Raw genomic sequence first — 68755 nt, 5'->3', positions numbered from 1 at the left:
TTTGTTGTTCGGGCGTAAAGTACTTGCCCTTGTTTGGGCCTCTAACTTTCTATTTGATGAAAGTTTGCTCTTCGGTAAGAGAAAAAAAGAGTAAAGAACTAGGGAACAATGATCCGAAAGAATAAATTAAACGGAAAAAATGGGGGCTATTTGGGCCAAGATGAATTCGGGCCTTGTGGGATGATCCAATACAGAAACAAATCGGGTCGTATCGTATCGGGTCAATTTCGAAAAAACATCCATTATCTTTTCAACGACTCATCCACAAAAGATTGCACTCAATCGATCGGAGCAGAAGTGATCACTCTCTCTCTCTCTCTCACTCTCCTCCACTCATGGCTCTAACAATAGCCAACAGTGGCGGTACCAACGGCGGAGCCAGAGTCCTCTACAGAAGCTCCACCACACACCCGTACGCCAACCTCTCCTCCCAACGCCACGTCCTCTTCCCCCTCTCCCCAAGAAGAACCCTCCACGTGGTGTCCGCCAAGCGCTTCACCTCCAGAACCGGGAGGCTGGACAACAAGAACAACAACAGTAACAACAAGAGGAGCAACACCACGACCAAGGACCAAGAACAAGACCAACGGACGGCGGAGACTGAAAGCCTCGCTGCCGATAACATTGATGATGGCTACTTCTTGCCTAAGCTTCCGGGAGATGAGCCGGATTTCTGGGAAGGTGAACAGTGGGACGGTCTTGGATTCTTTGTCGAGTATTTGTGGGCTTTTGGTTTTGGCTTTGCGGTACGTAAAGTTTCTTCATTTTGGTTTCGTTTTGAACTGTCATCAACTTGTTTAATTGGTTCATAGGCTCACTAGCATTGTGGTTAACTTGTTGTATAAAATACAGTCTTCAAGAACAGGGGGAGATCAAATGCCTATGTATTTTGATTTGTTTTTTGAACATTTCCTATGTATTTGATTAGGTAGTCATATGTGAGGTCCGAAACTGTAAAACCTTGCATAAGAGTTTTTAAGGAATGAGCTGCCTAGCAAATTGGCATTGGGTTGTTTATGTTGTTGGGTCCAAGTGTGACCGAGCATGTTGATATCCCGTATGGAAATGTAAAACCTTGTATAAGAGGTCACAAACGTATTAGGCTTCTCAATCCAATGCCAATTGGTTCAGTTTGAAGCTTAAATTTATCAAGGTCTAAGATTTAGCGTGCAAAATTGGTTAATGCTTGAGAAGAAAGGCCTCCTTTGGTAGGGAATTTGTTAATAGCTAAAGTGTAGAGTGTGAAGTCTAGTTAACATGTGAGGCTAATGTTTGCTCCTTCCCTCTTCTTTTTGTTTTCGGCAGCTTATTGCAGCAATTGCAGCTGCTGCTACATTCAATGAAGGGGCAACTGATTTCAAGGAGACTCCTACTTACAAAGATGCGATCCAGTCTCGCGAATTACTAGAAGAACCGGAGGGTTCTAGCCCGGATGTCTTTGAATCCAACCCAACTGAAGTGGCTCCTAGTTTGGAATAGTGGTCTTTGTAGAATGAAAGAACAATGACCTCTACATCAGATGATACATGATACAGTCCTAGGCAAAGAAAAACTATGTTAGAGATTATATCTCAACTTGTAAGGCAATGTTCAATAGATAACAACTTTATTTTTCTCTGCATTGTATTTGATTTTCTGGTGTGGTAGCGATACAGAAATGTTTCTGAGTATTGAGCTTTTAAGCACATTGTCCGAGTATCTATCAATTTAGTTTTCTTTCACAGTTAATCTAAGATCTTAGCTTTCTCTGTGATATTTGGATCATGTAGGAAAACTTGTGGCGGGGTTTATGCTCTGCTTTACTCCCCTAACACTTTTAATAGTAGTAAACTAGTATTCATTGCTTCTGAGTTTTGACTTTATAGGAATGATTTTGAGAATGCACGTCTTCAGACTTCAGGTTTACTTGAAAGTTAAAACCACACTTTCGTATTGAAATAAGTTCAGTAACATGACTAACCTCAGAATGAAATGATACTTGTACTGATAGAGGTTACTTTTGCAAACCTAATAATATGCCATACTGATCCTAAGTAATATATAATTAATGTTTGTAAACACACCATAAGAACCCATACATGACAATAATAGGGTAGAATTAGTACAATCACACTCAAAACAGAATTCCTGGCATCAGAAAACCAGCCATAATCAACATCACTGCGAGATAACTTCCAGTCTTTGATTTCAGACCAGTACTTGCGTTTCTGCCAAACCCTACCCCCATCATGGTTGGTCTTGGCGGTGGAGCTTGAACCATTGGAGAAGCTGAAATCCAATAATAGAGAATCACAAAACCCAAGTCAAAATTAGCTGATAATTTCTGAAGGCATCATTATACAGATTAGAGGGACTATAAAAGGAACGTAAGAGATGGATAGTTTTCACATACCAGCCACTGTAGTGTTAGTAGCAGGTGAGGTGTTGTTTGCCCCAAAGGAAACTTGAGAACTAGGAGTACTAGGTGGCACCTGTGCTCCTGTAGCAAAGCCAGAAATAGAATGAAAAAGAATGTACTCAGAAATGTCATAGATTAACCTTCTTTTGTTGAAATGTGGAGAAGAATTTACGCGAACAAGCAGAGGCGTCAACTGGAAGGGTGCAAAGAGCAGGCAGCTGAAGAGCTAGTGTGGTGTTAATTGGGAAAGAGCTCAGAGTAGTGCTGTTGAGCAAAAGGCAAAGGCATCTAGGCTGCTGGCTATAGACCAGATTGAGGTTGTCACAGCATGACTTTGCAGGTGATGGGGCGGTGCCTTGCACAAATGGTGCGCATGTGGCCAGTGGAAGCAGCTGAGGAGCGCATTGCGCTACGGTTGGGATTGAGGAGTTGGGGTCTTGTGAAAGGGTGGATGATGGAAACAGGGAAATGAGAAAGAGCAGAGTCAGAGAGGAAATGGCAAAAGGAAGGGAGGCCATATTTTGCTGTGTTATTAAGTTCTGATGTACAAGAGTTAGAGATTAACAAGATGAAAGTAAATAGATGAAATGCATGTTCTTTGTGTGAGTTGCTTGTAACATGTATGGTGTGTGTTATTTGGCATAGACTTCTTGCTATGTTTGATTTCCAGAGGTGTAAAACAGATCCATATGCAGGTAGTGTTTGAGTGTTTGTTGCTACATGCTAGGCATGTGTACGCTACTGGATCGGCATGCATTTCTTGCCTCATTCAGTCATTCCCCAAGCCCCCAAGGTAACTAAGATTAAATATTACCCTCAATTGCTTTAGTTAGGAAATTTTGTGGTTGGAAAACTAAGCTGAATTTTGGCACGTGTATTTTGAGGTGTCTCCCTTTTCCAGCCCAAGTCATGTAATATGTAATAGTAAAATTTGAAGTGAAGTATCTAGTAACATGATGTCAAAAGGTAAAATCTTTTCTTAATAAAGTGAATTAGTGGTTTTGAAATAGTAAAAAAATGTGAATTTTACATACCGTAGTAGAGCAAAATATAAGAATAAGAGGGGAACAAGGAGTGAAAAAATGCAAAATAATGTTCACACGTGGGACACGTTGAGGTAAACATTGTGAAACACAGTGAAATATTGCCTAGTTTGAATATTCACACTACTAAATTAGTCATGTCTCCGATTTCTTGGGTTAGTTTGCTCGACTATTTCCTCACACGGCCTAGAAGTGGTGGCGACTTCCTAGAACCAGCTCAACGGTAGAAGTACCTGATGATCTCGGTGCTGATGTTGTTGCCAAAAATGTAATATTAGTCGGTACTTAATATTCTATGAACGCAGAAGTTGATCATGACAAATATAAACACTCTTACATAAAGAAGGATCTCATTCGATCCTAGCTTCAACTGTGTCTAGCTCTCATGGTTGCGGAGGTGTATTATATATTCTATCCTGTGCTCTAATAGTATAACTATATATGTAGTACAGTGACAGTGAAGCTCATAGTTGATTATTCTTCAAATCTTCAGTAATTGGAATGTGATTGTGACTAATGGAGCCATTCCTGCAGTGGCTCCTTAGTTCCAAGGGCAGATTTATCATTCACTTGGGGAAATTTGGAATCCCAAAAAGAATTAATTCCTTGGAGTAAAAAAAAAAAAAGATTGAACACTTTGAATATTAATTTTTTAGAATGAAGCTTTTACCATTTGGAAAAGTGTGTATATATAATTGAGAAAAGTGATGCCCTTGTGTTGGCACAGGAACATCTGGAAGCAAGAAAGGGATGCTCTAGCTAGCAGCTAGCTAGGTTAAGTGCATATATAATGAGAAAAACTAAACGACAATGGAATTGAATCAGATTCCAAGATCATTAACAAATACACAACAACATGAAGCAACATAACAGCACTTAACCAGCTCATGATACCCCTTTTCCATTTCCTATATTATCTCATGCATTGTTGCATTTCACTATCAACTTTCTTGCACGTACTTGTCTATTCGGCTATTCCACCATTCAGATTCTGCAGCAACCATATTACATCTCTCTCAAATCTGATCACAAGTTCATGACGGACAAGGTATGCTCATCAATCAAAATTAAACAAATCAAAATCTCATTCGGTTTTCTAGTATCCGCATTGTTTGATACAAATTGCCCATGTTGGATCAGTTCTGCTGCATGCTCATGAGAATCAATATCGATTGCAATGGTTGTTACAGAAAAGTAAAGAGAGCCCTTCTTGATATGCGAGGTGAGAAATTTCATCAACCATCATTTCTTGTTTTCAAGTACTAATTAAGACTATATATATATTTGTATACTTCATGATGATTAATTATGTAAGTTTACAGAACTGGAGACACATTTGATAGAGAAAAAGGAGTGCAGGGTGAGCGTGTATGGTAGATTCATCCCACAAGACGTAGCAATCAAGATTAGGAAGAAGACTAATCGCCGAGTTGAGATACTCGACATACAAGAACTTCAGGTCAGCAGTAACACCAATGACAATGAGCAAGATCAACATCAAGAGCAGCAGAGACCTTTGATCAGTTCTAATTGGAATCTCATATCCAACAGCTGCAATAACCAATTCGAAACTCGTATACACAACGAGAAACATTATTAAAATCGTCTCGTTGCGCAAGAGCTAGATGCATCATGCTTGTGTAACATTCATTTTCCTTGCGTTGATTGTTTGGACTAGTATGTAAAACAAACTGTTATGTTACATTTAAAACAAAAGGGGCACTGAATCTTATTGAGCAAAGTCTGGCTTCAAAGTCAAGCCGTGCACATGTAATGCTGTTTATGTGCTACAATATAGTCCTGCATATGTCTATTCAACCAAGTCGGCCGATGTGATTGTCCATGCACTATATTCTACTTGTTTCGCCTCTAATCTATCAATTTGCAAACAAAACTTATTAGAAGATTAGTACTGATCGAGTATTTATAGTAAAATTAATCACGGTTCTTTTTAGAGAAAGAATTTTCAAGTTCAAATTTCCTTCATTGCAATAATATTTTAGTCAAAAAAACGAGAAAACGCTCGAATTTAGACTCTCATTTCTAACTAGCAAACCATAGACTCTCACAATCAGGTTAGGCCATCTCCAGTAAGGGAGGGCTATATTAGGATCAGGGCTATAATTTAGCCCCCAGAAATATTATTTTTTATTCATGAACAAGTAAACCATCTCCAGTAAGGGAGGACCAAATTTTAGCCCTATCAAGTATTTTATGATTTTACATTATATTTTTTAATTTTTATGATTTTATTTTATTTTAATAATATTTTAATTTAGACAAAAATTAATTTATGAGGAAAAAATTAATTTTTAAGGTGTATATTTGGATGAGGTATTTATGTGGTATTGTTGATAACATTTTCTGATAAGTTTTTTAAGTGCCACGTGCCACTTCGGAAGCAAATATGTAGATTCCCAATTAGATAAAGTGTCGACGTGGCAAAATTAATTATTACAGAGTCTTATCAAATTGGGAAAATGATCATTTACCCGATTTTAGGCTAAAAATTGTCCACTTGCTCCACCAACTGTTTTTTAACCCCATTTACCCAAAACACTCTAAGGGATTATTTCCCCTTTACCCAATTAATTCTTTTTTCTTTTTTTTTGAGACTTTTTTGCCCTTTCCTTCTTTCTCACTTAGAGAGAGAAGTCACATTCCACCTTGCTGTGCTCCGGTGACTAGTGGCCGGCGCGGTCTCCTGCGACCGGACTCCGGCGAACGGTGACCGGATTCCGGCGACCGGATTCAGGGAACCGGTAACCGGAATCCGGCGACCGATGACTGGAATCCGGAATCCGGCTATTATTGCCCCCCAGTAATCATATTACTGCCCCCCAGTAATCATATTACTGCCCCCCAGTAATCATATTATTGCCTCCCAAAAATCATATTATTGTCGTCCAGTGAATTGTATGAACTCCCAAAACCAAAATGAATACACTACAGGAACAATTGATCAATTTATAATCGTATTACTGCCTCCCAGTAATCATATTATTGCCCCCAATACAAAGTCCAATGTTTCTACTGCCTCCCAATAGACCACCAAAAATGCACCATTTTGTAGGATTCACAGATAATTTGACTTTAATACACAGAAAACAACAGGTAACTTATCAAAACACCACACTATAGTGATCACTGTCCATCGTATCAAAGTCTACTGGGGGCCAATAATGTGTCTACTGCCCCCCAGTAGACCATCAAACAAACCCCACAGTTACATTGCAATGTCAGATTACTCACATTGTTGAACATATAGTAGATCATTGGCCTCCAATCCAATAGACATTCAAAAAAAAAAATTGCTATTCGTTGCCAAAAAAAAGAACTGAACAACAATTCTTAAAAAAAAAACGCAGCAACCGGATAAATCAGAAAAAAAAAAAAAAGCGTCAAAATTTTTCTCCGGCCACCCATGCTTCCCCTTTAGACACCCATGCTCCTTCAGCTCGATTCCGGTACGATTTCGACCGGCTGCCTTCGTCTTCTCCAGAAGCAAAGCAACTCCAGATCAGTGAGCCTCCAGAAGCAAAGAGGCTCCGGGAGCAAAGAAGCAAAGAAACTGCGGTCACCGGTCCCTAAATCGCATCAGAAAGTGCGAGCTTTTGATCATCAGAGTTACCAGGAGTCCAGATCAGTGATCGGTACGAGATCAGTGTTCGGCAATTGACGGTGGGCATGGGGTCGACGAAGATGGGGCTTGGGATGTGCTAGCCGGCGCCGGGCTTGAGGTCGACGATGAAGGTGTTGAAGGCGTGGTCGGCACTGCCGGCTGGAGAGAGAGAAAGAGACACTCTGGGAGGAGAGAGAGTTTGAGAGGAGAGAGAGATCGATGAGTTTTAGGTGAATTGATAGGGCAAAATTGTCAATAGATAATTAATTGGGTAAGTGAGGTTAAAAAACTCTTAGTGGAGTAAGTGGGCAATTTTGTTGTTGAAATTGGGTAAGTGGTCACGGTCCCTATCAAATTTACCGATAGGATTTTTGAATGCCACGTGTCGTGTTGTGATCAACTCTCTAGATTTCCGATTAGATTTTATGCATGCGTGGCGGTTATATCTTCAGCTTCAAACCTCAATAAAAACAGTGGTTTCAGATGCATATCTCACTACTTCCTCTATCTCCTCTCTAATTGTTTGTTCATTTTCTAACTTTTCATTACATTTTGCAATGAATTTGAACTGGTTTTCTCAGTGGAATGAGAGGCAACGTGAAGACGAAGGCATGCTTCAAATAAGTAGAAGTGGTGTTGGAGAGGGTAGAAAGTGTGAGAAATTATGAACAAGTGAATATATGTATATATAGGTAAAGTGGAAAAAAAAGTTACCGTTTTGTTACCCTTTTTTTTTTATAACATAAATGTTACTATTTTTTTTCTTGGTAACACAAATGTTACCGTTTTATTTTGATTACATATATACTAAAAAAAAAAAATTATGCAGCCAATGGCTAGTTGCTCTCATGTGTATAATTATACTCATTAATAGTAAGCCATTGGATTAAATCATTTGCTTGATTATCAACTATTGGATTAAAGTATTGCATCACAAATAGCAATATTTGGCTAATTTGCCGTCAGCCCCACCAAGAGCTAAAAGGCCACCTATAGGGCTAAATGTAGCTCTCTCCACTTCTAGCCCTTTGGACATTCCTTTGTTAGAGTCCATTTTTTAGCAAAAATGGCTTAAGGTTATCTATAGCCCTTCTTATTGGAGATGGCCTTACGTGGGTGTTTTGATAAGACTAGAGTATAGAATTAATGCAAAATAGGTTCCAATTTATCTATGATGGAAAGCCGAATAATTGCATTATCAGTTGAGGTCCAAAAAGGCTACCCAAATTGGACTTTTTAGCTTTTATAGTTTATATGAATTCATTCACTGCAGTTTTCATGCTCAACTGGTCAAGCGCACGCCTCATTCCTTCTAGATGTGATTTCATTCGTATAATTTTTCAAAGAAAATCGAATAAATAAATATATTAATTCCCTGAATTAATCCAATTGTCCTGCGACGTCGTTTAAGAAACACCATTATCCAATCATAAATCTCACCTGGAATTCAGCACCATCAAGTAACTTATCTCAATCATTCCTGAAGTTTCACTCCAAGCTTTTTGCTCATTCACTTGAGTTGAGTTGAGTTTACTTCCTTCCATCATTTCACTTGCTAAATTTATCAAACCCCTTTCTTTAATTTTGCTTCTCAACCAAACCCAGGATACAAAATTCAGTTCCTTCAACCCCAAGCACATCTCTTTTTTGCTTTAGATCCAAACCAAAGCCTCCACATCCCAAGAAACAAGGAGAGTTCTACGTAACACTTCAACGTTAAAGAATGGCAGCAGCGAAGATGGGTTCGTTCAAGCGCAGCTTCCAAGAGAAAAAAGAGAGGCTTCTCTCCACCAACAAGCGCTATTCCGAGGTGAGTTTCTTCCCAATCGAGGAACTAGAGCCGTATGGCTCTTCTTCTTCTTCTTCTTCGCGTTGGTGTTGCAGTTTCCGGTCGGTTTCCGATAAGGTTGCGGGGTGGTGCCGGACTGTGCAAGGCGTTTCTCGGCGGGCTATTAAAATGGGCCAGTCTGATCCCAGAAAGATCGTCTTCTCCGCGAAGATGGGTCTGGCTCTGATGCTCATTTCTTTGCTGATTTTCCTCAAAGAGCCCTTCAAGCAGCTCAGTCGATACTCGGTTTGGGCCATTCTCACTGTTGTGGTCGTGTTTGAATTTAGCATAGGTATTTTTTTTTCTCTTCTTCGCCCCCCCTTTTCTTTTTGGCTCTATTCGGTTTTTTTAGCTCAATTTCATGTCATCTTTGTCAATTTGCGCGTGTGTTTAAGCTTCTCGGCCTTGTAATCATGGAGTGAGTTGCAGCTTTTTTATAAAGCGGATTAGTTGACAGTTTAATCACGGAAAAGAAAGGGGAGCTTATATACAGTTTCTATCTGGGGCAGGGCTACATGTCTTTTTTTAGTCAGTTGAGTTTGATTGAATGATTAGATTATAGTACTATCATCTTTCTTTTTTTAGTAGCTTTTAAAAAAAAAAAAAACTTTTTTCTTTGTTACCTGCGGGGCTTTGACTTTGAAGATAATTCATTGCTAGAGTTCGCTGTGTATTGTCTATTTCAGTGTTGTTTGTTGTGTTGCAACACGAACTGATGAACATGTATGTGTCTAGTTTGGTTTCTTGTTTTTAATGTATACGCTTCATCTGTAGGAGCTACTTTGAGCAAAGGATTTAACCGTGGCTTGGGGACATTGTCTGCTGGAGGCCTTGCATTGGGTATGGCAGAGTTATCGGGGTTAGCTGGAGAGTGGGAAGAAGCTGTTATTGTTGCCAGTATCTTTATCATAGGTCTGAATATGGAATTAGTATATAATTTACGTAGCTCAGTATTGCTACTTATTTTTTCTTTTCTATTTTTTCTCAAATGCTCATGTCATGTTGTGTGGTTGCTAGGATTTATTGCAACTTACGCAAAACTATACCCGACGATGAAGCCTTATGAGTACGGATTTCGGGTGTTCTTGTTGACGTATTGTTTCATCATGGTATCTGGGTATAGGACGAGGGAATTTGTCCATACGGCTGTGTCACGATTCTTGCTCATTGCATTGGGTGCTGGTGTTGGTTTGGGAGTAAATATATTGATATATCCCATCTGGGCTGGTGAGGATCTACACAAGTTGGTGGCAAAAAATTTCATGGGCGTTGCAAAATCTTTGGAAGGTGGAGTTTACTATATGCTTTAAACTTGGTTCTGACATTCTGATTTTCTGTTATTTTCCATTAGTCCATTCCCCTGGAATTGTTATACTCAATTTTCTTTTGTTGAATCTTTTGTGTACTTTTCAGGTTGCGTCAGTACTTACCTCAACTGTATTGAATATGAGAGGATCCCTTCCAAAATTCTTACCTACCAAGCTTCTGATGACCCACTTTACAGTGGATACAGATCTGCTGTGGAATCTACAAGCCAAGAGGATGCTCTGGTATTTTTATTATGGCAATATGATGATGCATAGTTCATTGCATTAGTAGAAGTGATATTATACGTACCTTTCTCAAAAAAGTGATATAAACATATTATCTTTTTCCTTTTTACTTTGTTTGAAGATGGGATTTGCTATCTGGGAGCCACCTCATGGTCGTTACAAGATGCTTAGATATCCATGGAAGAACTATGTAAAAGTCAGTGGTGCACTAAGGCATTGTGCTTTTACGGTCATGGCATTGCATGGATGTGTACTTTCTGAGATACAGGTACTAAAGATTTCCTTCTCTAACCCCAATGTTAGGCTACTAACATCAAAGTAACAGTATTTTCATTTCATTTATGCTTTAGAAGTTTAATGTACAACAGTCCATGGCAGTGATGATATATTGAGACCCTGGTTATTTTTTTCTGCCAAAAAGTATGTTCATTTCAAAATAGTTCCTTCTGATTTGCAATTCTCCTAAAGGAGTGAATTGAAATCAAAATCAAAATCAAAGGCCAAGATGTTTGTTGGTTGTATGGGTGATTATACTCTAACACTTTTCCTAGTGAGACTTGCAGCAAGCATATATGATATGTGAATATCCATTGTGCTCGAGTGCATTCAATTTTTCCCCATCTGCTTGATAACAGATAATTTAGTCTCCGTACTTGAGGTGTTTGGTCAATTTGTTGCATGAATATATCCTATTTACTACATTTCTGAGTTGGTATGAATTGAATATAAATCATTGTTAGTCTACACAGATTAAGATATGAATCACACTGTTATTTCATTGGATATTTTAACTTGTTTTAGGTGCTCACATCCCTAATGGTTCTCATGCATTTGAAATACTTCTAAAAGTAGTTGTTTTAACTATCTGTGAGTTGATTTTATAGATGCAGCCATAAGAATAGTTGTAGTGTTGTACACTCACCCAATATGTTTTTACTTGAAAGTTGTATTTTTAAATTTTTTTTATATTGAACTTTTAATATTTGTATATGTAGGCTCCGGCTGAGCGAAGACAAGTATTTAGTAGGGAGCTTCAAAGAGTAGGTTACGAAGGTGCTAAAGTGTTATGTGAACTTGGAAACAAACTGAAAAAGATGGAGAAAATAGGTCCAATAGATATACTCAATGAAGTGCATGAGGCTGCAGAAGAGTTGCAAAAGAAAATTGACCAGAAATCATATCTTCTTGTCAATTCAGAAAGCTGGGAGATAGGCAATCGGCCAAAGGAGCTGGCAGAAATTCAAGACCTCCTGGACTTGGATGATGAGGAGAATAAATTCCACGAATACAAATCCCTTAGTGAAGCGGTACTGGATCTCAGATCTTTTCCTGGGTCACAAAGTTGGGATGATCCTGTACCAGCGAAATCTGCCAGCTTGAACACCTCGCCTCCTGATAGCAACCCCTCCAACCTGCCAGTACCCCCAGGAAAAATGTTCATGAAACAGATCTCGTGGCCTGCAGGAATGACATTTAAGGCTCATGCAGAGCCACAAGTGGAAGAATCAAATACCTATCAAAATGCTAGTCAATTGTCATTGGCCACGTTCACATCCCTGCTGATAGAATTTGTTGCAAGGCTTCAAAATCTTGTCGACTCGTTTGAGGAATTGGGTGAGACAGCACTTTTCAAGGAACCTGTTGACTTGCCGGAACCATTAGAGTCACACGGCGGGTTTTGGACCAGATTGCTCGACTGTCTTAAGTTATGAAATTGAGATATGGCTGCCATTTCACTTTACTGAAATCTGCCATCAGTTCCATTGTAAAGTACAATGGGGCTGATTTGTGCTGCTGACATTACTCATTGAAGAGGCTGCTTTAGTGTTTGTCAATGGTGTGCGATCTCTATTTCGTTGACAAAGATATGGCTATGCATTGATTGGGTCAGACGGAGTAAAACGGGACGATGAGAAGGGATAAGACGGAGTACAAGAAGGCTAGAACTTGATGTTTCAGACTTTCAGGATAACAATGAGAGTAATTTAGTTGTTAGACGCTATTATTATAAGGCTCTCTCAGGCTTCTGGATTAACTACCAGATTAGCTTTAACGATGATTGTAGTCTGTAGTTGAGAAGTTTAAAGTTCATTATGAATGCAATATGCAATTCCTGTTTCACCCAAACAGATATATCAAGTATAAACAGGACCAATTGATAATGAGTCTGGCATATGTTCATGGCGTCTAGTGTCGAGATTGGTGGAGAGTGGATGACTTCGGTGAATTCACACCCTAGTGATTTTGTGAAGATGAGAGTGATTGAGAACAACCCAAGCGAATCAATGAGCAAGGACCTCATTTGTTTATAATCACAGCTGAAGTTGATGAATTGGATATTGTGCAAGGCCACTTTGTCACGTAAGAATCATTTGCAGCATAACTTTATAATGGAAACTTGCTTCTGACTGTGTACTATATCACAATGAAGTGACGATCGAGAATGTTTGACCACTTCCACTGGAATAAGGTTGTGGACAGTTGTGAGTCTTGTGACAAATGAAGTTTTTTTTTTTAGTTATGGTGACTTTGGAGTAACATGAGCAGCGGGTGGGTCTTTGATTAGATTTGCAAATTGATTACAGAATAAGTAGCTATCTGTCGATGTTATAGCTTAATTACTTGGGACATATATTTCGCAAGAGTTACATGTCTGGTTGTTGCGAAGGTTTCAAGATGCTCATCCAATAGATTACACTTCTATTCTGATTGTAGAACTTGTATGCATTTGGTTGGGTACTAGCTCCTTCCATGCAAGGGATTAATTAGCAATCGGCAGCAGAGAATTTTGTGTTGTTTCGGTGCTCCAAGCTCTCTTCGTCTTCTCTTTCTGTGGATGAGTTCGTGTTTATTGTTTCACAAATGCTATTTAGGTCACTGAATTATGTGATGCTGTTTGGGGCTACTACCATTGTTTTGCTATGACGGCTTTCACTCTCCAAATATAATTTTAGTGCGAAAGATAACAATATGTGAGGACATTTTTCTGCTTTTTGAATCCAGTAATATGTACATAAACTCAATTATGAGTCAGCTGCTGATGTGTAGTATTAATATTAACCTTTAGATTTTGAATGACGGACGGGATTTTATTTTTTTGTTTTATTGTTTTCTGAGCATGGATCCCTAGCAAAGCCTTCGTCAAGCATTTAATGGAAAAAAAAAGTCTTCGTTAAGCTATTCTGTGCTCCACTTGTTTAAAATCAGATCTGTGCCTCTTGTTCAAAATCAATTCTGTGCCCTGTTAATTTTGCATTCCAGTTTTTCTTTCAAATGGTTGTTGGTACGTAGGCCAATCGTCTAGCCAACTTCAGTTTGCTTACTCTTTGCTTTTTACTAGTCACCCTTCACAAGTTGGATCGTGAAAAAAGGGACTGGTAAGTCAAAACTTACTTGCAAATTGTTCAAACCTTTACTTACAATTTATCAAATTCAAAATAATTGGTATTTACTGACACCGATGCTAATGCCAATTTAACTTGCCTGTTTAGTCAGACTTTCGGATCAGCTCAGATGACGGAATTGACCGTAGTCATGGAAGATCATGGCAGTACAAATATTGATGTTGAAGCATTGGAACAGAGGATGAAAGCAAAGCTTCGCAGTGATTCACCCTTGTCTGCTCAGTGCTGCATTTTCAGAGTTCCTGAATTACTCCGGAAACATAAACCAGAGGCATCTGATGTTGTCTCAATCGGACCCTTTCATCACAGTAGCAGCAAACTTTTTGCAAACATGAAAGATGTGAAACAGTGGTATTTAAATTCTCTACTCTTAAGAAAGAATATAAGTTTAAAAGCTTTGATCCAAGGTATTGATAGTATTACTTGGTTTGAGAAACGCGCCCGTGATTATTATGCAGAATCATTTAATCATCTTGACCAGAACCAATTCATAGAAATGATGATAATTGATGGCTGCTTCCTATTAGAACTATTTCAGAGACGTTCCAATATTTTCCCAGATTCAGATAAGGTCAATGTACTCAATGATCCCTTATCCAACATGGGTTGCATGATCCAGTATCTTTGCCATGATCTTCTGCTGCTAGAAAATCAACTGCCTTGGTTTGTTCTCGAGTCTCTATATAACCTTACCTGCTACGAACGAGGCTCTCTCACTAGGCTGGTTCTCAACTTCTTCATCAGCGGACTATCGTCACTGGCTCATAATTGCAACGGTTATCGCAATCACAGTCATGATAATGAAATTCTACACATACTTGATCTGATAAGAAGTGCTATTGTTGTTCCACTCCACAAATTTGAATCAATCGAACAAGAGATTACACTGCCCCATGCAACTGAACTCTTTGAGGCAGGCATTCAATTCAAAAGAAGCTTAGTTGGTGGCCGGCTTGATGACTATTGATTTCAAAGATGGAGTTCTCACAATTCCACAGCTTGCAATTGCAGATATTAATGAACCTTTGTTCAGGAACCGCATAGCCTTCGAGCAATGCTATCATGGTCGAGACTATAAAGTAACTTCTTATGCCTCTTTAATGGATAACCTCATTGCTTCCAGCAAGGATGTTGTTTTTCTCTCTGACAATGAAATAATCCGTAATTGGTTGAGTGCTGAAGATGCTTCCCAGGTGTTCAGTAAGCTTGTTAATGACACATTGATTGTTGATTTTTGCTATGGCAGGCTCTGTGCTGCAGTGAATAAATATTACAAAGTTAGATGGAACCAGTGGCTAGCCCGACTGAAGCGTGATTACTTATCTAATCCATGGAAAATCACTTCTTTGGTTGCAGCCTTTATCCTTCTGGTTCTCACCCTATTGCAGACAACATATACCATTCAGCAATACTATTCTCCTCCTAAGTGATGTTTGTTAGCTAGTTTACTTAATTTTTGTGCTATTCAGTTTTCTTTCCTTTGGCAATGTATTTTTATGTACATACGTATTGTTCTAGCTACGGAATTTCAAATAAAAGTTGGATTGCATATGACTATATGAGTGTTATTAGTAGGCCGGTGGTCATCATCTGGGATGCTTCTTCCTTTTGAATTCAGAAGCCATTTCTCATTTGTTTTCCATTATTGTTGAATTTAAGCTGACAACCCATATCTCATTTGATGTTACTCTCATATCTCAGTTGCTCCCCTCTAAGTTCTGAAAACATGATCGAGCTGGAGTGATTGGACAAAGAAAAGTATAAGCAACGTACATCCCACCCTTGACAAATATACCAGCACGCGTGCTTCCTGTGAATATTCTCGCGGTGGCTGTCATTGAATTTAGAAGGGGTGCTGCTGATAGCATAATGAGCATAGATGGAGGAGATGGGACTCTTGCGGTTCCACAACTAGCAATTGGGAGACTGGAGAGTTAACAGAACCATTGTTTAAGACCTCGTTGCCTTTGAGCAATGTTAACATGCATGGCCACTAGCATTAGGTCACATCTTCTGCCTTGTTAATGAATTCATCAGCTCAAGCGAGGATATGGATTTCCTTTGTGACAAGGACAAGGGAATAATGGTTGGTTGGTTGAGCTCTAGGAAGCATCTTTTCAACAAGCTTTACAATGACACCTTTCTCAAGCAATTCTACTATGTTGGACCCGGTGCTGAAGTGAATAGATATTACAAATCAAGTTACATGGAACAAGTGGCTGGAAAAATTGAAGCGTGATTATTTATGTAATCCGTAGAAAATTACTTCTTTGGTTGCAGCCTTCATCCTTCCGGGGTTCTCACCCTATCGCAGACCACATATACCATTCGGCAATCCTATCTCCTCATTGCTCAACACTAGCTAACTATTTTACCTAGTGAAATGAATGTTCATTTTACATTTTTTACATTTACATTTGCATTTTGATGTGATGGTTTTGAGAAATCTAAACATAATGCAATTCTAATATGTCGATCAGTGCTCTGCTCTGATATGCTATGAAAACATTAGTTGGGAATGGTTGGATTACATAAAAAGAAGGGGAGTGAAATTCACTCCCCATTTTACAATCCACACTCTATGTTTTCTTTTTTAGTAACTTATATTTTTGTCTTTAGTACCTTAATTTTTCTTTTTATACAAATTTCCATAAAAAAATGTCCGGAAATAATGAGCGTGGATCGTAAAATAGTGAAACGCGGATTTCACTCCCCAAAAAGAACAAGTATTTGCAAATTAGAAGCAAAGCTATAAAAACTAAAACAACCCCATAAGTTCTGAAAATATGTACGTTCTTTTGAAATTTTAGAGAATTAATTAATAGACATCTATTAACAAGCATGCGTTTGGGTCTTGAACTTTGGACTCATTAGGAATTAATCTGAATACCTGAAGCCCTAGTTTAGTTGAGTTCATTTGCATATTTCAGGGGTACATAAATAGTGAAACCAGTCCAAAGTCTTGTTCAACCAGTTTTATAAACAAAAACTTCAACTTGATCACAGCGGAAAAGATCAACACGCAATGTAAGACTGAAAATCTGCACAAAATCCTAACCAAATTCATTATTTGCTCTGTACAAATTCCCTTCTCTTATTATTGCATCCTGTAAAAATGGTGTAGGTCAGTACTAGCTTGTAGGCTTGTACTGTATGTCAGTTCGATCGAGCTTTACTCTTTATTTGGTGAATGATGGAGCTTTTCTCAAGTAAGTACTTCAATCTTATGTAATGTTTGCTACCATTGTGCTTAAACATAACAAGAATGCATTTATTCTACGACAGTTTTTTTATGTGGAGCTAGTGCATGTTCTCTTTAGTTGAATTGATTCCCTGCTAATAACAAAATGATACTTAAAATGGGAACGAAAAGTGATGGCGTACTTGATCTGTTTTATATACAACAATTTTAGTGTCACGCATTTAGATATTTTTTTGTGGATGTCTCCAATAATGCAAGTGATCGACGAAACGTACCATATATGCATCCATCTTCAATGTAATTATTTGTGTAAATGACAGAGTTCGTAGAGGTTTTCTGTTTTATTATCCATTGTATATAAATAAGAATATATCATAATTAATTACTTTCTAAATTTTGTTTAGGGTTTTTGTCAATTTTCCCTATATCTAGAGATTTTTTCTCCACTTACCCCATTAAGTTTTTTTAATTTTCTCTTACCCAAAACACTCTAAGGAGAGGTATTCCCTCATTTTTTTTTTTGTTTTTAATACCATTTTACCCTCACCAATTTGTTACTTAGTGTGTGTGTGTGTGGGAGAGAGAGAGAAACCATAGGAGGCTTCGCCAGAGCTGGTAGCCGGATTCCGGCCAACTTTCGCTTGATTTCGGTCACCGGTCACTAACCGCTGCCCATTGGAATTTTATGAAAACATCTATTGCCCACAATAATCTATTACCTCCTAATAGACGTCTATTGACCCTCCCAATAGACGTCTATTGCCCTCTAATAGAACTTTCGTTAGCCGACATAGGAACTAATTTTTTAAAATTAGACAAATAAAACTTTAATTAAAGAAAAAAACGAAGAGATTATATCAATTTAAAAACGTTTGTTGCCCTCCAATAGATGTCTATTGCCCCCAATAAACATTTAAAACTTTTTTTTTTCTTTTCTTCTGCCCTATTTTGGCGAAGTTCTATAGATTTTTTTTTCATTATTGGCCTTTTGCCCTAATTTTACACAAAAAAAAAAACAACAAAGAAAGAAATTGATTTGGGCACCCAGAGAAAAACTCTGGGCACCAAATCGTGGTTGTTCACCGAGGCTGCAATCGAATCGAGGCGAGTATCTATGATCTGCGGTAGGCTGCAGACCTGCAGTCGACAATCTCTGATCTGCGGCGGGCTACAGTCGAATCTAACCTTCTAATAGGAGTCTGGGTTTAAAAAAATAGAAATTGCAGAAGACTAGAGAAAGAAGAAAACGAAGAAGGCAAATTCTCATTGATTGTAAACAGCAGGGAATACATGACTTATATAGTCCAAGAGGTCACGAGCCAGTCATGCAGTAAGGGACAGTTGTCACCATCTACATCCTACATCAGTAACTAATTAAACGCAAAGTATTATGAATGAAACGGTACACCATCTAGAATGGCCTCACTGGACAAGTTAGTCCTTTAATTGGTGGGAGGCCCATCAACTTCACCCTCCTTGTCAACAAGGTCCTCCGCAGCATCAGCATTGAAGTCTGGGTACCTGAGAATGATATCAGTAGCAATCTCCCAAGTTGCATCTTCAGCTGTAGCTCCTACCCATTGTATCAACCATTTAGTCACTGGAGCATTACCCCTTTTGAACAACCCTCTAGCTAAGACCTTTGCTGGAAACCACCTCGGATTTGAAGGATCAATGGTTGGAGGTAAGTGAGGATTGCAAGCAACATTCAACCCCAGTTTTTTCTTGAGCAACGAAACATGAAAGACTGGGTGAATCTTAGCTCCTACAGGCAACTTGAGTTTATAGGCGACTTGGCCAACCCTTTCAATCACCTCGTAAGGTCCATAAAATCGGGGTGCTAGTTTGTGTGAAGTCCTTCTTTCCACACTTTGCTGTTTATAAGATTGCAGTTTCAGATACACAAAGTCACCTATCTGAAATTCCCTCTCTGTCCTATGCTTGTCTGCATATTCCTTCATTCTGTTTTGAGCTTGATGTAGATTATTCTTCAGGGTAGTCAATAACTTATCTTTACTTCTCAATGCCAAATCCACTTGGTTCACGGCTGTCGAATTAGGCAAGTAAGCTTGAACCTTCGGTGGAGAATAACCATACAAAGCTTCAAAAGGTGTCATTCTGATTGCAGAATGAAAGGTGGTATTGTACCACCATTCAGCCCATGCCAGCAAGTTTACCCAATTCCCAGGTTTCTCACACAAAACACACCTTAAATACTGCTCAATAGTCCTATTAAGATTCTCTGTCTGACCATCTGTCTGTGGATGGTATGCAGTACTCTTATGCAATTTAGTGCCCTGCAAGGTAAAGAATGACTCCCAGAATAAACTCAAAAACACCGGGTCTCTGTCAGATACAATGGTTCTGGGCATACCATGAAGTCGAAATATCTCTTTGATGAATGACTCGGCCACTATTTGTGTAGAATAAGGGTGAGGTAGAGGAATGAAATGAGCATATTTCGTTAGCCGATCAATAACTACCCATAAAACTGACTTACCTTTAGAATTGGGCAATCCTTCGATGAAGTCCATAGAAATATCAGACCAAGCACCATCTGGTATTGGTAAGGGCTGCAGCAACCCGAGTGGGGAAATCGACTCATAATGCGTTCTTTGGCACACATCACATTCCGCCACAAACTTCTTCACAAATTTTTTGATACCTGGCCACATGAAACTTCTTGAGACACGTTTGTAGGTCCGTAGATATCCAAAATGTCCCCCACCAACGCCAGCGTGAAACTCAGCTAATACTCGCTGTCTCCAATCACCCAATTCAGGAACAAATATTCTACCCTTATAGTACAACACATCTTCTACTACTGAATATTGTTTCTTTGTTGAAGATCCTGATGTAACTTCTAGCAACAGCTCTCTTGTATGTTGATCTTGCAAACAATCTTGTTGGAGTTCTAAAAGAAAGTCATGGACAGGAGAAGATATAGCAGCTATTGTCCTCAACTCAGCCTTTCTGGAGAGTGCATCTGGTACCACATTATTAACTCCAGCCTTGTAATGCACAGAATAATCATACCCAATTAATTTCACCAACCATTTTTGCTGCATTGGCGTAGTGATCCTTTGATTCAAGAAGTGTTGAATAGTACGATGATCTGTCACTATTCGAAAGTGATGACCTATCAAGTAGGCCCTCCATAATTGTACTGCATATACAACCGCTAACATTTCTTTGTCATAGACCGATAAACCCATGTGCCTCTGTGATAATGTCTTGCTCATGAAAGAAATTGGATGACCTTCCTGAGATAAGACTCCACCAATTCCAACACCAGAAGCATCACATTCAACAGTAAATTCCTTGGAAAAATCCGGTAATGCTAGCACTGGGGTACTAATCAATGCCCCTTTGAGTTCTTCAAATGCCTTGTCAGCTTCCGCACTCCACTTAAAGTTGTCTTTCTTGAGCATATTGGTGAGGGGTTTGGCAATTATCCCAAAGTTCCGAACAAACTTTCTATAATATCCAGCAAGCCCCAAGAAACCTCGTAGTCCTTTCAAAGTAGTTGGTTTCTGCCACTGTGAGATGCTTTCAATTTTACTAGGATCCACTGCTACTCCCTTGCTTGACACCACATGACCTAAATATTCAACATGAGCAGCTCCAAAAATACATTTGCTAAGCTTAACCTTTAACTGATGCAGCTGCAGCTTTTGAAGCACCAATGTAAGATGATGAACATGCTCCTCCATAGATGAACTGTAAATCAAAATATCGTCAAAAAACACAAGAACAAATTTTCTCAAATATTCTTTGAAAACAACATTCATTAAAGCTTGAAAGGTCGAGGGTGCATTTGTAAGGCCGAACGGCATTACAAGGAATTCGTAATGGCCCTCATGCGTCTGAAAAGCAGTTTTCTCGATGTCTTCAGGTCTCATCCTAATTTGATGATAATCATATCTGAGATCCAGTTTGGAAAATACTGCTGCACCATGCACTTCATCGAGCAATTCGTCCACCACAGGTATGGGAAATTTGTCCTTTATAGTTGCAGCGTTCAAGGAGCGATAATCAACACACAAACGCCATGTTCCATCTTTCTTTTTAACTAGTAACACTGGTGAAGAGAAAGGACTGTTACTAGGCCTCACTACCCCAGACTCCAGCAAATCCTTGACAATCTTCTCAATTTCATTCTTTTGATAATGTGCATACCTATATGGTCGAACATTTATGGGAGCTGTTCCAGAAGCCAACACAATTTTGTGGTCATGAGACCTGTTAGGAGGTAATGAAGTAGGAAGTGAAAAAACCTGCTCAAATTGCTTGAGAACTGGTGTCAACTCTGTAGGGATATTCTGAGGTATATCCTTTGATGCCAAAAACTCTACCTGCAATATCATAGCCTCAGTCTCCATTTCCAGGATTCTCCTCATGGTCTTACACGAGACAACAGAAGATTCCTCTTGAAGTAACCCTCGCAAAGTATAACGAGTGCTTCCCTTGTCGAACTTCATAGTAAGATCTTCAAAATTCCAAAGAATGTCCCCTAAACTTCGTAACCAAGAAGCTCCCAAAATAACTTCACAACCCGAGACTGGCAGGACATAAAACTCAGCTTGAAAAGTGTACCCCTGCAATGTCATTTGGAAGCTAGAAAGGTGTCCCATAGTTTGCATGATAGCACCACTAGCCACTTTCACATTCAACGGAGACTTTGAACCATAAAGCAACTTACATTTTTTTAAAACTGAAGGGTGAATGAAGTTATGACTTGCTCCCGAATCTATCAAAACATGTATTTGCCTCTTGTGACCCACTTCTCCCTTTAGCTGCATTGTTTCAGAATGTTCACCTAACACAACATGCAATTGAATCAAGGGCTCATCCAATTTGTTAAGATCAGAGGCTAACTCTTCCGTAACATCAATTGCATTATTATCCGTATGTCCCTCATCTCCTGAACATACTTCAATGAGAAATGCTCTTCCCTTCCGACAATTATGTCCAGGCTTAAAAGGTTCTTCACAAAAGAAACATAAGTTCTTAGCTCTTCTTTCTTGATACTCGGCCTGAGTTAATTTCTTATGTCCCATCTCATTGTTGTTGACCAACAAGGGGGTTCGTGTACTCGACTTTGGAGTAAGAGGAGTGCTATTGGCAGGTCTGCTGATAGTTGGTATCAATTTTGCAGCAGCTGACCTGAACTGATGCTTGTGACCAACATACTTTTCTTCGTAGATTTTTGCCAATTCATAAGCTTCCAACAATGTTTTGGGATTCAAAGCTCGCACATCCACCCTTATATCCTCCTTGAGACCACCAATGAAACAAGCTACCAAAGCTCCTGGGGAAAATCCGGGTGCCCTGCAAGAAAGTTTAGTGAACTGTGCCTTATAATCAGCTACGCTACCCACTTGCTGGAGCTTAGCTAGTGCCGCTTGATAATCCACACTGTTGTAAGAACCAAATTGCCTCATCATCAAGTCAGCAAACCCCACCCAATTCTTAGGATAATCATCCTTAAATAGATGCCACATATCCGCTGCTTCTCCAACAAGATGCATCGCTGCAATCGTCACCTTCCTATCATCTGGAATCTGATAAAGAGAAAAATACTGCTCCGCCTTATTCAGCCACTCCACAGGATCACCCCTGCAAACGTAGCAAAATCAAGTCGCATTTGCTTCATAGTAGGGAGCTGAGGATCCTGTAAATTAGGAACATCTGGTGAATTGAGAGCCATTTGAGCATATTGGGGACTGTGAATCATGTTAGGTGACAGATTGTAAAACTGAGGGTATGGGGTTGCAGTAACAGCATATGTTGGGTGAGACGACAATGGATTGATAGGCGGTTTGGATCGAAGGTGGCTCACATTAGGGAAGTAGGGTGGAGCTTGTGAGCACAGTTGGGATGACTTAGGTGGAAAATCAATATAAGACACAGGGTAAGGTCCAGAATATGTCATATTGAAAGAGCTCTGATGACCCTGTGGTTGTGATAATGGCATATTGTGAGAAACATACTGTGGCTGTAAACTTATACTAGGCATGTGAAAGTACTGAGGTGTTGAATAATATTGAGAAACAGGTGCCATCATCGTAGCTCCACTACTTAAAGCCATGCTATTCGAATAGCCCATCGGCAAAGAGACCATAGAACCCAGAAAATCAGGCAATTCCATACTCATCATATGTGTATTTGGGACACTAGTCATCGCACCGGTCATAAACGAACTATATAAAGGTAGTACTGATAGATCTGGAATTGCAGTATGAAAGTTACCCAAATCCGAGCTCCCGAGGGAAGCTGGGGGATGTACCGATGCTGGTGGTGACGACGACGACGACTTCGGTGACGACGAAAATCTGGGTGACGGCGAGCCCCCAGCTTGAGAAGTACCAGCACCCTCTAGTGGGTTCTTAGGACCCACCCGCAGCTGACGAATTTCGTCGAGCAATTCCGAGCGTAAGGCAGAATTCTGAGAGCGCATATACTCCAAGGACACCCTGATGTCTTGGAAATTAGCCGACGTTTGATCACGATGTAGCTGAAGATCCAACTCCAGTGGGTTAGGATCCTGATGGCGCAACGAAGATGAAGAACTGGGATGTGACGGCAGCGGAGGAAACTGTGAACTACTTGACGGCGGTGGTGGAGGTGGCGGCAGACCACCCTTCCGCGGTCCCATGAGAGGGCTCTGATACCACTTAATAGGAGTCTGGGTTTTAAAAAATAGAAATTGCAGAAGACTAGAGAAAGAAGAAAACGAAGAAGGCAAATTCTCATTGATTGTAAACAGCAGGGAATACATGACTTATATAGTCCAAGAGGTCACGAGCCAGTCATGCAGTAAGGGACAGTTGTCACCATCTACATCCTACATCAGTAACTAATTAAACGCAAAGTATTATGAATGAAACGGTACACCATCTAGAATGGCCTCACTGGACAAGTTAGTCCTTTAATTGGTGGGAGGCCCATCACCTTCTGACCTTGCTCTCTATTCCCAATCGGATCGGAGATTGTCGATGTCGTGGTGGTGGTGGTGGCACCAGATCAACGTTGTTCTCCGCCACCGACGCACTAGATCAACGTCGTGGTGGCGGTGGCGGTGTCAGCGGAGGTCAGCAGCCTGTGGAGAGTGGCTGCGCCGCTAAGGAAGAAGATGGTGACGGCAGTATTGCTCCCCAATCAGATCTGTGTGTGTGTGTGAGAGAGAGAGAGAGAGAGAGAGAGAGAGAGAGAGAAGTGAAGGAGGGTTGGTTTTGGTGACCAGAAATGACGGCGACGACAATGACGAGGTTGAGCATGAGAGAGAGAGAGAGAGAGTCGTGACCGGTGGTAGAGAGGAGAGAGAGGAATTAAATGTCATGGATGTAGTTTTTTAATTAGGTTGAGGGCAAAAATGTCAACTTAGTTTAAATTGTGTTAATGGGAATAAAAATCTATTGTTAGGGTAAGTGAGTTAATTTTGATCAATTTTAGTGCTTTGGATCAATAAGCCTTTTGTTTATCTATTGTATATATATACAAGAGTTCATCACATATCTAGTATGTTTTTGGTTTGTAGATTTTCTTTCCTTCATTTTATAACACTTTGAATTAATCAATTACATTTTTTTTTAATCAACATGCCATCAAATTCATTTAAATGGAGGAAGTTACAATAATAGGAGTCATAAAGGCCTACTTATCTATACTATTATTAAGAGAAGAGGGTTTGTTAGCCAAAATAAAAACAATTGACAGATTTAACCCTGAAAGATTAAAAAACTTTGAAAATAAATTAAATCACAAGGATAAATATGACAATTACAAAATGGATTTTTATTAAAAAAATAAAAAATAAATTTTCCCATCTCCACTTTTCTCTCCCAATATTTTCTCTGTGCAATAACTGTATTTTATTTTATTTTTTAATTATCTTTAAAAAAAAAATCTATTACACATGCAGAGCATGTATAAAGAACGCTAGTAACTCAAAGTCGGATCAACGGATCCAAACATACCATTTTTATTACAAAGAACACCTTGAGATAACAAGATAGCCAATAATATAACTCACTTATGTAAGCTCTGCGTTTGGGGAGGATAATTCGGAGAGAGTGAGAACTAGGGTTGGAGAGAGTTAACAAAAGTTATCAGCCTGTCCGGCGGCGCCCCCGCGTCGGTTGTGGCTCCCTGCTCCATCGACGAGTGGCGGGTGTTTCCGGACGGGATCTTGGGATCTCAGGGGTCCTCCTCTGCTCTTTGCTTTGCTGGTCAAGGTCTGGTACTTCTCTTCTTTTCTCTGAGATGGCATCGTCGGTGTGGAGGTCGGATAGGTGGTGGTCGGCGTGGAGTAAGTGGTCAGAGGCCAGATCATGGAGGCGGTATACCATGGATCGTATGGCGCTGACTTCTAATCTACGGTGGGTCGCTAGACGGAGATGGCAGCTGTGGTGGATCTGGGTTTTCAAGGTGGTGGGCATGGCAGAGGCAAGGTACAGTGAGTCTTTCATTGATTTCTTGGTGATAGATTTGATGTGGTTTGCTGTATGGTTTAGCAGGCACCTTCGACTTGGGGAGATTGAAGACATGGGGCTGCGGTGGTGGCTTGCCGGCGGGTCATCTGACGACAAGGGTGAGGAGTACTGTGGCGGCGACTTCTTTCTTTTGGTTAAAGTCTTGGTTTTAGTTAGGTTGCTTGTTAGTTTACTTTGGTTATTGGTTAGTTTACTTTGGTCAATAGTTGGTCCCTACTCGTTTGAGCTAGGGTTGGGTCAAATTGATGTGCCATGGATGTGGTGTCTTTCCTGGGGACGAGTTGGTGTAATTTTAGTTTTATCTTATGGTCAATGTGCTAACAAGCGATCCTTGCACGTGGTCTGGTTTCATTGGGACGCGGTGTGGAAGAGGGCGCTGGTTTCTCTGGCTGTTGTCTATGGGGTGTTATCGAGTTTCTCGGGGTTATCTGTAGCCTGTGAGGTTGGGCGAAATAAGTGGTTAGGGGTTGGGCTCTTTTGACTCATGGATGTCATCCTGGATGACGGACCCGTAACTAGTTCTGTTTTTAGGGAGGAGAGTGGGGAGTTCTTGTCCACCACCGGTCATTCCCATATTATGTAATCTTGGTTATTTTCAATAAAGGATTCTTATTCTAAAAAAAAAAAAAAAAACAAGATAGCCAATAAATTGCCTACGGCCCATAAAATAGTCGAGATGGAAACGGACAAAGCAAGAAAAATCGGGTCGGGCAGGGTCCGGTGTTACCGTAGTCCTTAGTTTGCTCGGTCAAAAAAGAAAAGAAAAAAGAAAAATCCACGAATTTGAAGAAAAATTACGATTAAAGTCGAGCAGCAGATCTGTCTCTCCTCCTTCCAGTTCTTCTCGACCCAAAAGATCCCTCTCATTTCTAACACTACACACCTTTTCAGATCGACCCAATAACCCCTAAGGTACTTCTCTCTCTCTTTCTTGCTTGACCTGCTTGTTTTGCCTTCAATAAATTTCGCACTTTGCCTTTTATTTTCTTTCAAATTAACGAAGATTCACTCCTCAGATTTCATTTTCCCGCCGTAAAGATAGCTAATTCGTGTAATTATGAACCTTTCTATTCTGTATCTGTTTGTGGGTAGTCATGGTTTTGTTAAATTTCGAGTCTTTGATATTTTCTGAGCTGTAGTAATATTTTTCTAGTTTTGGAGTTTGTTGTAGTTAGTATTAAGTAATCAAATTATTGCTAAGAGAATCAAGGAAAGGAAAGGATAGAGTTTTAGTGTGTTTTAGACTTTTAGACATGTATTTGATGTAGAAGTGGATTTTGCTGAGTTGTGTTTGCTTTCAGTAGGGACTAAATTTAAGATGGCTATGGTGGATGAGCCTCTATATCCAATTGCTGTTTTGATTGATGAGCTCAAGAACGAAGACATTCAACTGCGGTTGAACTCAATCCGCAGGCTCTCGACCATTGCTCGTGCATTGGGGGAGGACAGGACCAGGAAGGAACTGATTCCTTTCCTGAGCGAGAACAATGACGATGACGATGAGGTGCTTCTTGCAATGGCAGAGGAATTGGGGGTGTTTGTCCCCTATGTTGGCGGCGTAGAGCATGCCAATATTCTGCTCCCACCGTTGGAAACTCTATGCACTGTTGAGGAAACATGTGTGAGGGACAAGGCAGTGGAGTCGTTGGGTAGGATTGGGGCGCAAATGAGGGAACAGGACTTGGTTGAGTATTTCGTCCCTTTGGTCAAGGTATGATGGTTGATTCTCTTTGATTATCTCTATTATGTGGTTTGCCCTGTCATTATGGTTTAGTTCTTAGAGAAAATGTGACATGTACTATTGGTAATTAGGTGGTAGGAAATGAGAAGACACCTCAATATGAAATGTTCTGACGTATTTTCCTAACAGCAAATTTTGTAAACTTGAGAGGTAGTATCCTCAAAATGCTTGCACAGTCATAATGAGTGTAAAAGTGCCTGTTTAGGAAACAGATTACTAAAACAACACACTTCTGACCAAAAAACGGAGAAGAAGCTAAGATCTCACGCTAAAATTTCATTTAGGTTCATGCAATTTGGTTCAGCACTTCTGTATCCACCCTTATTTGTAGCAGTTTAGTTGTTCTGGATAATCTGGTGACACTTTGGCTTCATTTACTTTTAATATTAAGAGTAGCAATCAACTTGATCTTATTACCTCTTTATTCAACATATTTTTGGAGCCCTTTATTTTGATACATGATATTCTGGTTTGACTGCTGATGCATTGGGCAGTGGAGTGTCTGTAAAGGCTTGGTTATAGTTCACAATTCTAAAGTTTTATTCTTTTCTTTCCATTTCATTACATGTAGGAATTTCATCTACCTTTTTTTTTTGTTCTTTTCTGCCATATGGGGAATGTACTACTGTGGTATGGTTTGACTAAGAGTTTCTTTGTTTTGCCTACTGTTATCTCAATTATACAGAGGCTGGCTGCAGGCGAGTGGTTTACTGCTCGTGTTTCATCGTGTGGTTTGTTTCATATTGCTTACTCTAGTGCCCCTGAATCTATAAAAACTGAACTTCGAACTATATACAATCAATTGTGCCAAGATGACATGCCCATGGTTAGAAGATCTGCTGCAACTAACCTGGGAAAATTTGCTGCGACTGTTGAAGCTGCCCACCTCAAAACTGAGGTCATGTCTATATTTGAGGATTTGACACAGGATGGTATGCCCTCATGGATTTCCTGGTTTTGCTCTTCAACTATATTATCTTAGGTTTGTTACTTACATACGATGGTGTTAATTTCATATTGCATGAAGTATGAATTGACTCTAATCACTCATGTATTCAGATCAAGATTCTGTTCGGTTATTGGCTGTCGAGGGTTGTGCAGCTCTTGGGAAGTTGTTGGAACCTCAAGATTGTGTTGCCCATATTCTTCCTGTCATTGTCAATTTTTCACAGGTACAGCATATGTTTGAATGTTAGTACTTTACATGACAACCAGCACATCATATTGCTTCTTTTTTGTAATTTTGCTAACACATTTTGAATTATTAATAGCATTCTGTTATGTAATATTGGCAATACATGTGATGCAAACACGTTCCTTTTACCAGGATAAGTCATGGCGTGTTCGTTACATGGTTGCAAATCAATTATACGAGCTGTGTGAAGCTGTTGGCCCAGAAGCCACCAGGTAATCAATTTATATGTCATTTGGAAGTCCTTTTTTCATTCTGTGTTACTTGAATGTTATAATTCTTTAACTGCCAATATACTATCTGATCTCTGTATCTATCCCTGCTTATTTTTTCATTTGTATGGCTTATTACTATGCTGTGCAGGACTTTCTTTTGGCTATATAGTTTCAAGTTGGACCATGAGATAATAGTTTTCTTGATATTTATATTTGTGATTTGAGTCACCATCTTAGTAATAGTTTGAGAACTTGCCAGTTGACTTCTAATTGATGGTTGTTGTGATGTTGACATTCTTTAGGTCAGACCTGGTGCCTGCCTATGTTCGTCTTCTTCGCGATAATGAGGCTGAGGTGCGGATTGCTGCTGCAGGAAAAGTAACCAAGTTTTGCCGAATTTTGGACCCAGAACTTGCCGTTCAGCACATCCTACCATTTGTTAAGGTACACATCTTAACTTATATTTTGTTTTAAATAGTTTGTTTGATTAGTCTTGATGCAGTTCTGATGTGCGACTTTAGCTTTATAACTTATAAAGTTTGCTTGCTATAGGAATTGTCAACAGATTCATCCCAGCACGTTCGCTCTGCATTGGCTTCAGTGATAATGGGAATGGCACCAGTTTTAGGAAAGGCAAGAATCTTCTGTTGACTTTTCTATATAATTCATAAAACTAACCATGCTCTCCTGATCCTTATATTAATTCATTTTCTGTTGGTGGTTGCAGGATGCAACCATAGAGCAACTGCTGCCTATTTTCCTTTCTCTTCTCAAAGATGAGTTTCCAGATGTCCGGCTGAACATTATTAGCAAGCTTGATCAAGTCAACCAGGTATGTTCAAATGTTTTTCTATCTGTATTTATATGTATGCCTCTGTCCAACAGAGTCGTCTCATTTAATTCATATGGTTTTGCCCGCAACCACTGTTAAATTATTCAACAGACTATTGTCTTAAGGATATTGGTTTATGTTTTCCCATTGAATTTGAGCCGTTCTTGGTAATTTACCTGGTGCAGGTAATTGGAATTGATCTGCTGTCCCAGTCTCTACTGCCAGCAATTGTGGAACTGGCAGAGGATAGACATTGGAGGGTTCGGCTTGCGATAATAGAATATATCCCTTTATTGGCAAGTCAGTTGGGTGTGGGGTTTTTCGATGATAAGCTTGGTTCTCTTTGCATGCAGTGGTTAAATGATAAGGTTTGTGCAGCCTTTGAGATTGATAAATAGTTTTTCAACATCTCATTCTTATTGCTTTCAGAAAGCCAAGAAGAAGAAAAAGAACTTGATGCTTCTGCTTTTTGTTCTTTCTATTTCATCATCAGAAAGAATTTTGTTACCTTATATTTACTTTTACTTGTCTAGAAGTAAAAACATGGGAATCTTATCTGGTGGTTAACGACTTCCTCTGGTTTTAAAATTTTGAAATGGCAGTAGTCTGTCATGCAGTATAGGCTGGGAAACCTCTTTTTTGAAATTTACTGACAAAATTGTTGTTGATGGTAGGTTTACTCAATACGTGATGCAGCTGCTAATAATGTGAAGCGCCTTGCAGAAGAATTTGGCCCTGATTGGGCCATGCAGCATATAGTCCCACAGGTTTCTATTCTTTTCTTATTTTAGATTGGACTAAAATGTATCTATGACTAGGTTTGTACTTTTATAGCACTAAGGGCTAGTTAGGTACCTTTAGGCTGAGTCATTTGTTACTCTTGTTTAAATCTGGCAATCTGTTGACAGGTTTTGGAAATGATTAACAACCCTCACTATTTGTATCGGATGACCATTCTACATGCAATTTCCCTACTTGCCCCTGTTATGGGATCAGAAATTACTTGTTCCAAACTTCTACCGGTGGTTATCACTGCATCAAAAGATAGGTAAATATTACTAGCTATGACACTTAATTTTTCTCTTTGCCTGATTTAACTTAGCTGTTGTGCTGATAATTGCTTCTTTTAGGGTTCCAAACATCAAGTTCAATGTCGCCAAGGTGTTGCAGTCACTTATTCCTATAGTTGATCAATCTGTAAGTAAATACTGTCTTTATGCATAGGCATGTAAAATTCAAAGTACAAACTAAAACTCTCTTTCAACAGATACAATAATGATTGTTATCAGTTATCACAGGAGGATTTTTGCTGAATATGCTAAACTTTCAGCAGTTCTTGCATTTCCCATTGTTTAACATCAGAAGAAAGCTCTGTTTGAGTATAATTGTGGTTACCACTCACTCCAGGAGGGTTAACATATGTAATTTCATTTATCATATAGGTTTGACTGCGATGGGGATTGCATACTCTTGTTTTTTTGGTTTAATGATTGCATACTCTGGTTAAATGTGGTGAACGAAATGGTCAGAATAGATAATTACTGGGTTGCCATATTTACAAATGATGCCTTGCCTTCCACATGAAAAAAAAAAAACATTTGAAGATTGATTCATATACGTAGCGAATGAATATTCTGAAGTGCTTTGTAATAGACATGTAACCTGAACGGTGCTTTAATGCACAGGTGGTGGAGAAGATGATTCGTCCCTGTTTGGTTGAGCTCAGTGAAGATCCAGACGTTGATGTAAGATCTTTTGCGACCCAAGCACTACAGTCAAGTGACGTCATGATGTCTAACTAGTGAGATATTGTCCTTAGATTCTATATTGTTCAAAGTTTTACCTTATTTCTTTTTGTTCCCTTTGTATGTTGAGTACAATTCTCTCCTGTATCTAATGTCTTACTTGAGACGCAGAGGTTCTGTGGTCCACTTAGCAATTTGTCATAATTGTGATTTCGTTTGTAGTACATTTGTCCATTTTCGTAATAGTATTCTTACATGCCACTCTGGTTAAAGTTTTGATGAACTGTTTTCTTTGGCCTTTGGAAGCACGCCAGAATGTTCTTTTCAACGTCATTCATTGATTACATAGCTATTGAATATTGGCATACTTAATGCTACACGATATTACAGTACTTGACAAAAACAGAGAATCAAGTATCTGGATGGACAGAGTGGAAAAGTAGAACTTGTTGAGTTGTTGTCTTGTTGATTTCTCTGAATGGTTTCCAAGCAGAACTCGTGCAAATTTAGGCCTCCAAAATAATACTTGTTGCAAAGATCATGTGCCACATTTGATCTTTGTTAAACTTAGTTTCTGCCAGTCCCTTGAGTGGTAAGTTTCTCTAGTACTTAATTTTCATTCATCTCACCAAGGAAGTTGGTACTCCTCTTTGTTACTTTGTGTAGTAATTCGTTTAGTCTCTCTCATCATTAGACTCTTGTGCTTTTATCACAGGGCAATAGATTTGGTTATGCACAACTCAAACCTACAATGACTTGTTACAATTGTCTCTAAAATTCAAAGGCGGCTAGTGGAATAAAAGCGATGCAAAATTATGTACTTCGGTCTAGCAAAGTCGTATATTTTCTTTTAGTGGTTGTGATTGTTTGTTAATAGCTTTAATTTTCAATCTCTGTATTCATATAAGCGAAATCATGCATAGCGACTCATCCCAAAGGGCGAGAGTTATTACTTGAGCAATTTCACCTACTTGGTTGATGATAACAAAACCAGGAGTAAGGACAAACCCCGAAACCTTTCCAAAAGAAAGTGAAGTCATGACTCATAACATATTGCGACGCTTCTGCAAAACACAAAACAGCAAAAACCAGGACCGACTCCGAGTACAGATAGTCAAACATTCATGTCATGAGGGATGCCAAAAAGGTCGAACGGGCTAGCTGGTTGAGCATAATTTTCTTAATCAGTTATTGACCAAGTGAACTCGGAAGGACATAACTAGTAAACAATCCGCATAAGTGGTTTTCGGACTAAATTGGACGCCGCATAGAGGGTTATCCTATTGCACAACCCTCATGAGGCCCAACTATCAACAACAAAACCCAAGAAGGCCCAAAGAGACCCGGCCTGCCATGTAGCATCGGTTATTGTAGGAAAAGTATTTTCGTAGGACCAAAACTCAAAACGCGCTGCCTATGATTTGAAGACTAGAGTCAATTGGGGGGACACGCAATCAAAACGATCACGTCCGTTGAAAACCAATCGCACGGCCGTAGTAATACCATACAGTGAAGCAAAATTTACTCGCTCTTTTTCTCTTGTCTATCTATAAATTTCAACCCCCGATTTTTCACTCTCTCTCTTCTCTCTCCATTAATCTTCTCTGCACTCTCTCCCCCAGACTCCTCCCTATAAATAGAGAGAGTACATCTCAGGCTTTGGCTCTGGAGGTAAATTTTGGATGCATTAGCGACTCAGTTGGATCCTCTCACCCACTGATCGGATCTAAGGTACGGTTTTCTTCACCCCTAGGTTTCCGATTCAGATCTGTTTGCTTCTGCTTCTTATCTCTTTCGCGTTTCGATTGATTTGCGATATCAACTTCGTTAGAGTGGATGCGATTTCGTTTGTGAATTTGTGGTTGAATTTTGATTTGATTGGATTGGATTACAGTGATCGCGGTGGTGAAAGATGTTGACCAAGTTCGAGACGAAGAGTAATAGAGTGAAGGGACTGAGCTTCCACACTAAGAGGCCGTGGATCCTCGCGAGTCTGCACAGCGGTGTGATCCAGCTATGGGACTACCGTATGGGGACTCTCATTGATCGATTCGATGAGCACGACGGCCCTGTTCGCGGTGTTCATTTCCACAAATCTCAGCCTCTCTTTGTGTCTGGAGGTACAGATTTCGTATGTACATGTGTATTTTCGGATTGGTTGGCATTTTGATATGTGCAATTGTATTTTGGTGTTTACGGTATCTGGTTTTGGTTTGTTGTTGTTGCGAATCGTATAGATCTAGGTTGAAGCAAACTGTAATTAGAAAAATGGAAGAGGAATTTTGAATTGGATGCCATGAGAATGTGAAATTGATATAAACTGACCTGGATAGCAGTATTGGAATGCTGGTGTATATGATTTATTAAAGTTCCAATTGATAGAGCACGTAGTGTGGTTTATCAGACTCAGACGATATATCGTTCAAGTTTGTTGTTTTCAATTTTTATCTAGAATTAGCCATTGTTGGAGGAGATGTAAAATTTCCAAAAATATTTGAAAATTATTGGAGGAAGATTCTAGTTGCAGCAATAGACAATAAAGAATGCTTCCGTACCATGCCACCATTTTGTGAGTGGGTTATACATAAAAGTCAATCAGATTCCAGATTTCATATGATGTTTCTATTACATGTAAGCAATTTTATTGATTTTTTTTCCAGTAGGACAAGCAATTTTACTTATGATCAACAGTGGTGGCTACATAAATAAACGAATGAACTCTTTTTTTCCTTGACACCTTCTTATGACTGATCTAGAAATAGAGCAAGTTTTATTTTCACATTTATTGTAATGCTGGCCGTTTAGCTTAACTACTTTCAGATTCCGTAATATCTTTTTTGGAAACTTTATGGTGTTAGAGTTTAGAAATAGCTTACAATGAAACTAAATTGATTAAGTATGAGTGTTGTTGGCAAACAAGCTCCCTTCCCTTGATTAGTTGATACCCATGTTACTCTTGCACAAATTGATTTACCCCTGGGGATAGGGGATTCTGTATCTTATTTTTATAGACGTTGATTAACTTGTATATGGTGCAGTTTAAGTTTTAATTGGTCTGTGTTGGGTTTTTGCAGGGGACGATTACAAGATTAAAGTTTGGAACTACAAGATGCATAGATGTCTTTTTACTCTTCTTGGGCATCTAGATTATATCCGAACCGTGCAATTTCACCATGAGTACCCATGGATTGTAAGTGCCAGTGATGACCAGACTATTCGTATATGGAACTGGCAGTCGCGCACTTGTATTTCAGTTTTGACAGGCCACAATCATTATGTTATGTGTGCCTCATTCCATCCTAAAGAAGACCTTGTCGTATCTGCCTCCTTGGATCAGACTGTCCGTGTTTGGGATATTGGTTCTCTGAAAAAGAAGTCTGTGTCCCCTGCGGATGACATACTGCGACTAAGTCAGATGAACACAGATCTTTTTGGTGGTGTTGATGCTGTTGTTAAGTATGTCTTGGAAGGGCATGACCGAGGTGTCAATTGGGCTTCATTCCACCCCAACCTGCCCCTCATTGTCTCAGGAGCAGACGATCGCCAAGTTAAATTGTGGCGGATGAATGGTATGAAATGATAACCTTGCTTTCTTCCTTATCTAATTTTCTGCTCTATATGAGGAAGCTGCCTTTGTCAATTCAATTCCTGGTAGCATTAGTAGACTGTGTACTATTGATTTATAGCTGTTTGGCATGTACTTCACATATTCCCATTGACCTCCTATCTAAAAATGAACAATATGATCCTTTTGCTTTCTTCACAAGCAGATTTGTTTCATGCCTTCTTCACAATTTTATGTGTCACTTTTTCTTTCTTGCAAGTTTGGTTTATAGTTTGAACTTTGAGGTGAGTGGAAAAGTGGAAGAAAGAAACTTATGAGATTGGGAGTGGTGGGGGTAGCTACTTATCGAACCAAGTTATGAGTTCGGTTGAGTAATGTACTGTCAGTTATTACATTCTTATGTTGTTTCAGAGGAAGTGTATTTTTATATAGTTTGTACCTTTTTTCAAGCAAAAGGAGCTTTTGTCTTAAATGAAAAAGATAATGCTTTTCAGAGAAATCCATGAAATAATATTTTTGAAATTTATAAAATTTATACGTGTCTGTAATCCGTAGACTAGGCCTGAATGTCTAATTACTGTGGATTCTTTAGAAACCAAAAGGTTGTACTGCTCCCGAGTAATCTGTACTGTCATTCTAGTGCCTGGAATCATTTCAGTTATTGATTTAAATAGTTCACCCTGTTTTTCAGATACTAAGGCTTGGGAAGTGGACACGTTGAGAGGTCACATGAATAATGTTTCATGTGTTATGTTTCATGCTAAGCAGGATATAATCGTATCCAACTCAGAGGACAAAAGTATCCGTGTCTGGGATGTGACAAAGCGAACTGGAATTCAAACTTTCCGACGAGAGCATGATCGCTTTTGGATTCTTTCATCTCACCCTGAAATGAATCTATTAGCAGCAGGTCATGACAGTGGGATGATCGTCTTTAAGTTAGAGAGGGAAAGACCGGCCTTTGCCGTCAGTGGTGATTCTCTGTTCTATGCTAAAGACCGCTTTTTGAAGTTCTACGAGTTTTCAACCCAGAGAGATACACAAGTTATTCCAATTCGACGACCTGGTTCTATCACTTTAAATCAAAGTCCAAGGACCCTTTCTTACAGTCCTTCAGAAAATGCGGTTCTTGTTTGCTCAGACTTGGACGGGGGATCCTATGAGTTGTATTTCATACCCAGGGACAGCATTACTAGGGGTGACAGTGTGCAAGATGCTAAGAGAGGTGTTGGTGGTTCAGCTGTGTTTGTAGCACGGAATAGGTTTGCTGTGCTTGAGAAAAGCACAAACTCTGTCCTGGTAAAGAATTTGAGGAATGAGGTTGTTAAAAAGACACCCCTTCCTTTTGCTGCTGATGCAATATTCTACGCTGGAACAGGTAATTTGCTGTGTAGGTCAGACGACAAAGTGTTTATATTTGATCTCCAGCAGAGGACTGTTCTTGGTGAACTTCAAACCCCCTTTGTCAAGTATGTTGTTTGGTCTAATGACATGGAAAGTATTGCCTTGCTCAGCAAACATGCCATAATTATTGCTAGCAAGAGGCTTGTGCACCAGTGCACTCTTCATGAGACAATCCGTGTAAAGAGTGGTGGTTGGGATGACAACGGTGTTTTCATTTATTCAACTCTGAATCACATTAAATATTGTCTACCTAATGGAGATAGTGGAATAATCAGAACGCTTGATGTTCCTATCTACATTACGAAAGTTTCTGCAAACACTATCTTTTGCTTGGATCGGGATGGGAAAAATAAGGCCATAGTTATTGATGCCACAGAATACATCTTCAAGTTATCCCTTTTGAAGAAGAAATATGACAATGTTATGAGCATGATAAGGAACTCACAGCTCTGTGGGCAGGCGATGATAGCTTATCTGCAACAGAAGGGGTTCCCCGAAGTTGCCCTCCATTTTGTGAAAGATGAAAGAACTAGATTCAATCTGGCATTAGAGAGTGGGAATATTCAAATTGCGGTTGAATCTGCCACAGCAATTGATGAAAAAGATTACTGGTATAGGTTGGGTGTGGAGGCTCTTCGACAGGGCAATGCAGGTATTGTGGAACACAGCTGTGACATAATTGTTTAATTTTCTCTGTTTATGTATTTTACCAGGTGTCTGTAAAGCTATTTTGTTTGTGGACGCTTTGTGCACTGTTTTGCGTTGGTCTCTTTTTTTTTCCCTTTTAATTGAGTATCTGTTTCTCATAAAAAATGCAGGTATTGTAGAGTTTGCCTACCAGAGGACCAAAAATTTTGAAAGGCTGTCTTTCCTTTATCTCATAAATGGTAATATGCAGAAACTGTCCAAGATGCTGAAAATTGCTGAGGTCAAGAATGATGTCATGGGTCAGTTTCACAATGCACTGTATCTGGGGAATGTTGAGGAGCGCATTAAGATATTGGAGAATGTTGGTCACTTGCCCCTTGCTTATATTACAGCAAAAACTCATGGGCTGCATGATGTTGCCGAAAGGCTAGCAGCTGAGTTGGGGGATAATCTTCCAACTTTGCCTGAGGGTAAAGCACCACCAACTCTTTTGACTCCCCCAACACCAATCATGTGTGGTAGTGATTGGCCACTTCTCAGAGTAATGAGAGGTATATTTGAAGGTGGGTTGGATAATATCGGCAGGGGAGCTGTGGATGAAGAGGATGAGGCTGTTGATGGTGACTGGGGTGAGGAGCTGGACATGGTTGATGTTGATGGGTTACAAAATGGAGTTGCCCTTCCAGGTTTGGAAGGTGAGGAAGTGCCTGGAGAAGATGATGGAGAGGGAGGATGGGACCTTGAAGATTTGGAGCTCCCACCTGAAGCTGACACACCTAGGACTTCTGTTAATACTCATTCATCAGTTTTTGTTGCTCCAACTACTGGCATGCCTGTAAGCCAGATTTGGATCCAGAGATCATCTCTTGCCGCTGAGCATGCCGCTGCAGGCCATTTTGATACTGCGATGCGGTTGCTGAACAGGCAACTTGGGATTAAAAACTTCACTCCTTTGAGGCAATTGTTCCTCGATCTTCACTCTGGAAGCCACAGCTATCTACGGGCATTTTCGTCTGCTCCAGTGATATCATTAGCAGTTGAGCGTGGGTGGAATGAAACTACCACGCCAAATGTCAGAAACCCACCAGCACTTGTGTTCAATTTTTCTCAGTTGGAAGAGAAACTCAAAGCTGGTTACAAGGCTACAACTGCTGGGAAGTTCACTGAAGCTCTCAGGCTCTTTCTTAGCATTCTTCATACAATTCCTTTGATTGTTGTTGATTCAAGGAGAGAAGTTGATGAAGTTAAGGAGTTAATTGTAATAGTCAAGGAATATGTTCTGGGATTGCAAATGGAGCTGAAGAGAAGGGAAATGAAAGATAATCCAGTACGTCAGCAGGAGCTTGCAGCTTATTTCACACACTGCAATCTTCAATTGCCTCACTTAAGGCTTGCTTTGCTTAATGCAATGACAGTTTGCTACAAGGCAAAGAACCTTGCCACTGCAGCTAACTTTGCCAGACGGCTATTGGAGACGAACCCCACCGTTGAGAGTCAGGCAAAGTTACCCAGGCAAGTGCTGCAGGCGGCAGAGAAGAATATGACTGATGCTTCTCAACTGAACTATGACTTCAGAAATCCCTTTGTGACTTGTGGGGCAACATATGTACCAATTTACCGAGGACAGAAGGACGTCTCTTGCCCTTACTGTAGCTCACGGTTTGTGCCAAGCCAAGAAGGGAAGCTCTGTACTGTTTGTGATCTTGCAGTGGTTGGTGCAGATGCTTCGGGGTTGCTATGTTCTCCATCTCAGATTCGATAATCAGGCTGCAGGACTAGGAGGATTCATCCTTTTTGCAGCAGTTGCGGTCGTGTCAATGTGCCAGTAAATTGGTAAGAAAATACTGGAGAAGAGTCAACATTCATATGATTTGTTTGCAATTTCTTTATTTCTTGGTCTTTTCCAATTTCCTTTCTTTGAATAGCCTGTGTCGGTAAGAATGGCTTGAACATGCCAAACTCTCGGGGGCTTTTTGTTCTCCTGAGCTGTGCTGCAGTTCTATAATATGGTTGTGCATTATCCAGTTGAAAAGCCTCATGGATTAGGTTTCTGAATTGATTTAATATTTGTGCATGTCTTGTCCACGGATGATCAATTGTTAGACAGCATATACTTAAATGCCATAAATGTAGTCTCAAATGCGTGTTTTTCTGTTTTGTAGACAAACCATCAGCTAGACAAGCAGGCGGATTGATGCTCTGTTTTCGGAAAGTAGGTGCTATTTTTTCTTGACCCGTGGGTGGTGTATTACTCATAGTGAACTTTTGAGTCTAGTTTGAGCAAATTTTTTTTGTTGAGATGGTTATGTAATATTAAGCAGATTATGCTCACAAATATTAATGGTATAGTTACTTTTAAATGGTCATGGTTATAGTTTGTTATTTTCATGATAATTCAATCATATTTGAGAAATCGCGAATTGTGCTGCTGTCAATGGTACTGATGAAACCATTTTATTAATTTTCATCCATGCTTGCATTGCACACATTTCTTTATGCTACGAAATAATAGATGGATGAACAAGAGCTACAGAAGACGGTAGGTCGGCTTGGCAAGCAAGTGTTGGGCCTTTGACATTGATAAACCGAATTTCTCGGACATGTCCAAGTCTTGAGGTAGTATGCCTGCTGGGAGCTCCCAGTTAAAGCAGTGCACCAGCTGTGCCAGAACTAGCCGAACTGTGGTTAGCCCTAATTGCAGACCCGGACAACCTCTTCGGCCAGACCCAAATGGGATGAGCTGAAAGTCATGTCCCCGGAGGTCTATATTGCTGTTCATGAACCTTTCAGGATAAAATTCCTCAACATTTTCCGACCAAACATTAGGATCTCTTCCAATGCTCCAGAAATTCACTATGATTCGCGACTTCTTGGGGATGTCATATCCATCAATTGTAATGTCCTCGATAGATTCATGTGGGACTAGTAATGGTGCCACCGGGTGCAGTCTCAAGCTCTCCTTGACCACCATACTCAAGTATTCCAGCTTCGGCAAATCAGTCTCTTCCACCATTCGGTCCATGCCAACCACAGTTTGGAGCTCTTTTTGGAGTTTCTTCATGACCCTTGGATGCCTTAAGAGCTCGGAAAGGCTCCAAACAATCGATGAGGCCGAAGTATCAAAAGCCGCCGTAAGCATGTCTAGTAAGATGGCTTTCACATTTGTTCGATCAAGAAAATGAACTTGCTCACCATTCGAGTTCAACGGTTGGTTCATTAATGAAAGCAAGACGTCTACAAAGTCCTCATGCTTGCCTTGTTTCCCACTCGTAGTTTTAGCAACTTGTTCATGGTCGTCAATTATCTTCTCCAAGAGCTTGTCGATCGTCTTGCTAACTTTCTTCATTCGCTTAGTCAACCCCTGATATACGTAGAAAAATATAATAAACCACATCTAATACACTAATATGCAGTAGAAAATATACATTTAGGCAATCTAAACTAAAGTCTATGAATATTATGTAACATACTCCAATCTTGGCGTCACCATGGAAAAGGCTACCATGCTAAACTTTCGCATGAAGGGAACAAATGCATCATGGTAAGCAGGAGATGTAGTGGCAGAACTTGAAAGTTATTTTTGCAGGGTCGAAAAAATAATTTAATTATTTAAAATAAATAAATAAATAATATTTTTGCTATTTTCTTAGGAATGTACATATTAAAATCTTTATTAATGTTTTCTTTTGAAAAATTAATTTCTTTCTCAAAAACACTAATAACTAGGTAAAATAGTGGAAATTATTCTATGAACCGACGGTGCAAGTGACCCAACCCTTATAAAATAATCTCAACCCTTGATATTTATTATCAACTTTATTTTTAATAAACAAAAAGTGTATTTAATGCAATCTAACCATTTATTTGTGTTGGTGCAAGTGCACGGCAGTGCTCTGAATACTCTCTCGGTGAAATAGTAATTAGACGGAACAATGAAGAATTATTCAATATATATTTTTTTTACAAAACAGAGCATTTGTGGGGCCATAACTTAATTATTTTAAATTTTTTAAAATAACCTTCAGCCAAAATTATATACATCCACATCACATTTTAGATGAGTTTGGAGTCAGGGCCGACTCAACAAAATACATTATCTTCTTAATTATCTTATGCGTAAACTGTAATCATGAATAAGATTTATGAAAATATAAAATAACAACGAATCTGAAGTGCTTAATTAGCAGCCTAGAGGAAAAGGAAAGGTCGTCATTTAGAGACAAAGAAGTGCAGCTGGCGGCTAACTGCACTTTCACAAAACTTGGTTTCCTATGTTTACTTCTAGTTTGTTGATCCTAATATAGTTCATATAGAGACAAAGACGTGCAGCTGGGTTCCCATGAAGATCTAGTGTGGCTGGTTTGAAATTTTGAATATTTCAGTGTCCGATACATGTAATGGTCGACTAACTTCATATATAAATGCAATAATATAGAATTAAATAACTTATGTGGCCGGAACTAGTACGTCCCGATGCAATCGGTTCATAAATGAATGATCGAAGAGAAATGCCTATGGTAAAGAGTTGGATTAATTAGCATACCTGAATATCAAGTGCAGCAAGGGAAGGAACAAAATCAGATATATTGAAAGCCCCAGCCAAGGAAAACGTTTCCTCAACAATGGCTTTCAAATCAAACTGATCATCCCTTTTACAACCCAACACCATCCTGTACGTAATGTCCTCATTCATCAAACCAATATCCTCACTAACATCCACAACACCACCTTCCTCTGCAGCGTTCTTGAGCTTTCTCAGCAGCACTCCCAGCTCATCCTTTCTCAGCGGCGCGAAAGCCTCTATTTTTGCTGGACAGAAAAGCTGAAGCGTACAGAGCTTCCTTACATGGCGCCAATAGGGACCATATTCGGAAAAGGCCATGCCCTTTGTGCCGTAGGATATGTACTCCGAGGCTTGGATTTTGGGCCGGCTGGCGAAATTAGTGTCGTGAGTTTTGAGGAATAGCTCTGCGGCTTTGGGGGAGGAGACTACTATGGTCGGAACACTGCCTAGACGGATGGACATGATGTGTCCATATTTTTTGGCCAGGTGTTGGAGGCTTCGATGGGGGAGGTTGCCTAGCATGTGGAGATTTCCGATTATTGGCAGTGACCGAGGGCCGGGTGGTAGTTTTTTGTGTTTTGATTTGGAGGAAGCAGAGATGAGTGACCAAAGGCATGTGAGGAGAACCAGGAGGATGGCTATTATTGTTGAAGGACTCATCTTTTCTGGCTTGGCTTTCTGTTTTGTGTGGAGTCGCTGAGAGGGATAATGAGAAATATGGGTCATGACAAGCTCAGGGACTCGTTTATATTAACGGACCAAACCTCTGCTCCAAACAAATTGACCGACCCTCTGTAAATATTCAGTTGAGCAAGTTCTGTAGATTTTGACTTGAGCAAAATTCTTCAGAAACAGCATAACATAATTGATTTTAACATTTTACGTATTAAAAATACACATAAGAAGGCCCGCATCTGGATTATCTATATTTAGACTTGTAAAATAAATAAATAAATGAGAAAAATCAATAAAACTGCTACTAGCATGTTTATACCTCTTTAGTTTGAGTCAATAACTCTAGTGTACTTTAGTGTCAGTCAATAAAATTACCATATCCAAATGTTGTTGACCCCAGATGATCTTTTTAAATCAACTTTAGCAATCTCGGTAGATTTTTGGTAATTTCTCGTCCATGAAAAGGATCCAAAAAAAAACTAAAAAACAAATGAAGACATACATCAGTAGACTGGTATCACTGTATTAGGAAAGGACCAAAGGGCCGTTGGTACTGAAAATCAAATAGACTGAGGAATGAGACAAAATCAGCTCTGTTGAATGTTCCGGTCAACGACGTAGCAACTTTAGTTGTCCTATTGTGATTTGTGACCAAACCTTATCATTATCCTTTGTGCAACCTGGTACTTGGGGAGGTGTAAATTTTAAAAACAGTTTTAGTCACTATATGAACCGATTGAGAGGCAGCTTAATTTGTTTGAGAAAAACTCTTTGAGCTAAATTCAAATGAGGAGAAATTTTTTTGAGCTAAATTCGAATATGAGAAATCTCTTTGAGAAAGATCCAAGTTTGGTGAAATTTCCTCGAGACGGATCTAGGTGAGGTAAAATCCCCTTAAGACGGATTCGGGTCATATAAGGAAAATCCCCTCATGTGCAATCCCCTCGAGGTCGACCTAATTGAGGTGAAATCAAGTTCTAAGACACGACTTAATCTATTTGGGGAGCGCTGAGAAGTCTAGACATTTTTGAGAAAAAATCCTTTCGAGGTGGATTTGGATAAGGCGGAACAAATTAACAGAATTAGTTAGCTCGGCTGAATCAATTGCAAGCAGGAAATACTCCCCCATATTGTCCTAAGAGTGGTGTAATGGATCACTAACGCATGACTTGTGGACCTAACACACCACTATGCGCACTAGTCGAGATATTTGATCAAGCTCATCTATAAATACTTCGTAAAGTGAACATTTGAAGGAAGTAATGAATCTCATTTATACCAACTACAATTCAACACTCATCAACTTAGGCATCATAGTATCTTTTACAACAGGGCTATCCCGTGACAAAGTGAAGCCTAAGGCAAAATTTAGAGAGACCTTCCTAATAATTTTTTCCATTATAAAAAAAATGTCAGCAAAACTAAGTTCAAACTAAAACATAGCAGATTATATAAACAAAATAAAAAGTAACAATGTCAATAAAGAACAATAGAACCTGATTTTTTAATCACAAAATTTTGGACTTCAGACCTTGACAATTTGTTACAATTGTATCAACTATCTGAATTTTGATTATGAAATTAGAACAAATGATGAAATTCAGAATTGAGTAAGAGAAAGAGAATTGAAAGATTGCTTCTATGTGTCTATGAGAGTTTGTCAATGGCTTAAATAGATATAAAAGGAAGAAATGTTACTGTTTGTCATTGAGAGAATCATAGGGAAATAAAAAATTCATGTTTCAGCAGCCAATGTTTCATTTTTGCTCAAATTGGTGAAAGTGAGAGCAAAACTTTTTGTTATCTTCTTTCTAATCCCAGAGTGATGGAGAAAGAGGAAGTTTGGGGTGTTTAACTTACAAATATAGAAGAAAAAGAGGAAATTTTAAGGCCTCACGGAGTCGTGGGTTTGATTTCATCGGCCTCGGTGTCGTCTTCTACAGACTGCAATGCTGCATCTTTTTTCTTTTACTATCTTTTTTTTATTTTTTATTTTTAACATATATATATAGGCATTTTGAGATGGAGGCCTTCCCCAAACTGAGGCCCGAGGCCACTGCCATGGTTGCCTTGGTCAAAGGACGGCTCTGAATTTATGTGTATGTTGTAGAACTTCCCTTGAAATAAACTAACTTTTCGTGCTCAAGCAATAGGCTCGATGTGTTTCACTAGAATAAAGTTTTAATTTTAATGAGCTAGGCCCATAACTTTCGCTCTTCGAATTGAATCTGGAATTCTGGACCACATAATTCAGTGCTTCCGTACGTAATTTCCTACCTTCTTATCAATCATATGCTGCATTACTTATTTTGGTATAATCATATTTTGCATGCATGTACGTAAGGCTGTCAATTTCGACACGACCCGATAACACGATTCGAAACCCGCACGAAATAAAGTGGGTTGAACCCACACGATTAAAAAGCGGGTTGACCCACCCATGACCCATTTAATAAATGGGTCGGCCACGAGTCAACCCACCAACACGAAGTGAACCCGTATGACCCGGTTATGCTATACTTCTTCTTGAAACTTTAGACGTTGGGAGTATTTGATCATAGAATTAGACAATTTGAAATATTTTGGTTTATAATTATTGGATTTAATTATTTATGAATTATATATAATTATTTATATTTTTTGTCTTGTGAAGCTTTTAGTGAATTTAATCAATTTATGAATTTTTTAGTTAAATGGGTCGTATTGTTGACCCTTAAGGCCATATTTGTTTCACAGGACTATCACCCTTCACCTTAATTTCTATAGCAATCCGGGACTCTTATAACTTGGCTTATTTCTGTAACAGTCCCGATCCATGTTTGGTGCTCCAACTGATAATAAGAAAGAACAACCACAAAAGAAAGAAGAACACCAGAATAAGCATTGATTGGTGGAGTTGAAATCTAACAGAGGAGAACCAACTCAATTAATGATTAATCAAGCCTGGAGGAACTGTGCAAAAAACAAAGACAAACTCAACCTTAAACAAAAACCAGTCTTTAAACCCAGGGAAAAAAAAACAGAAGAACAAAATATCACAAACGTGAAATTGATCACAAATCTTACCAGGTCAGGCTACCCAGACACAAAATTGATCAAAATTCTCAGCAAATCAAGCTACCCAGACACCAAATCCTTAAAATAATATTAACCCATAAACAAATCATCTATAATAAAGGAGATAGAGAAAGAAGAAGGTAGAGGATTGAAGGGGAGGATGAAAAATAATCAGTGCAATGAGAGAGAAGATGAAATTGAACCCGACGAAGAGGTGTTGAAGGAGGCTGAAGCAAAAGAATGGCATGAGATATGAGGTTGAGGCGAAGAGCAGATCCAGCGAGAATGGATTTCGACGTCTACAACAGCGGCTTCCACAATCCCATAAGTTTTGGCGTCGCTCTCGTAGATGGTGTGGGTTGTGTTTTGGGGACTACAGAGTATCATTTAACACAATCCCGGTTATTGCCAAACACGGGCTACCCCGTGTTATGGTACCCAGTGACAACGCTAAAAGTAAGCGCGCAATTTAACCCTGAAAATGTCATCGTTAGTATATGGTAGATAGGGATCGTTCTAACCGAGGATTGAGGGTACACCTGTCATTGTAAAACAAATAAAGAATTAAAATAAATACAAGTATAATATTTACAAAACTAAAATAAAGTATATATACAAAATAATGAAACCAAAGGGGGGGTTATAGACTTAGGGTTTTCAAAAATTAAAATAAAAAGAAGGAAAATATAAAAACACATATACAAGAATGAAACGTAAGAAACAAAGATAAAAACAAATTCCATGTAATCAAATTAGATTCAAATCCTATAATTGATCCTCTAAGTCAAGAGAAAGAAGTTGATCAAGTGAAACATTCGAAGCAAATGATTTCCCATATTTTACTTTCCTTTACTAATTAATCTAAATGAAAGCACCTAGATTAATCCTATTAAACATGCAATCAAAGTCTAGAAAGCTAGCTAATCAATACGTGTCCAACGCAATAAGCATAGAGAAAGGTTATCAACTTAAGTGCACAACCTAGTATGAATAAGTTCATCTATTTGCAATCCTCTTCAATTGAATTCGACTTTTGTCCAAAGCCTTTACTATTTATGAAATAGGTTCACAAAACTATTAGGTGAATCATTTACCTAAATCTAGCACCAATTACATGCATATATCCTAAGTTGGCCACTAAAGAACATAAACATATAAAAGTTTTATGTAAAGCAAATTCAATCGAACAAACTCACATAAGCAACTTAGAATCACAATCATAGAATTCGAAAACTTTATTTAAACATAGAATTAATTGGGCTTAAACTTTTCCCTAAACGTTATTGTTAACTAGAAACAAGTTCCTACGAAATCAAACAAGGAAACCAAAAATGGTTACAAGGAAAAAGAATGAATTACACCGTGAGGGGAGATGACGATGGATGGCTTGAAACGTTGGGATCTTGAATCTTGGAAGCAAGTCTTCAAGGTGGATGATGGAGGATATGATCTTCACGGCTCCTTCTTCTTCTTCCTCCGCTTGCTTGAAAACGCAGAAATTGAACTAGAGAATGAAGAGAGGGAGAGAGCTTTGACGTTTGGAGAAAATTTTCTGAATGAAGAGGTGTGTAAAATGTCAAGCTAGGGGGAGTATATATAGGGGACGTGAACTTGGCCTCCAAGCTTCATGAATCTTCTTTTATTTTCCCAAAGATTTATTTAATAATTCCACACAGCTTCAACCAATCATGTAGCGCCATGCCAGCTTTGTTGTGTCATCCAACCAATCATAAAGCTTCAAAATAAAGTCCATAATATTTAAAATATATTTTGCCGAATTATAAAGGGATTTAATCTGATTTTCTTCTTCATTTTCGGCCAAATATCTAGGGATGAACCTAGACAATGTATTTGGACGCATTTTGAACCTTTTCTCCCTTAAACTCTCCATGGCCTTATCTTTAACGTCTCCCCTTGATTTCCTCTTGATTTTCACGGCAAAACCATGATTTTATTCCTTATTTTCGTCCAAAATATCTTGAGGGAATTGAGGAATAGATCTGGACTTGTTTTGAGCCTTTTCTTGTTGCACAATCCCTTGAAATTCTCCCTATAATATTTCCAACGTTTTTCCTTGATTTTCTTTGGATTTTTCACGATATCTCCATGATTTCCCACTGCAAAATCAGATTTAATTCCCAAAAATATCTCCATTACGTCCAACAACCCAAAATCACTTAGGTTTTTCACCATTTTGCCGAAATCCATATTAATCTTGAAGATTCTTGGGCTTCCATGTGTCATCTCCAATCCATAATGTCTCCTAGTGCCTCCAGGACTCTTCAAATTCCACCATTTCTCTTCATTTATTCGATCATGCTTCCTGGTTGGCTCAGGAGTCTTGCTTGACAAAGTTTCCTCTTCTGAACAGGATTTCCTTGCTGGACCAGGAAAACTTCATATCTTCATTTCAGCTCATTTTTGCAGCTCTTGTGCCTTGTTGTAGCTATCTCCAACGTTTTCTAGCTTCTCTTTCTCCTTTAAGCTCATTTCAGCTCCATTTACTCCATGGGACCTAAAAATAGAAACTTTTATTAAAATTACTAAAAATAGAAACTTTCTAAAAATGGAAACTTTTCTAATCAAGAAGGATTTATTTAAGGAAATAACTAAGTAAATATGAGGAAATAACATTTAAAACATCGCATTAAAATGCTCATATCACCCAGTCCCGTCCAGTCCCTCATCACAAACACGACCTAAATGTGTCATTTTGTCTAACACGACACGACCTATTTATTAAATGGGTTAAGCGGGTTGGAAACGGGTAACCCGTTTAATAAATAGGTTGAGTTTGAGTTTACATTTTTGACACGATTATTAAATGGGTTGGGTTTGAGTTTGTATTTTGCAACATGACAAATACCTTGACCCAACACGACTCATTGACAGCCCTACATGTACGGATGTAACAATTAATTAGAAGGAAGCACAAGGTATATGTACCTTGACTAGTTGTCTATAGACTATATATAGTTTCACAGACACAATGAGTCCTTCAACAATGGCCGTCCTTTATAGTCTTCCTACCCAGTGGCGGAACCACTGTTCGGTCTGCAGGGGTTCGGACCCCCCCTAAGACATAAGCTGATAAGCTAATTAATCAATGATTTCAATGAAATCATATATACCTTGCACAATCTTTACCCAATTGGACCCCCCCCCTTCAGTCTTCTTATGTAGTCATAAATTATAATTATATATTAAATACATAAATATAAAACGTATGATGAACAAGAAACTCAAAAGTATATTGTAATACAAGAGATCGAAATGTTAATTAAATCTGATAATTATGTATTTACTAAAAAAATATTTTTCATTAAGTATTTACTAAAATTTAAAAGAATTCGATTAGTGAGATTAAATCTATATAGGAAACAAATCAAAAATGTATAAAGAATGGACGTCGCATGAACCTTAAGTGTTAAGAGGACATTAATGTTTTGTATATATCTACATTATGTATATATATATGGTTTATTTTCTTAATGAGATTACGCAATATACGTCGAGTGCTTAACTTTGTTTAGTGTTGGTTTTTTTTTTTTTTTTTACTTCTTATTTTGGACCCCCCCAAGTTACAAATCCTGGTTCCGCCACTGTTCCTACCGCATTACTCTTGTGTGATTTCATGCATGTGTCTCAACATTCACCCGTCTGTTATGTATTGAGTAGCTTTAAGATCGATATGTACGCAGTGCAAGGTTGAAAATTAATAAAATGATATTATCAGTATTACATGCTTTTTTTACGAGACAACAAACTATAATTAACCATACGGACTCTGGTTAATATTACATGACCATCTCAAGGGACTCTGCTAGTCTCTCTATTGGAGAAGGTGATTGCTTAGTTTATGCCTGTGTCAAGGGATTCAATTCATTTCAGTCTGTTAGAATTAATGGTTAATGGTTTCAATTCAATTCATTGCTTAGTTTATGCCTGTGCTCAAGCTCGCGATCTGTTTCTCTAAGATAACCTTTTAATTTCATGAGCTATGCTTGAGCTTAAGTTTATATCAAATTAAACTTTGCACACAAGATCATATAAGACCCTCCATATAACCAATCACTTGTTTTGTGACTTCACTTCACTTCATAAACAGTCCATCCATCCAATAATGACTTGATCAATGATAGAGTACTAATAATGTCATCCGGCAGATTAAAACATATAAGACGAGAGTGAATTTACCAAGCTCAAAGAACATTAGCAGACCCTCAAAATTAAATATACCTTGAACTAGAAGAAATCTTACAATTATATGTCGACCACATAACTTGTATATATTTGCCCCAACCGTTCTTCTTAAGTCTTATCAATCTTAAATGATTTGTTGCATCATATTATTTTGTTTCTTCATTTTCACATGTCTAATGTCATTAGGTATCAGCCACTTACAGTGTATGTGCGTGCACGGCTACGAATTAAGGAATATGCAGTATCACATCATTCACATGTCTATTTAGGATCTGCTGTCTGTAGATGTTAATTGCCAGGAAGGACAAATAACTAGGTGAAGAATTACGTACTATGACGACCAAGAATCTGAATCGATCCTTCATATATATAAACCTAGCTGGCTAGCTTAACTAACATTTTACACAACGTCGACGTTGTTCTTGGAAGGAGAATGAACCCCAGGTAGCTAGCTATAGCTAACAGATAAATTCTACATCCACCCCAATAATGCATCATATTAAGGGCGTTACATATTCAGTAGCTTCCAATATATGCAGGTGCCGACCAATAATAATTGGATTCGACAGCTCAACGAAATTGTTAGCTTACAGGTGATAAAATAAAAACTAGCTAGGTCAGAGGTGGCGGCTCACAATTCCACCGCATAACTTTCGTCCTGCATCCCCATTGTTAGGTCCATATCATCTTATTTATTGCCTCAGAAAAGCAAGCAGAATCTGTAAGCTTTTATTTTGACTCGCATATAATACAGAATTCATCAAGCACATGCATTTAAAGTTTACTTAAGAATAAGAATTAAAGCTTGTACATTGACTATAATCCGGATCATATTACAATTAGGAAAGTGAATAAATATTGTAATATGTGGAAATCTAATTAAGATGTGAAGTAATATTCACATGAGCATAATATCCGGTAATGTTTGCAGATTAGAGACTAACCATATGTAATTAGGATTCCTCAATGGGTAAGGATCCTAAAGCATTGTCTCCTATAAATAACATGGTCCCTGCCTTCACAATACACACAAGCATTATACTATCCCCATTATAGAGAGTATTGGAGAAAGGCAGAAGATCAAGTTATCGACTTCGACACAATGACATCTTCTTCATCAAGTAAGTATTCTAGAATCATTGGCCTCTGTTTGATATATCTGTGTTTGTGTTCTTATGGTGATATGCTATTTCTAAGGATTATTTTTACATTTGGTATCAGAGCCCTAGCATGTTTGCCTAGGAACCAACCAAAGTAATTTTTAAGCATGCCAAAAGTTTTTGTCAACAAAAGAAAGAAAAAAAAAAGAGGGAGGAAATTTTTTTGTGTTGGGCCTGTAAAGAATTTAAAAAAAAATAAAAAAATAAAAAAATAAAAAATCCGGAAGCCCACCATCAAGCTTAACCCCAAAATCTCAACCTTAATCAAGAACAACGGCAAAACTGCGTTTTTTTTTGTTTTTTCTTTTTGACCGTTGACAACAAAAGAAAGAGGGGCTGAGGAATTCCTTTCCGCTGAAAGTTTTTCAAATCAAAACCTGATTGTTCCTTGCTTGGTTAATGAATGCGATGTCGAGTTTTGTCAGCCATAATCTTGATTGCAGGTTGCTGTGCTTAAGGTACACAAACTAAACTCTAGATTTCAATTTGATAACTTCTGCAAATTTATGGGATTGTGTTTTTGTTGTTGGTTATCATGATTCTGATGTCTCTACCTCCTAAGCATGATTCGTTATTGTGATTAGATTGATGGGCTGTTTCTTAATTGCTGCTTTAAATATAATCACGTATAGAAGCTTAGGATTGCAGGAACCTTAGAGTCCTATGAAAACTCTTTTTTTTTCTTTTTCCAACAACTGAAGTTCTTATCCCCTAAAGGATTCGTGTAGATACATACATTTTTATTCATATGAGCCAAAATTTTTGTCAAAACATCTTTCTAAAATCAAGTTTTCTGCTGCAATACAGTTTTTCCAAAATCAATTTTATGCTTGTATGAACAAAACAGTGAAACATTCTTGATCCAATTGAGAAGTTTTGATAAAATTTTCAGCCAAAGCATTTAGTTTTGTTAAGATTTCTCAAAAATTACTGATATAAGGATCAAGGTTGTAGGGATGTACAAAGCTATTAGATGTTCTTCCAAAGAAGGTTCTAAAATTCTTAATAGATGTTGTACATAACTGGCACATTGCAGAAACTTTAAAACACATAAGGAAAGAATAATTTCTTTAGGCCAACGCTAGGAAGTTATTCATGAAATTGGTGTTTTAAGACCTCTGGTGGTGTGGTAAAGAACATAAGGGTTAGTTGTGCTTCTTGCTCAAATGTGTTGTGCAGCTAACAAAAATTTACAGAATGGGGTTGTTATAAAGATTGATTGCTTGTATGATTGTTTTCCGTGCTTCTATGTTATAGACGTATGTATGTAAAATCTAAAGAAACATGCATAATTGTTAGGCTAAAATAGGTACTTATGCTAGTTTATTTTGATTTTCAACCATCAACCCTGCTACCATGAACCTCACCATTGAAACCTTGACTGGAAATAATTTTAAGAAGTGGAAGAATGACCTAGAAATTTATCTAGGTGTGTGAGATTTGGACTTAGCACTCAGAGAACCCAGACCAGTTATTGTGACCACCAGTACTAGAGCTGAAAAAGACAAAGCAGAAAAATGGGACAGAGATAATAGATTGAGCCTAAAAATTATGCAGAAAGCTATGACAGAAACAACAAGGGGAGGGATTCCAGTGTGTAAAACAGCTACAGAGTATCTTGAGGCTATAGAGGAGAAATATAAAGAGAGTGATAAAGCCGAAACAGCAAACGATTTGAATTCTCTAATGACCTTGAAATTTGATGGAGTTAGTAGTGTTAGGGAGCACTGCTTGAAGATGATAGATGTAGCCAACAAACTGAAAGCATTAGAGTCCCCTATAGCTGATCCTATGCTAGTACACATGATCTTGATGTCTCTGCCTCCTCAGTATAGTCAGCTTATCACAACTTACAACACTCAGAGGGAAAAATGGAGTATAAATGAGTTGATTTCGATTTGTGCGCAAGAAGAGAGTAGGATCAAGAAAGAAAAGGGAAAAGGTGTGGCTACTGTAAACCTAGTGAATAAAGAGGAAACCAAAACTGTTCACCAAAAGAAGTCTTCTAATTCATCAAAGAAATTCCATAAAGGCTCTACTTCCGCTGGAGGATCTCACTCACTGAAAGTAAATAAGAATCCAACAGTCTTCAAGTGCTATTTTTGTGACAAAGTGGGGCATCTGAAAAGGAATTGTCACAAGTATAAGGGATGGTTGTCTAAAAAAAGGTAATAAAATCTGTTTTGCTTGTTTTGAGTCTAACTTAGTTAATGTTCCATTAGATTCTTGGTGGCTAGATTTAGGGTCCCCTATTCACATAGCTAATTCTTTGCAGGGATTCATAAGAAGGAGGGCACCAAGTAGGACTGAAAAGAACCTGTTCGTAGGCAATGGGATGAGAGTCGCAGTAGAAGCCATAGGAGATGTCAGACTTAGATTAGGACCTGATTTTTTTTAGAATTAAACAATGTTTTTTATGTACCTTCCATGAGAAGGAATTTGATTTCTTGTTCACAACTTGTTGAAGCTGATTTCAGCTATTTCGTTAATAAAATTGAGTGGATTTTGTTTTACAACAATGCTCCTGTTGGTAAAGCTTTTATTGTGCATGGTTTATGGCAATTGACTTGTTCTTATGTCTCTGAAACTTTTCTTGTTGAAAACTCAGGAGTTAAAAGGAATTTTGTGAATGAAAAATCTTCAAACCTTTGGCATAAAAGACTTGGTCACATATCTAAAGAAAGAATTCAGAAGTTAGTCAAAGAAAACATTTTGCCTGATCTAAATTTTGTAGATTTAAATGTGTGTGTAGACTGCATTAAGGGAAAACTAACAAATAGCAGTAAGAAAGGTTCAACTAGAAGTCAAAATTTGTTAGAAATAATACACACAGACATCTCAGGGCCCTACTCTCCCCATACCATATGTCGAAACCAGTATTTTATAACTTTTATAGATGATTTTTCTAGGTTTTGTTATGTCTACCTAATTTCGGAAAGGAGTCAAGCACTTGAAATATTTAAAATTTTTAAGAATGAGGTTGAGAATCAGTTGGAAAAGAAAATAAAGATAGTGAGATCCGATAGAGGAGGTGAGTACTATGGAAAATACGATGAAACAGGACAACATAAGGGACCTTTTGCACTTTATTTAGAAGAGTGTGGCGTCGTAGCTTAATATACAACACCAGGGACACCACAACAAAACGGGGTAGCAGAGAGAAGAAATAGAACGCTAGTAAATATGGTGAGAAGTATGATGTGCACTACAGGGTTGCCCAGATTTTTATGGGGAGATGCTTTAAAAACAGCAAATTATATTCTGAATAGAGTCCCTAGTAAAGCTGTAGATAAAACTCCTTTTGAGTTATGGACAGGGAGAAAGCCTAGTTTAATGCATTTGCATGTCTGGGGGTGTAAAGCTGAAGCAAAACCGTATGATCCTCAGTTGAAAAAGCTAGATTCTAGAACTGTCAGTGGCTACTTTATAGGATATCCAGACAAATAAAAAGGTTTTAGATTCTATTGTCCTAACTACCATCTTAGATTAATAGAAACAAGAATGCAAAATTTATTGAAGACACTGAAGCTACACAGAGAGAAGATATAAGTGATTTTCTTTTGGAAGAAGAGGAAGTTGTTGCTAGAACCTTATCAGAAAACAATCAGCAAAATTTTGTGTTGCCTGCACCTTTCCCTATTACAACAAGAATTGATAACTTTGAAGAGATCCTTGAACATGTTGAAAATCCGCCTCAAGTTCAGATACCAGAACCAGTAATTCCACATAATCCTCCACCTAATCAGCAACCTCCAGAGCATCCTCAACCACCTATTCAGCCACAAATGCCAATTCAACCCTTGAGACAATCGCAGAGAGTTAGGAGACCAGCAATCTCGAGTGATTATGTCCTTTAGCTTCAAGAAACAGATTTTGACATAGGAGAGGAAGATGATCCACTAAGTTTTAAGCAAGTTGTTAAAAGTGTGCATGCTAAGAAGTGGCAGGAAGCAATGGAAGCAGAGTTACAATCAATGTATGAGAATGAAGTATGGGAATTAGTTGAGCCTCCTCCTGGTATCAAAACAATAGGCTGCAAGTGGGTATATAAAACAAAGAAAAATTCGGATGGGAGCATAGAAAGACATAAAGCTAGACTTGTAGCTAAGGGGTTTACGCAGAGAGAGGGAATATATTATAATGAGACATTCTCACCTGTTTCAACTAAAGACTCTTTCAGAATAATTATGGCTTTAGTTGTACATTTTAACATGGAACTACATCAGATGGATGTTAAAACTGCTTTCTTGAATGGTGAATTGTATGAAGATATTTATATGAGGCATCCTGAGGGTTTTATTGATGAAGGCAGTGAGCACTTAGTGTGTAAACTTAAGAAATCTATCTATGGTTTGAAGCAAGCGTCTAGACAGTGGTATCTCAAGTTTGATTCAGTAATGGTGTCACATGGTTTTATCGAAAATCCACTAGATGAGTGTGTATACCTGAAAATTAGTGGGAGCAAGTTTATTTTCTTGGTTCTATATGTCGATGACATTCTTCTTGCCAGCAGTGACTTATCTCTTTTACATCAAACAAAAGACTTTTTATCTAGAAACTTTGAGATGAAGGATTTAGGTGAAGCCTCCTATGTACTTGGTATCGAAATCTGCAGAGATAGAAAGAAGGGTCTTTTAGGTTTGTCTCAGAAAAATTACATAGACAAAGTTCTTAAAAGATTTAAAATGGATAAGTGTGCTCCGGGGGATGCTCCTATGACTAAGGGTGATTTGCTGCATAAAGATCAGTGTCCCAAGAATAATTTAGAACAAGAATCCATGAAAGATAAACCCTATGCCTCACTTGTTGGGAGCCTGATGTATGCTCAGGTTTGTATTAGTCCTGATATTGCTTATTCTGTTGGAATGTTGGGTAGATTTCAAACAAACCCAGGTCATGCACATTGGGTGGCTGGAAAGAAAGTCTTAAGATACTTGCAGAGCACTAGAGACCATCTTTTAGTGTATAAAAGAATTGAAAATCAAGAACTGGAAGTGATAGGATATTCAGATGCTGACTATATAGGGAAAAATAAGTCCAAAACTCAGAAAAAGTCCACATCTGGTTTTGTGTTTATGCTTGCAGGTGGCGCAATTTCTTAGAAATCTATAAAACAGACTTGTGTGACTACATCTACGATGCATGCTGAGTTCATTGCATTATATGAAGCCACTATACATGTTGTGTAGCTTAGAAACTTTATCAAAGCCATTAGAGTAGTGGATTCCATTCATAGACCCTTGCAGATTTACTGTGATAATAGTGCAGCTGTGTTCTTTTCAAAGAACAATAAGAGATCCTCAAAAACTAAGTTTGTAGATCCTAAGCATCTTCTGGTTCGAGAGAAAGTGAAGCATGATGAAATTGTAGTTGATCATATTAGTGGAGATAACATGTTAGCAGACCCTTTTACAAAACCATTAGCAATTGGGGTTTTTAAGGAACATGTTATGAATATGGGATTGATTCAGTCATTTGACATGGCTTGAATCAGTGGGAGCTTGAGATAAGCTCAGTTTTGTAATTTTTTCTTTTGGTTTCTGTTTTTACGTAACCTCTTGAATGCCATAATAGACAATATTTCCAGATTTATTAAAGTCAATATACATGAATTAATGTCTTAGATTCTTATGTTTTATGATTGCTGCAGCATATGATTGTTTGATAAGTATGTACATGTACTAGTTTTTCGGATGTTTGATTAATGCATCCATGTGTTTTGACCGTTGCAGAAGATCTTGGTTCTCTCTATGATTTGAAAGCCATTGTTGAGGAAAGGTTTTTTTTGATTGGGGCTTTCAATATATCTGATTTTGTTCCTTCCCTTGCTGCACTTGATATTCAGGTATGCTAATCCCAAGTTCCTAACTCTTTTCCCATAGGTAGTTCTCTTTGATGGTTAATTAATATCCGAATCGATGCAATGGTTGACAAGTCCGGCCAAATCTTCTTAATTCTACATTATTGTTTTCATGTATGGAGCTGGTTTACCATTGCATATACCATACACTAAACCATTTGAAATTTTAAACTGGAACCTAGTTGTATAGCAATACAGGTGAGGGCACTTCTTTGTCTCTATGAACTACTTGATTAACATAATGAACCTAGTTTTGGGAAAGTAAACAGTAGCTAGCCAATAGTAATCAGTTCGGAGTAAGCATTGAGTGATTGAAGATGTGTGGATAAATTAAAATTTCACTTCTCGAATCACAGTAGAAAAAAGCACAATGGTATTAGACTATTAGGATTTGTTTGAAAGTTAAAAATATTAAAATATATTAAAAATGCTTTAGTAACTTGATCTGTGGTCAGTGGTGGCGGTCCGTCACAGGTGGTGGCACGTCAAGAATGAGGGGACGACGGTGGGGGTTGTAGTGGCGGTCCATCACCACAACCCTAAAAATGCTTTAGTAACTTGATCTGTGGTCAGTGGTGGCTGTCAGTCACAGGTGGTGGCACGTCAAGAATGAGGGGACGACGGTGGGGGTTGTGTAGGAACTGGGCTGGGTCCTGTTTGGTGGCTCTGATTTCTCGGCTAATTGGGTCGGATGTGGGGTTTGGGCTCAATTTTTGGGCCCTGTCCTGGTTGTTTTTTTATTTAATGTTGTTTTTTGGTAACAAGTCACAACCAAGGTTTGGTTGGTGGTATTAGCTGTTTGTTTCAGTTGTGTTAGGTTTTAGCTTTAGGGTCGTGTGCACTACAGGTTGTGGCATAGTCAATTTTCTTTCTGGCCTTCTAGTGGGTCGTTCCTATCTGGTTTTGGGTCAGCAAAAAAGTCAAGCTGTGCCATTGACGAGCATCATTGGCCTTCTAATGGGTTGTTCCTGTCTGGTTTTGGGTCGGAGGCGATGGCAATTTGGAGCAGGTGTGGATTGACGGTGTTGACAATAGGGTGGTGATGGTGTTAGGTTTCTCTAGTCCCAGGTCTGAATATCCAGCAATCCTTTTGGTCGGGTTTAGGTCACAACGAGTGTTGGCTCGGTCGATCAAAAGTTGGTCAGGAGGACTCTGGTTGGTGAGTTAGTGTTGACACAAGTGAGTTGTCTAGCTTCAGAGTTCTGATTGGCTGGACGAGAAGTGAGATGTCAAGGATTCACTGCTCCTGCGTTTGTTGTCTTTGCCATACAGTTGTAGTGCAAGTTTGGAGTCAGTCATTATAGAGTTCCAGTGTGAAGTCTAGTGGTCATTTCTGTGTAAGAGATGTTGCCTAAAACTCGTTGTAAGCAGTTCATTATTAATGAAGTTCTTATTTGATCAAAAAAAAAAAAAAACCTTGATCTGTGGTCGATAAATTTCCCCAATTTGCTCAAATTGAGATGTTGGAAGAATCACACAGACCTAAATCTAAAATGACTCCCCAGTATTGCACGTACGTTTTCGTTATCAGAGGTAAAGCAGTAGTATATGACACATATTAAGTAAATTAATTAGGGGTTTTTATCAGCTACAGGGTCTGAACTTTATTGTACCGGACAAAATGGTACCCAAATTTAGGGCTGGGCATGGGACGGGACGGGACGAAATTCTGGTGATCCCGGTCCCGGACCCGGAAATAAAACTCGGGACGGGACGGGACGGTATGGCACTTTTTGAGAATTGATCCCGACCATCCCGAACCCGAACGGGATCGGGCCGGGACCGGGACATCCCGAAAGAAAGGGAAAAAAAAAAAAAAAAAAGGTCTCCTGCAACTGCAATTTCCCTAATTTCTGCAATTCCTGCAATTTCTGAACTCCAAATCATGCCAAATCAATCCACTCGTATATTAACTTCACCAAATCAATCAATAACAAATCAATACACCAGAATAGTAGCCACATCAGTTTCAAATCAATACACCAAATCAATAAATACCAAACCAGATTAATAGCTACAGTAATTTAAATCAGTGCACCGAATCAATCAATACCAATTCAATACACCAGAATGGTACTCATCCATCTCCTTCTTCCCACGACCCAAACCCCCAAATCCAACTTCAGAATGCAGACGGAGATGAACCTTCGATCATGAGAGCCACCCCTAGGACCCATGACCCAACCCATGGAGATCGCTCCGGCACCGCAATAGTCCGCAGATCAGGACAACTCGAACGACACCTCGTCGCCAGACACTGTCAAAACAACGCATGTCCTCGATTTTTAGAACAGAGCTTATCACAGCCCAAAACCCAGTTTCCAATTTCGATTCTTTACAAAAACCCAGCTCGATTTCACAAAAAAACAGACGAATAATAATCAAAGAAGCTGAAAGAGTGGTACCTGATCAGAGAGCAGAGCAGTCTTGCTTTTAGATCCGATCGGAACAACAAAGCAAGAGGACGAATTGATGAATGATGAATTGGGGATCTAGGGTTCTAAGCTTGGAACGGTGAGTGTCTGAGTGAAACTGTGAGAGACTGAGTGTGAGTATAGATCGCGTGAAGGAACAAAGGGATCAGAATTGAGATCGGCCTATCCGGTGTGCTCGAGTTCATGTTAGGACTATAGACTCAAAAATCAACCAATCAAATGCCATATAAATAGAAAAGTAAGAAAAATAGAATAAATGAAATTAAAACGGGACGGGACGGGTCTTTTCGGGATTCCAAGTTTCCAAACCGAAGCCCGTCCCGTTAAAACGGGACGGGACGGGACGGGACCAAATAGTTAATTTTCAGGATTTCAAACCGTCCCGTCCCGCCAGTTTTCGGTACGGGACCGGTTCGGGTTCGGGATTTCGGGTTCAAGTGCCCACCCCTACCCAAATTTATAAAGTGATCAATGAGGTACCCAGACTTTTGAAAACACATTATCGAGATACCTTTATCATTTTATCGTCACGGCTCTGTTGCAAGAGACCATGTGTCATGCACGTGATAAAATATCGAGGGCCATTTTCGTCTTTTACTTTTCTGACTAAACCTAGAGGTATCAAGTCTTCGTCATTTCCTCTGAACCCAATACAAAAATAAAATTCAGAGTTTTAAGAAAAGGGTTTCTCAAAAAGGAATTCAAACAGAGTTTTCTGAAAAAGCTTTCGAAATCTTTTGAAAAAGACTCTTTTGACAAGATTCGCGAATAATCTCTCTAATATTGATTGATGGGGGATTGCTGGAGGTTCTTTAGGGTGTCTGGACCACGACCATCTCAAAGTAAGTTTGAAGCTCGATTTGTAACCCTTTATCACCATGGGTCGTCTTCTATTTGCTGTATTATGACTGATTTTACTATTATTTATGTTGGGGTTGTCAAAAACTGGGTTTTTTAATTGTGGTCCTAGGGTTTATTAAATGGGTTTGTCCTTGGAGTGTAGTTGTTTGACTGGAGCACTCTCATACGTTTTCTAGTGTTATAGTCTTTTTTTGTGTGGATGTTGTCTCATTATAAATAAAAGGCATGTAGATTAAAGTATTTGAATATGGGGAGATTATGCTTCAGTTGTACTATTTTCAAAGCAAAGACTAGATTGTTTAATCAAAAGATTGCAGACATGTGCCTTAGTGTTTATATTCTTCAAATAGTCATATACTTCAAACCATATTGGTTAGTTTGTATTGGTGGGTGTGAACTGTGAAATCAGTTTTCTTATTATGTGTGAATGCCTCTGAAACGTGTGGGGATGACAAGCAAATTAAAGACTTAACTTGTTTAGACTTGTGTGAAATATGCAGTTTCAAATGAGTACTTCACCATAGAGATACACCATGGAGGTTATTTCGACAAGATGCCCGATGGGACAAAGAAGTATAAAATAGCTAAGTTCAATAAGTTGGGTGGAGTCTTGTATTATGATGGATTGGATCCTGAGAAGCTTACATGGGTAGAGCTCAATAACATTGCACGGGAATTAGGATACAGAGAGAAACCAATATCCTATTGCTACAAGCTACCGGGACATTAAGCTGTGAGGGATGGATTCCTGTGAAGAATGATGCCGATGCTGCAGAGATGACAAAGCAAATATCAAAGAAGAAAAGACAAATCAGCTTGTATATCACTGGCGGTGGTAGAAGGAAGAAAAATGAGGCTGAGTTGGATGATGTAGTACCAAGGCCTTCTAATTGGCATAATCCTTTGAATAATGTGCTACCAGCAGAGAAAATAAATATTGATGTGTCTGCTAATTTGGTGGCTAGCCAAATAAATAGGTCATACATGGAAAAGGTTGTAGGGTTTGGTGTAAGAAGTAGTGTAAATGGCAGGAGGGATGATTTGATAATTAATGACAATGGTGTTAATGAGGGTGTGCTTGGTGAAGGGTTGAATGTAGTAAAAAATGATAGTGAGGTGGGTAGAGATTTGTCTGAAGTAGTAAATGAAAGTAGTGTGGTGGAGAATGCAGTCAAAGTTGGAAATGAAGATGAAGGTAACTTAAATACATTTAATGTTACTGTGAGATGGCCTACATTCAAAAAGAGTGCAACCAGACAAGAAAAAGGCAAAGCTGCAATCATTGAAGCACCATTGGAGGCTAGTGGATTTAAGAAGAAAGGTAGACAAGTTAAGGGTTCAAAGTATAAAACAAGAAACGAAGGAAAAAAGAAGTATGACAAGGTAGATTCTGATGATGGTAGTGGGGGTTCAGATTTTTTTATCGATAGTGATTATGAGCAAGACCAAAAAGATGATGATGTTGATTTTGAAGAGAATGTTGCAAACCCAGAAAGAGTGGAGGAGTATGATGAGATGGGCTACAATGGTTTGTGTTTTGATGATGAAGACAACACTAATGAATTGACTTCATGGGATGGATCTGAAACAGAAGAAGATGATGAAGGCAATCTGCTTCCAAAGAGTTTAGAAAAGAAAACAAAAATTAAGGCATGGAACAGAGCAGTAGACTTGAGGAATCCAAACTTTTGTGTTGGCCAAGCTTTTCCAAATGTAGAGGAGCTTAGAGAAGCTGTGCGTGAGTATTCTCTTATCTATCAAAGAGGATTGTGGTTCCAAAAAAACAATAGACAGAAGGTTGAAGTTAGATGTCAATGAGGGTGCCCATTTTGGCTGTATGCTTCTAAAATTGACAAGAATGTCCCCACATTATATATCAAGACATTGAGGCTTGCTCACAAGTGTCACCCAATACAAACCAGTCATCATTTGAACAGTAGAAGGGTGGCAAAAGATATTGTAGCAGATCTGATGGTGGATGATCAATGGTCAAGGAAGGGGATTCAGAATGTTATTCAAAAGAAGTACAAGCTAGATATTACTGTGCAAACAGTTTTTAGGGGTAGAGCAATGGCAAAAAGAATGAATGATGGACACTACACTGATCAATACAATAAGTTGGCGTCATATCGAAAAGAGTTATTAAGGAGCAATCAGGGATAAACTATTACCATAAAGACCGAGATGGATGGTGAAATAAGGAGATTTTAGAGGATGTATGTGTGCCTTGCTGCTTGCAAAGAGGGTTGGAAGAAAGGCTGCAGACCAATCATAGGCTTAGATGGGTGCCATATCAAGGGGCAGCACTCAAGTCAAATTCTATCGGCCGTTGGCATTGATGCCAATAATGGGATGTACCCCATTGCTTATGCAATAGCAGAGAGTGAAAACTATGAGACTTGGAAATGGTTTTTAGAATATCTCATTGTAGATCTAAAGCTTGAAAATGGATTGCACTATGCTTTTATCACAGACAAGCAGAAAGGGTTGCAAAATGCCATTGCAGAATTGATTCCCGGAGCTGAACATCGACATTGTGTGAGACACTTGTACAATAATTTCAAGTCTAAACATCCGGGTGAGGGCTTAAAGCAAACTATGTGGAATGCAGCAAGATCTAGTACACCGGTTTGGTACAACAAGAATATGGTAGAGATGCAAGCACAATCTGAAGATGCATACAAATGGTTTGAAGATAAGTCCCCTTCACATTGGAGTCGGTCACATTTTAGAACCAATTCTAAATGTGACATACTATTGAACAATCTTTGTGAATCATTTAATGATGCTATCTTACCAGCAAGGGACAAGCCTCCATTGGCTATGATGGAGAGTATAAGGATGAACATGATGACCCGAATGGCAAATAGAAGGGTTGCCTGCACTAGATGGAAAGATTCGGTGGGTCCCAGGGTTGCAAAAATAATTGACAAGATTGGTCAATACACATCCAATTATAGAGCAAGTTACTGGTGAGTTTTGGTACCAAGTTACTGGTGAAAATGCAACTAGCTTGCATTCTGTTGATTTAGGACGGCGTATATGCACTTGTAGAAGGTGGCAGTTAAGTGGAATCCCATGTGTTCATGCTATATGCGCAATTTTTAAGAAGAAAGAGAATCTTGCATTATATGTTGACGAGTTCCATCACCCACAAAAGTATTTGGATTCCTACAATCCAATCATTTTTCCCATTGCTGGTGATGATGACTAGGAGCAAGTTGATTATCCAATTGCTCCTCCACTTTATAGGAGGCAAGCAGGTCGACCTAAGATGAAGAGGAACAAAGAGTCTGGTGAGAAATTGGCACCTCCTGCGCCTGAATCTGATGGCACCATTAGAATGCCTAAAAGCCAATATGGGACGAAGATGACATGCATAATATGTAACCAGAAGGGTCATAACAAGAAGGGTTGTCCAACAAAAATGTCTAAATCTGTAAGTGTTTAGTTATTTTTTTTTTAATGCAAAATCTGACCATCTTTACAATCTTTAATAATTCTTAGGTAAGAAGGTATCTGAGCCTTGTTGCAATGTTTATGTAGGGTGAAGGTAGCTCAAGGGATGGCCAAGCAAGAAAGAGGCAGAATAATGATCAACAGGTTTTAATATATGCACTTAGTTGATTATGTGTTCTTTATATTCTTTATATTGTGGTATTCAAAAGTTATATGCTCTTATATGAATCTGCTGTGGTAATTTAAGTAATTGTTATACTTTGATCAGTTATGTGATAATGGTGATATATTGAATATTAGAGCTTCTAATTATTAATACTTAAATAGAACACCCACATAACTAAAGTGTCCAGCAAACTTAGATTAAGTTTCTGAAACCTTTATTTATATAGTTGACATGAAGAGATTTAGTGTATTTTGTTATAATGTTGCAGGCCAAGAGAGCAGCTGCTCCAAAGAGGTCTAAGAATGCCATTCCTCAGGTCATCACATCAAAAATGACATACAAAAAAAGAAAAGCAGCTGAGGAAGCATCATCGTCACATGTTGTGCAACCAAATTCAAAAGCTAGCTAGAAGGCAACCAAGTTCAAAAGCTAGAAGGCCAGCAAGTTCAGAAGGTAGGAAGCAACCAAGTTCACAAAGAAGGAAGAAACCAAGTACACAAGCCACTCAACAGCCAAATTCACAAGTTATGGAGCAATGCCAGACTTCACAGATTACTCAACAGAGCCAGACATCCTCTGAATGGGCAGGCTTTTGAAGATGTTAAAATATGTGCTATGCAACCAGCTGACTTTTAAGCAGACATTATCTGCGCTTAACTTTTGAGTTTTGTTGTCAGCTTCATCTTAATTGTTCTAGTATTTAAGTAGACAATATTAATTGGCGCTAGCTTTTGTGTTTGGATTTAGATTAACTAGAGATCTGATCTAAGGATGATGCACATACAATGCTTTTGAATTAGATGAATGGATGATGCACATTCAGTGCTTTTGAACATGTTATGGTGATGCTCATTTGATTTTTTTTACATGTATGATGTCCTATAATAGCAGGTTTTGAATATCTTTGTTTGTCAATGAATTACAACTCCGTAAGTAGATACTTACTCAATTAAATTGCAATAAGATAATGATGGTGATGTTTTGTGTTCAATCTGATGTAGTGAAAATCAAGGGTGTGAGGAAGTTTTGGAGGGAAATCAGCACAACTATTGATTTTTAAAGGGAAATTTGAAGGGAATAACAACATAACAAGGGGTATTCCAGTTATTTCCACTAAAAAAAAGTCACGTGATCTCTTGTAACAGAGTTGTGACGGGAAAATGACGAAGGTACCTCAATAATATGTTTTCGAAAGTCTGGGTACCTTATTGATCACTTTATAAGTTTGGGAACCATTTTGTCCGGTTCACTAAAGTTCAGACCCTGTAGCTGATAAAAACCCATTAATTAGATCAAGAGCTAGAGCGATCACTGTTTATTGCTCAAGTGCAACGAATCTTATAATTTGTTATGTAGCAGTAGCTATCTTGTCCCTCAATTCATTAATAAACTGATGTAGGAATGGAACTTTTCTTCACACATGTTTAATTGGTGCACATCCTTGATCCTTCCAGCTAAAGTTTAGCAGGGTAGCCTTTTTCTGGAGATTTGATCTTGGAGTAGATAACATAATAGAATAAACATGCATAGTACTATCACTACTATGGAATCTTAATGATGCAATAATTCCTTTCTCTCAGGGATTGACGAAGTGCTTAAAGAAAGTTAGCAAGACGATCGATCAACTCCTGGAGAAGATAATAGACGAACATGAAAAAGTTGCCAACACTAAGAGTGGGAAACAAGGCCATGAGGACTTTGTAGACGTGTTTCTTTCGTTAACGAACCAACCATTGAACCCGAATGATGAGCAAGTACACTTCCTTGATCGAACAAATGTGAAAGCCATCTTACTAGACATGATCACGACGGCTTTTGATACTTCGGCCACATCGATTGTTTGGACCTTGCCGAGCTCTTGAGGCGTCCAAGGATCATGAAGAATCTCCGAGAAGAGCTCTAAAGTGTGGTTGGTATGGACCGAATGGTGGAAGAATCTGATTTGCCCAAGCTGGATTACTTGAGTATGGCGGTGAAGGAGAGCTTTAGACTACACTCGATTGCACCGTTACTAGTCCCACATGAATCCATCGAGGACATTACAATTGATGGACATGACATACCCAAGAAGTCGCGGATCATAGTAAACATCTGGAGCATTGGAAGATATCCCAATGTTTGGTCAGAAAATGTTGAGGAGTTAATTTTATCCTGAAAGGTTTATGAACAGCAATATAGACCTCCGGGGACATGACTTTCAACTCTAACCATTTGGGTCTGGGCGAAGTGGGTGTCCGGGTATGCAATTAGGGCTAACCATAGTTCGGCTAGTTTTGGCACAGTTGGTGCATTGCTTTTACTGGGAGCTCCCAAATGGCTTGCTACCTCAAGACTTGGACATGTCTAAGGATTTCGGCTTATCACTGTCAAAAGCCAAACACTTGCTTGCTAAGCCAACGTACCGTCTTATGTAGGTTATTTTTTCAATATAATCTTTTGATTAAGGAATCTTACATAGATTGATGGATCTCAACAGACATTCATCCATAGTTTGTTGGATCTCAACGAGCATTCATCCATCCATTATTCTGCAACTTAAAGAAATGTGCGCAATGCAATTAGTATAATGATTTCATCAGTAATATTGTTTGCATCATGAATCAACATGTTCATTACAAATACACTTGATCAAGGTACTCAAGAGCAAGTTTCTTAGGCCAGAACTCTAATTATGTAAATACGATTTACAAATTCACTCTAATTATGTAAATATCACTTACAAAGTCATTTTGAGCTTGTTTTGTTTGGCAAGCTTACAAACGAAGAATAGGTATGTATCAATCTTCTAGAAAATTTGTTTGGCAAGCTTACAAACGAAGAATAGCTATGTATCAATCTTCTAGAAAAAAAAATCATATACTAGGTTGATACTGGGTTGTACAAAGAATGATGATATGAAGGGAATAAATGAGGAGCCTCTTTGACCTGAGCATTCAACATAGCTGATTTCGTGTCATTCCTCGGTCCATTTGATTTTCATATACCAGCTCCTTTTCCTAATATGGAAATATCAACTCACCGGCGTTTTATTTGTTTTTTTTTTTTTTTTGTCTTTTTGGAGAAATTACCTAAAATCTACCTACACACACTGCTACACTTGCTTAGCAACATTTGGAAGACAATTTTATCAATTCACACTAAAGTTATGGACTCAAAATAAATTGTTGTAATATGCTAGTATTGAGAATATATATATCCCATATGGGAAAATGAGACCTTGCCTATGAGTTTTTAAGGGTTTGAGCCACTCCATCCATTGCCAATTGGTTTTGGATGTGAACTTCATATTACTTTATTATGGTATTAGAGCAGGTTACCCACGTGTTTGGTTTCAACGATGGCCACACGTGCTCACCGTCACCCAATATAACTTGTCCACGTGTATAGCTTGATAAATCGTCACACGTGTAGGGGCGTGTGTAACGCCCCAAGCTGCACCTCACCAGCTTAAGCACGTCACAGCGCCGCGAGTTTCTAAAACATAAACCGAACGCTTGATTAATGTCCTAGAGAACCGCTAGACATTTTTGCTTGAAAACTTTTTGTATAAACACAGCGGAAGCTACAAATATTTTTGAGGTGAAAAACTTGAGTTGCTGAAATCTATTTAGTTCGTTCGGAACTTGGGTAAAAGCTAACATGAGGTACGAACCCCGATGAAAAGAATTCAGCTAAGTTTGACTCGAGGCTAGGTATCAACAAGGTCTGAAACACAAAGATCGCGAAGTATTTAGAACGGAAACCAAACAATGATTTACAGAACTTGTTCCTCACACCCAGTTCCGTCCGTTACTATCCTGTCATCAGTGCACAGTACCTGCATCCATACTGTAGTAGGGGTGAGCTTTCGTCCTCGCTGCTCAACAGGGACTAACTCGACTAGGTTTGAAAATCAACAGATAAGTATTTGGAGCGCTCTAGTATGAAAACTTGCTTAAACCAAATATTTAAAAGAACGACAAACTTTATAAGAATGCTTTTGACTCGAAAATTGATACATGATACTAAATTGAATACGCGCGCTGAATCTTACCAGATGGCCGGTCTCATAGACCCACTACACGACCTTACCTCAATTTACTTTATCACTAGGTAAGCGTAGCGAGAGCGTCCGCTACCTAGCTACGCACACGTACCGGGCCCGTCCTTACGATCGGAATACCCGGACGACCGGCGTAACTAACCCTCCAAAGGTTTTGGGGATCGAACCCAAGGAAGTCAGAGCCACCATTCTCTCTCAAACCATCACATTTCTCACAGGGTTTGGTTAGTATGCATTTCATTTGAACATGAGCAAACCATACCAACTAAATAAAAATATATAAGAAAATCACCAACCGAGGAGAGTCCTGAATCCCTACCTAGATTCCGATGCCTTCTCTCACGTACTCCTAGAGTTGCGAACCTTCTGTTCCTCGGGTAACTGGAGTCCTAGATTCCGACATTTCGATAGTTAATATCTTTTGAACAATTATACAAAATCTCGACGATTAATATATCATCTAAACCAACTTTTCCTTGTTTGAGTAGGAGTTGACCAACTTTGACTAACCTTTCCTGGTTTGACCAGGATTGACCACTCTTACTATCGTTGGACCAACATTTCTTAATTTGACCAATCGCAACAACCTTCACTTGAAGGTTACGATATCGACCAAATATATATATATTAAGTGCACCCGATTTACTAAGGTCACCAAATATATATATAATTTCCTTTTCTTTACTTAATAACTTCGTCACATAGTGATTCCTCGGAAGTTACTATGGACACCCAATATTATTGTAGGCCATTTCCCACATCATAAATACAATTTTAACAATGATACGTGAACTGGCCTTGAACACAGATTTAACAAGAACACCATTTGACACACTGCCTTAGTACAAGCTTGACAATCACAATCCATTCACATCGACACACAACCCATTCTGCACATGCAATCGAGCTTATACAACATTCAGTCAACCAAATATTCACTCAAGGCCACAATAACACAGGTTATCAACTCATTTGGATTCTCTATCCGATTCAAACCCAACCTTGAGCAACCAAACTTAGAACCAGCGTAATACAATCTCAGCCAAACAACCCAGTTCATCAAGTTTCGACTGTCACAAAAAGGACAACAAGGTTCAAATTATACCTTCAAGAATCGATTTCAGCTAAACCCAGTTTCCCACACACTGCCGAAGCTGGCTTGAGGGAGAACTGATGATTCCTGGTGCTACAACCTAGCGTGATCCTTGATGCTCGGCCTACAGATGCTATCAAGCCAGAAACAAAGCCGGAAGTGACAGAAGAGTCGCTGGCGTCAGCAACAGCGTCGAACCCGAGCTAACCCAAATCAGCAAAACTCCATCAATTTCAAAGACTAATTAATCGAACATGCAGAGAAAGGTGAAATGCAGAATTTCTATGCCGAAT

The 68755-nt window shown here is 38.8% G+C and overlaps 9 protein-coding genes and 1 pseudogene across 11 annotated transcripts; 8 read left to right on the top strand and 2 right to left on the bottom strand.

Moving 5' to 3' along the window:
• The first annotated feature begins 265 nt into the window (after positions 1-265).
• Positions 266-1728, top strand: LOC112178649. Its single transcript, XM_024316818.2, has 2 exons — positions 266-746; positions 1306-1728. Exons 1-2 carry the CDS (start codon positions 336-338, stop codon positions 1477-1479), a joined length of 585 nt encoding a protein of 194 aa, XP_024172586.1. The 5' UTR covers positions 266-335; the 3' UTR covers positions 1480-1728.
• A 224-nt stretch (positions 1729-1952) lies between these two features.
• LOC112177296 (non-specific lipid transfer protein GPI-anchored 10) lies at positions 1953-3030 on the bottom strand. Its single transcript, XM_024315597.2, has 3 exons — positions 2571-3030; positions 2393-2479; positions 1953-2268 (listed from the first exon to the last, which is right to left on the bottom strand). The coding sequence occupies exons 1-3, from the start codon at positions 2914-2916 to the stop codon at positions 2114-2116; spliced, it is 588 nt and encodes a 195-aa protein (XP_024171365.1). The 5' UTR covers positions 2917-3030; the 3' UTR covers positions 1953-2113.
• A 1173-nt stretch (positions 3031-4203) lies between these two features.
• On the top strand, positions 4204-5273 carry LOC112180728. Its single transcript, XM_024319285.2, has 3 exons — positions 4204-4489; positions 4582-4663; positions 4764-5273. The coding sequence occupies exons 1-3, from the start codon at positions 4478-4480 to the stop codon at positions 5039-5041; spliced, it is 372 nt and encodes a 123-aa protein (XP_024175053.1). The 5' UTR covers positions 4204-4477; the 3' UTR covers positions 5042-5273.
• Positions 5274-8388: 3115 nt separating this feature from the next.
• LOC112178581 (aluminum-activated malate transporter 9) lies at positions 8389-12609 on the top strand. Its single transcript, XM_024316730.2, has 6 exons — positions 8389-9183; positions 9666-9803; positions 9909-10178; positions 10305-10441; positions 10566-10712; positions 11440-12609. The coding sequence occupies exons 1-6, from the start codon at positions 8787-8789 to the stop codon at positions 12154-12156; spliced, it is 1806 nt and encodes a 601-aa protein (XP_024172498.1). The 5' UTR covers positions 8389-8786; the 3' UTR covers positions 12157-12609.
• Positions 12610-13123: 514 nt separating this feature from the next.
• On the top strand, positions 13124-15519 carry LOC112177295 (UPF0481 protein At3g47200). Its single transcript, XM_040511260.1, has 2 exons — positions 13124-14689; positions 14790-15519. The coding sequence occupies exons 1-2, from the start codon at positions 13958-13960 to the stop codon at positions 15276-15278; spliced, it is 1221 nt and encodes a 406-aa protein (XP_040367194.1). The 5' UTR covers positions 13124-13957; the 3' UTR covers positions 15279-15519.
• Positions 15520-26301: 10782 nt separating this feature from the next.
• On the top strand, positions 26302-31546 carry LOC112179072 (serine/threonine-protein phosphatase 2A 65 kDa regulatory subunit A beta isoform). Of its 2 annotated transcripts, none has more exons than XM_024317386.2 (13): positions 26302-26457; positions 26850-27256; positions 27972-28218; positions 28346-28458; positions 28614-28693; positions 28996-29137; positions 29246-29326; positions 29421-29525; positions 29711-29893; positions 30200-30292; positions 30434-30573; positions 30656-30722; positions 31211-31546. In XM_024317386.2, the coding sequence occupies exons 2-13, from the start codon at positions 26864-26866 to the stop codon at positions 31325-31327; spliced, it is 1761 nt and encodes a 586-aa protein (XP_024173154.1). In that variant the 5' UTR covers positions 26302-26457; positions 26850-26863; the 3' UTR covers positions 31328-31546. The 2 variants fall into 2 exon arrangements, with proteins under 2 accessions (XP_024173154.1, XP_024173153.1); XM_024317385.2 differs by having other exon boundaries at positions 26303-26457; positions 26847-27256.
• A 1294-nt stretch (positions 31547-32840) lies between these two features.
• LOC112178814 (coatomer subunit alpha-1) lies at positions 32841-39300 on the top strand. Its single transcript, XM_024317042.2, has 6 exons — positions 32841-33001; positions 33165-33390; positions 34345-34839; positions 35527-36891; positions 37058-38720; positions 39050-39300. The coding sequence occupies exons 2-5, from the start codon at positions 33183-33185 to the stop codon at positions 38647-38649; spliced, it is 3660 nt and encodes a 1219-aa protein (XP_024172810.1). The 5' UTR covers positions 32841-33001; positions 33165-33182; the 3' UTR covers positions 38650-38720; positions 39050-39300.
• A 22-nt stretch (positions 39301-39322) lies between these two features.
• On the bottom strand, positions 39323-42202 carry LOC112178815 (cytochrome P450 CYP736A12). The gene is made up of 2 exons (XM_024317044.2): positions 41431-42202; positions 39323-40248 (listed from the first exon to the last, which is right to left on the bottom strand). Exons 1-2 carry the CDS (start codon positions 42175-42177, stop codon positions 39415-39417), a joined length of 1581 nt encoding a protein of 526 aa, XP_024172812.1. The 5' UTR covers positions 42178-42202; the 3' UTR covers positions 39323-39414.
• Positions 42203-56250: 14048 nt separating this feature from the next.
• LOC121050586 lies at positions 56251-65741 on the top strand (annotated as a pseudogene).
• Positions 58855-63720, top strand: LOC112175403. Of its 2 annotated transcripts, none has more exons than XM_040510397.1 (4): positions 58855-59683; positions 60203-63141; positions 63249-63305; positions 63596-63720. In XM_040510397.1, exon 2 carries the CDS (start codon positions 60480-60482, stop codon positions 61518-61520), a length of 1041 nt encoding a protein of 346 aa, XP_040366331.1. In that variant the 5' UTR covers positions 58855-59683; positions 60203-60479; the 3' UTR covers positions 61521-63141; positions 63249-63305; positions 63596-63720. The 2 variants fall into 2 exon arrangements, with proteins under 2 accessions (XP_040366331.1, XP_040366332.1); XM_040510398.1 differs by having other exon boundaries at positions 60184-63141.
• Positions 65742-68755: the final 3014 nt, after the last annotated feature.

Source organism: Rosa chinensis, chromosome 7 (assembly GCF_002994745.2).
Source record: "Rosa chinensis cultivar Old Blush chromosome 7, RchiOBHm-V2, whole genome shotgun sequence".
Lineage (NCBI taxonomy): Eukaryota > Viridiplantae > Streptophyta > Magnoliopsida > Rosales > Rosaceae > Rosa > Rosa chinensis.
The sequence above is the reverse complement of the archived record's forward strand: the minus strand, read 5'-3'. Positions and strand labels throughout refer to the sequence as shown.

Coding starts and splice junctions, on each gene's coding strand:
- LOC112180728 (XM_024319285.2), top strand. Junction 4,664..4,763: donor AGCCCTTCTTGATATGCGAG/GTGAGAAATTTC, acceptor GTAAGTTTACAG/AACTGGAGACACATTTGATA.
- LOC112177295 (XM_040511260.1), top strand. CDS start 13,958: ATGACGGAATTGACCGTAGTCATGGAAGATCATGGCAGTACAAATATT. Junction 14,690..14,789: donor ATCTGATAAGAAGTGCTATT/GTTGTTCCACTC, acceptor AAAGAAGCTTAG/TTGGTGGCCGGCTTGATGAC.
- LOC112177296 (XM_024315597.2), bottom strand. CDS start 2,916: ATGGCCTCCCTTCCTTTTGCCATTTCCTCTCTGACTCTGCTCTTTCTC. Junction 2,480..2,570: donor TGACGCCTCTGCTTGTTCGC/GTAAATTCTTCT, acceptor GCTTTGCTACAG/GAGCACAGGTGCCACCTAGT. Junction 2,269..2,392: donor TACTAACACTACAGTGGCTG/GTATGTGAAAAC, acceptor ATTGGATTTCAG/CTTCTCCAATGGTTCAAGCT.
- LOC112178649 (XM_024316818.2), top strand. CDS start 336: ATGGCTCTAACAATAGCCAACAGTGGCGGTACCAACGGCGGAGCCAGA. Junction 747..1,305: donor CTTTTGGTTTTGGCTTTGCG/GTACGTAAAGTT, acceptor TGTTTTCGGCAG/CTTATTGCAGCAATTGCAGC.
- LOC112179072 (XM_024317386.2), top strand. CDS start 26,864: ATGGCTATGGTGGATGAGCCTCTATATCCAATTGCTGTTTTGATTGAT. Junction 28,694..28,995: donor GTTGGCCCAGAAGCCACCAG/GTAATCAATTTA, acceptor GACATTCTTTAG/GTCAGACCTGGTGCCTGCCT. Junction 30,293..30,433: donor TGCAGCATATAGTCCCACAG/GTTTCTATTCTT, acceptor ATCTGTTGACAG/GTTTTGGAAATGATTAACAA.
- LOC112178814 (XM_024317042.2), top strand. CDS start 33,183: ATGTTGACCAAGTTCGAGACGAAGAGTAATAGAGTGAAGGGACTGAGC. Junction 33,391..34,344: donor GCCTCTCTTTGTGTCTGGAG/GTACAGATTTCG, acceptor GGGTTTTTGCAG/GGGACGATTACAAGATTAAA. Junction 34,840..35,526: donor TAAATTGTGGCGGATGAATG/GTATGAAATGAT, acceptor CCTGTTTTTCAG/ATACTAAGGCTTGGGAAGTG.
- LOC112178581 (XM_024316730.2), top strand. CDS start 8,787: ATGGCAGCAGCGAAGATGGGTTCGTTCAAGCGCAGCTTCCAAGAGAAA. Junction 9,184..9,665: donor CGTGTTTGAATTTAGCATAG/GTATTTTTTTTT, acceptor CTTCATCTGTAG/GAGCTACTTTGAGCAAAGGA. Junction 10,442..10,565: donor CAAGCCAAGAGGATGCTCTG/GTATTTTTATTA, acceptor CTTTGTTTGAAG/ATGGGATTTGCTATCTGGGA.
- LOC112178815 (XM_024317044.2), bottom strand. CDS start 42,177: ATGACCCATATTTCTCATTATCCCTCTCAGCGACTCCACACAAAACAG. Junction 40,249..41,430: donor TTGCTGCACTTGATATTCAG/GTATGCTAATTA, acceptor TACGTATATCAG/GGGTTGACTAAGCGAATGAA.
- LOC112175403 (XM_040510397.1), top strand. CDS start 60,480: ATGACAAAGCAAATATCAAAGAAGAAAAGACAAATCAGCTTGTATATC.